At 47.6% G+C, this 54,605-nt stretch overlaps 1 protein-coding gene and 1 long non-coding RNA gene across 2 annotated transcripts; one reads left to right on the top strand and one right to left on the bottom strand.

Moving 5' to 3' along the window:
* Positions 1-11,346: 11,346 nt before the first annotated feature.
* Positions 11,347-29,729, bottom strand: LOC138768026 (uncharacterized). The gene is made up of 3 exons (XR_011358916.1): positions 29,684-29,729; positions 14,397-14,458; positions 11,347-11,926 (listed from the first exon to the last, which is right to left on the bottom strand). It is a non-coding gene; the product is annotated as an uncharacterized lncRNA (long non-coding RNA).
* A 150-nt stretch (positions 29,730-29,879) lies between these two features.
* On the top strand, positions 29,880-51,289 carry NUAK2 (NUAK family kinase 2). The gene is made up of 7 exons (XM_069945710.1): positions 29,880-30,132; positions 40,032-40,152; positions 43,347-43,498; positions 43,581-43,646; positions 46,173-46,292; positions 48,402-48,534; positions 48,704-51,289. The coding sequence occupies exons 1-7, from the start codon at positions 29,983-29,985 to the stop codon at positions 49,660-49,662; spliced, it is 1,701 nt and encodes a 566-aa protein (XP_069801811.1). The 5' UTR covers positions 29,880-29,982; the 3' UTR covers positions 49,663-51,289.
* The last annotated feature ends 3,316 nt before the right edge of the window (positions 51,290-54,605 follow it).

Here is a 54,605-nt window from a genome sequence, read left to right as displayed (position 1 = left end):
ACTCCCTTTGTCAGACAATAGCGCATAACAGAATGTGAATCCCCATGGAGACAGAGCCTGGTACAAAAGAGCCACAAGATCCGGATGGATCACGGAAAATGGACCAACCAGGAAGCAGAACGTGGGGGCTTCGACCAATAGGAAGCAGAGGAGTTCCAGGATGCTCAAGTATGGAGGCCTGATGCTCGGCTGCAGGTTCAAAGCACTATAGAGATACAAATGCTCGGGAATAGACTGGAGCCATGCACGGGAACCAGGCAGCGGTTCAAAAAAAGTATGGCGGCATCGGCATCCCCGTGCATTCACTTTAATTAGGGAGAACAGCTCGACACACCTGTGGAGCTTGCGCTTGTCCCCTCCTACATCGCCAAACCTCAGACTGGTGACATATGATCCACAGTAGGAAGACCAATGCAACTGGCCCCATTCCCAAAGGTGAGTCCCTGACTCCTGACCCACCGGTGAGCTGCTGACTACTCCAACAAGCACGGGGACTGCACTGACTGATCCTCCCCTGAAGCTGTCAATGCCTCTGATCTGTGAGCCTGCGGTTGCTATGCAACAGTGTAGACACTTTCCCACAATCCACCTTACTGTATGTGAAGTGAAAACTAATAGAGATGATGGAACAGGGCCGAGGTTCAGGTTCGTACCAACCCGAACCATCGGCATTTGACTCCTGCTGCCTTCCCTTTCCGTGGAGAAGGTGGAGACAGCCCAAGTACCGCCTGGAAAACAGGGATAACACAGCCTAGGTAATAGCTAGGTAATGGGCTGTATCCCTGGTTTCCAGGCAGGACTCGGGATGTCTCCACCTTCCCCACGGAACAGGAAGGCAAATGTCAAATGTCAATGGTTCGGGTTGGTACGAACCTGAACCTCGGCCCTGTTCCATCATCTCTAAAAGCTAACAGCCAGTACTAATGAGACAGATCATGTGACTGGGATTTAACTAAACATGAGTGACCCAACCTAATGGATGCCTGGCAGGCCGTTACCAAGGGCAACAGGTTATGAAGCAAAGCAGCACATTGGGGATTAGTGAGTCAAAAGTTATACAAATCCCCAATATACACTTATTAAGGGGAATGCACATAAAGCGCTTTTTTCCCTTGCACTTACTACTGCATCAAGGCTTCACTTCCTGGATAACATGGTGATGTCACTTCCTGGATAACATGGTGATGTCACGACCCGACTGCCAGAGCTGTGCGGGCTGTGGCTGCTGGAGAGGATGATGGCAGAGGGATTCTCAGTGTCCCTCCAGTGCCCTGTGTCCCTCTGCCATCATTCTCTTCAGCAGCCACAGCTGCACAGCTCTGGGAGTCGAGTCGTGACATCACCATGTTATCCAGGAAGTGACATCACCATGTTATCCAGGAAGTGAAGCCTTGATGCAGTAGTAAGTGCAGGGAATAAAGCCCTTTATAAGTATTTCCTGTAATAAGTGTATATTGGTGATTTGTATAACTTTTGGGGGGGCAATACAATAATTTAATAAAAATTTTTGCCGGACTTCTCCTTTCATATAATGCATCACTATAGACCTACTTTTCTTTGGGACGCCACCCCTAAATTTTATAGGCTTAGGCCACATTTTCACGATTGTGAACGCATGTGGCTGAAACCATGCCCCCAGTGTTTACTGATGGCCATGCAGCATTTCTGATAACCCTGGTAACACCGCTGCTGCAGAATAAAAGAAAGTTTTTTTTGCCACAAAGACGGCACCAGGAGCATTATGAAAGACACGACTGAAAAAGACTTAGGGGTACTCCGGCGAAAATATTCTTCTTGCAAATCAACTGGTGCCAGAAAGTTCTATAAATTTGTAATTTACTTCTGTTCAAAAATCTTCAGTCTTCCAGTACTTATCAGCTGCTGTATGTCCTGTAGCAAGTGGTGTATTCTTCCTAGTCTGACACAGTGCTCTCTGCTGCCACCTCTGTCCATGTCAGGAACTGTCCAGAACAGTAGAAAATCCCCATAGACAGAGGTGGCAGCATAGAGCACTGTGTCAGACTGGAAAGAATACACCACTTCCTGCAGGACATACAGCAGCTGGTATATACTGAAAGAAAAATGTTAGCAGATGAATGTTACCAGTGGTTTGGGGGGGGAGGAAGATACAGATTGGCTTTAATCCCTGTGTTCCCATCAGCAGCACTCCTCCTATTCCCCCTAATATATTGATGGTAATTCCTTTTTTATTACACAGCTCTGAGGAGGTGAGATGGACACTCGGGATGTGGGTGAGAAGACAGATTCTTACACCTCAGGAAGGAGATTTGCATCCTGCTAATGGATTCCTCTAAATTATAATTAGACCTGACTAGTAACCCTTTCTCTTCCAGGCTTGGTAGGATTCCAGCACTCTTCCCAGGTCAGAGGATTACATGGGATACCTGGAAATTAACCCTCCCTCACAGTCTATTTGCCGAGGTCCACACAGGCAGATGTACAGTATATAGTGACGATGGAAAGGAAGGGCTTGTATAGCTATGTCCATAGGAAAGAATTGCCGTATTATGGAGAGTACAAATAACAATTCCCTAATGTGCCACCTCCTCTGCCCAATGGGAAAGACGGCTCTGCTTCAGCCCTTATCGGGGTTGCTCACATCCTTGCACTTGCCCATTTATTCTGGTTCCATTACTTTTAAGAACCAATTGTTCTTCTGCTTCCACATATATGCCACCATTTAACAGGTACTACTGTACCGAGATATTCCATGTCATTCACTTCACCTGTCAGTGGTTTAAGGGCTCATTCACACTATCCGTACCACGATCCGGATGAAGATTGCGGTGCGGGTTGCGGCACAGATCATGTGAATGGCCATATTCTCTGCAATAGGCCCTAAAATTGTCCGTGGTTGCGGATCTGTGACCACGGACAATTTCACGGGACGTGTGAATAAGTCCTTAGTGCTAAAGTTCATCATTGTTTGTTTTCTTTAAGGATCAATTAACTTTAATTTAGAAGATTACTCTCAGATATTGCTTTTTTAACATGTCCCTGTCCTTTCCTGCTAAGATTCTCCATTTGATCTGATTTCAATGTAGTGGCCAGATCTTCTTACCACGTATATAACATGCCACTACCACATATATAACACTCCTTTCTGCTCACTTGCTATAATGTCTGATGTGCATATTTCTTTCCTTCCACTAGAGGGCGATAAAACACTACACTATAAGCTCTGACCATACTGTACATTCTGTTCTAACATGTTTATGGCCAGAACTATACTGTATGATGTTGTTATTATACAGGGTTTTTTTCCTTTAAAGTGTTCTTCATTCCAGAGCGCTGTACATATGTTAACCCCTTCATTACCAAAGGTCATTGATGCCCGGATGTCCAGGTCACGCTGAAGCAATGTTCCTCTTCACCTCCTAAGAGCCACAACACTTTTATTTATCCACCTATAGGGCTGGCTGGGGGCTTATTATTTGCACAAAGATCAACAGTTTTTATTGGTATCATACTAGTGTAAAAACTGGTCTTGATCTGATCGGTTTTTACACTTTTTAAGACCCCCAAGGAGATTTCCATGTGCAGTTATTAGATTGCATATACTGAGCATATACTGCCATTGCATAAATAGTGACTGTAGTACTGGGAAACAGCACTACACATACATGATACGTGACCACTACACATACAGGAGCACTACACATACATGATACGTGACCACTACACATACATGATACGTGACCACTACACATACATGATACGTGACCACTACACATACATGAGCACTACACATACATGATACGTGACCACTACACATACATGATACATGACCACTAAACATACATGAGCACTACACATACATGATACGTGACCACTAAACATACATGAGCACTACACATACATGATACGTGACCACTACACATACATGATACGTGACCACTACACATACATGATACGTGACCACTACACATACATGATACGTGACCACTACACATACATGATACATGACCACTACACATCCATGAGCACTACACATACCTGATATGTGACCACTACACATACATGAGCACTACACATACATGATACTTGACCACTACACATACAGGAGCACTACACATACATGAGCACTACACATACCTGATATGTGACCACTACACATCCATGAGCACTACACATACCTGATATGTGACCACTACACATACATGAGCACTACACATACATGATATGTGACCACTACACATACAGGAGCACTACACATACATGAGCACTACACATACCTGATATGTGACCACAACACATCCATGAGCACTACACATACCTGATATGTGACCACTACACATACATGAGCACTACACATACATGATATGTGACCACTACACATACAGGAGCACTACACATACATGAGCACTACACATACATGAGCACTACACATACATGATACGTGTGCATTACACATACATGTGGGCATAAATGTATATACACTTATCAATACCCTTGACTGATATATCTAAATGTCATATTTTCTATGTATATGATGCTACACACCACAAAATATATGGAGGGGCACCGCTACTGAACACAGCCAGATCCCTGAACAACACAATGGTGAGAAAATATGTCAATTAATAGAGTGAGCAGACACAGGCCTCCATTACCTATGACGGTGTGGGAAAACCTTATAAATGGGGCAATCATGCGTTACAGCATTCTTCTGCATTCTCCGTACTAACCCTATTATATATCGCAATCTGATCTTTTCCTTACATGATATCCACTTAAAGCATTTAGTATCACTTCCCCATAGCAGCTTTACCAGAAACATTACTCCTGGGGCATTGAACGCACCAGCTCAAACTGTCCAGAGCAGGAGAGGTTTTCTATGGGGATTTGCTGCTGCTCTGGACAGTTCCTGACATGGACAGAGGTGGCAGCAGAGAGCACTGTGTCAGACTGAAAAGAATACACCACTTCCTGCAGGACATACAGCAGCTGATAAGTACTGGAAGACTAGAGAATTTTAAATCAAAGTAATTTAAAAATCTATACAACATTCTGACACAAGTTGACTTGTGTCACGGAGTACCCCTTTAGACTTTATTCTGCCCGCCTTGCTATTCTGTGTGGTTCCTGACCACATGGGCAAAGACATATTTTTGTGCCTGGATTTAGCTCCCATACATCTTCATGCTAGAGAGGAGCGGCGTGCAGTAACAGAGATAGGTAAGTACATTAGGGACCCCCATATATTAGGAGATAGGGGGTCTCTGACTGCTGTTTGTCACACCAGGGTGGAGAGGAGAGGTGGAGAGGTGGATAGGCATGTATCCAACCGTAATATGCTAGGCAGAACAAGGGGGAGGGGACCTCAGTCTTTCAATAATAGAAGTCTAAGGGATACTAGTTCTCCTTTAGGAGAGTCCGTCATGTAGAGACGTATAGCTCCACTTGGAATTCTGGGAAGAAAGGATAAACAAAATAGCTCTCACACCACTTAGACTAAGAGATGTTCCTTCAAGTGTTTCACTCCATCTAGTAGTCTTAGTGACTGGGGATCTAAGTCAGTGCTTCTCAATCCCAGTCCTCAGGCCTCACCTACAGGTCCTGTTTTGAGGATATCCCACACAAAGGACAGCTGTGATAACACCTGATGCATAGTATATGAGTATAGATACATCCCCTGTTAAATACTAAGGAAATATTCAAACCTGACCTGCTGGTGGCCATGAGGACTGGAGCTGAGAAGCCCTAGAAAGACTTTCCATCTGCAGGCAGCTGTTTCGGGGTTGTTGCCCTTCTTCAGCACAGAGTCGGGTGTTGGCTGCTAGTGAGAGGCCTATCAACGTGGGTTAATGGGATACTAGTTACCTTTAAAATAATGTCTGTCACACGGAGAGTGGAGACTTACAGGCCATTCCTTATCCACTGGGAATACTGGGAAGAAGGATACATCCCCAGTCTAAGACTCTGAGATGGAATAAAACACGGACATCCCTTTTCCGAAGTGGTGTGAGAGCGATTTTGCACATTGTTTCTTGCGCATAACAGGAGTCCAAGAAGTGGAAACTGGACCTGTCAGTCATTTTCTGCGTATACTTCTGAAATACTATAGAGGTCTGAAATTATACGGCTGTACAAGTTTCTTCACGGCCCTTTATAACCTGACAATGTGACCAGGAATGGCCGTACACCCCTGTGTAAGATTGTCTCGGTGTTATCACAGGAGCTTATTGATGCCCTTACACCTGGATTTAGGTTTCCCCCCCTTTACTGGATGCACATTTCTCAGCTTTTGCTCCCCGCACCTGCTCAGACCTGCCTTCCATCCCATTTTCTTAAAGGGATTTTATACCCTGCAGTTATGTACTGGCCGTGAATGGAATGTTATCCTTCAGATCAGGTTCACGGTTACAGCAATCCAGATCTGATGCCGCCCTAAGGCTCCATTACACAGGGCCGAAGAGCAGGCCTGTATTTAGGGTTCATGCTGCCCTAGGCACTTTGCATGCTGAGGCACCCCCCCCCGGCACTGGCAGGTTACATGCATGGTATATACCCTGGCACTTGGGTGCCGCCCGCTCTTCTCATCAAACACACGTGATGGAGGTAGGAAGGAGGCTGGAAATGTCTTAGTTCGGGACCACTTCTGTCCAGTGTCGGACTTGGGTACCTAGGGCCCACCAGAGGAAATGATCCTTGGGGCCACCAATATAGAACCAGTGAAACACGACATGCTGACCCGCTCCTCTCCTGGATTCATCTGTATCTGTGACAAATCCCTTGGGAATAACATTTTCAGTCGAACTAAAACTCTCAGGACCCCCTCCATTTATTCAGGGTATGCTGGGAGTTGTAGTCTCTGAGTGGACACTGTAAATCACTGTGTGCAGAGTCTCCTGGTGGCTGCAATCTGTGGGTGACAACCATCAGCCCTGAAGGTCCAGCAACACATCTGTCTACAGCAGCAGTTATCAGAGGATTCTACTATTGTACTACAACTCCCAGCATATGCTGAGGGCTGCAGACTGTAAGTACATGCTGGGAGTTGTAGTGCCTGCAGCTGTTGTAGTTGGGTCCTAGGTGCATTATACACTGGATGCGTTGTGGCATATAAGAATACATAGATCTGTGGGGGCTCAGTGCAGGGAAGTGACCCCGGAACATCACTAAGATATAGGTGGAGATGTTTTTGTTCTATCCCCTATTAGTGCTGTTCTGGGGTCACTTCCCTGCACTGAGCCCCCCCCCCCCCCCCCAGATCTATGTACTCTGATCTCCCACAAATCATCCAGTGTATAGGACCCAACTACAACTCCCAGCATGTACTGACAGTCTGCAGCCCTCAGGATATGCTGGGAGTTGTAGTGCCTGCAGCTGTTGTAGTTGGGTTCCAGTTTAAAAGTTTGCACTAGTGTACTGTAGTGTCCACGGGGCTGTGTCAGTACACTACCGCAAACAATGCACTGACCCATTTAGACCCCAATGGTACACAGGTTCTGCACACTATAGAAGTGATTACAGTGCAGTTACTAATGACTCACCGGTGACGTCTTCTCCGATTGTCGTCGCTCACTTTTTGCTTTCTTCTGCATCTGGTGCAGCATCATGAAGACTTCTCCGACCACAACTAGTCTGCAGGTGGGCAGCTGGGGGTGACTGGGGAAGGGAGGCAGCTGGGGGTGATAGGGGAAACAGCTGCAGTGACAGGGGGAGTGGCAGGGGAGAAGATGGGGGGCAGATGGGGTGGCAGGGTGAGAAGATGGGGGAAGGAGAAGCTGGGTTGACAGGGGAGAAGCTGGGGGCAGGGGGAGCATCTGGGGGGCAGGGGAAAAGCAGGGGGAGAGGCTGGGGGTCAGGGCGAGAACCTGGGGGGTGCAGGGGGAGAGGCTGGTGGGCAGGGGAGAGGCTGGGGTGCAGTAGGGGGGCAGGGGAGCAGCTGGGGATCAGGAGAGAAGCTGGGGGGCAGGAAAGAGACAGAGGCTGGGGGGGGGAAGACAGAGCGGCCGGTGGCAGCCGGAGGGCAGGGGGAGCAGAGGCAGGCTGGGGGGCAGAAGAGAGACACTGGGGGTCAGGGGGAGCAGGGGAGAAGCTGGGGTTCAGGGGGAGAGGCTGGGGGTCAGGAGGAGAGGCTGGGGGGTCAGGGGAAGAGGCTGGGGGGTCAGGCTGGGGGTCAGGAGGAGAGGCTGAGGGTCAGGGGAAGAGGCTGGGGGTCAGGCTGGGGGTCAGGGGAAGAGGCTGGGGGGGTCAGGGAAAGAGGCTGGGGGGTCAGGCGAAGAGGCTGGGGGTCAGGGGGAGAACCTGGGGGGTGCAGGGGGAGAGGCTGGTGGGCAGGGGAGAGGCTGGGGTGCAGTAGGGGGGCAGGGGATCAGGAGAGAAGCTGGGGGGCAGGAAAGAGACAGAGGCTGGGGGGGGGAAGACGGAGCGGCCGGTGGCAGCCGGAGGGCAGGGGGAGCAGAGGCAGGCTGGGGGGCAGAAGAGAGACACTGGGGGTCAGGGGGAGAGGCTGGGGGGAGACGGAGGGCAGGGGAGCAGAGGCAGGCTGGTTCCATAGACAACCATGAAGACGGGGTGGGGGGGGGCTTTAAACTGCTTTTTCATGATAAAAATACATTTTTAGGCTAATAAACCCAATTTACAAAGTTTCTTAAAATTGCCTGTACTATTGATTTCTGCAAAAAACATTTTTTAAACGACAGTGACACTTTAATGTAAAAAAAAGTGCAACAATAATGTACTGATTGTACTGTACATTCACTTTTAAGTGCGCAACAATTTTGTGCCAGAATTCTTCAGCATTTCTGCCACGTAGTGTCACATGTTAAGCCACGCCCCCTTTTTACTGAGGTCACACCCCTTTTCTGACAAGTGTCTAAAACACATACCAAATGTAGTACAAGTAAAGTAAGACAGCTTTTTGCTGAAACTTATGCTGGAATTCTGACAATTGCAATAGTTAAGCTGAGTCAGTGCACACTATGAAGTGCGTGGCTCCGGCCGCTCGCTTCATAGTGTGCTGTGGTGCGCGCTGATGTGCAGGTGCGCGCTGATGCGCCCGCATCAGAACTCTGCGGCCCGAAAGATCATCCGGCCGGTACTGCTGTATAATGGCTGGTCTCTTACGCCATGTGAACATGGCCTAAACTATGATGAGGGATCTAAACAGAAGGTGTTAAGTTCACGACCGTTTGCAAGTTATCTGTCGCCATCAGTTTTTTTTTACTGAGCATGTGCAGAAGAGGTGAGAAACCAGGAAGAAATATAAACGGACATGCAAACAGAAGCCGACTCAAGCAAACGGACGGACAAATGTCAGTTCTTTAAATCCAAAATGCAAACGAACCATAAAAAAAATTTAACTTGTGCCATCAGTTTGTTTATCTGTACATTTAATATGGAGAGATCCGTTCATGAATGAGACAAACATAGGGGTGATCCCGGCCGAAATGATCAGGCAGTAATGATCAGTAAAGAAGAGATGCTGATTGCAATGGAATCTGCGTCCGTTCTTTACTGCAGGGGCGGTATTGCGTTAAAGTCAATGCAATGCCACCCGCTGTGTTCGCATATCTAAAGAACGGGCATTAAAATAATGTACCTGCCTATTATTTCAGGACACTGTCCACCAGAAATAATAGCTGTTCACACAATGTAAAGTTGGCCGGCGGCCACACTTTACATTGGAGTGAATGGCTAATTGATTTGCGGGCACACCCGATGGTGCCCGCACGCCAATTGTAAGAAAAAAGAACAGTCCTGTAGCCGACACAGAGGTATTGGTTGTAAGAACGTGTTGAATGCAGCCCGGCGGCCAGCAGTTTAACAGCGTCAGTTGCTATGCAATGGACCTTGTTAAAGGGATTATCCAGCGCTACAAAAGCATGGCCACTTTCTTTCAGAGACAACACGACTTGTCTCCAGTTCAGGTGCGGTGTGCAATTAAGCTCCATACACTTCAATGGAACTGAGCAACCGCCCAAGCTGGAGACAAGAGTGGGGCTGTCTCTGGAAGAAAGTGGCCATGTTTTTGTAGCGCTGGACATCCCCTTTAACCCTTTGAGGACCAGGCCCAAAATGACCCAGTGGACCGTGCAAATTTTGATCATTGCGCTTTCGTTTTTCCCTCCTCCCCTTCTAAGAGCTCCAGCACTTTCAGTTTTCTATCTACAAGGCCATGTAATGGATTGTTTGTTACAGGAATAGTTGTACTGTGTAATGGCGTCTTAATTTTACCATAACATGTACCATACCATAACCGTAACATGTATGACGGAATCCCAACTATATTATTTATAAAGATATAAATTGGTGAAATTGTAAAAAAGAATGCAATATGGTAACGTTTGGGGGGTTCCTGTGTCTACGTAATGCACTATATGGTAAAAGCCACATTATACTATTATTCTATAGGTCAGTCCGAACACAACCGCATGCAGGTTACACAGATTCTATAATATTATATATATATATTTTTTTATGAAATCCTTTTTTTTTTTTTTGGCAATTAGTTAATAATAAAATGGGCCTATTGTGACGCTTATAACGGTTTTTTTTCCCCTATGGGGCTGTATGGGGCGTCATTTTTTCCACCATGATCTCTAGTTTTTATTAATACCATATTTGTGAAGATCGGACGTTTTGATCACTTTTTATGAATTTTATTATATATATATAATGTAACATAAAATGGGTAATCCGCGCACTTTTTTCCCTCTTTTCGTCTACGCCATTTTACGTTCGCAATGACGCTTGTTATACTTTAATAGATCAGACAATTACGCACGCTACGGTATATTATATGCATATATATTTTTATATGTTTTATTTATATAATGGGAAAGGGGGGTGATTTCAACTTTTATTGGGGGAGGGGTTTTGGGGTAGTGTATTGGTGTTTTTAACTTTTTTTTTTTACACATTTGAAGTCCCTTTGGGGGACTTTTACATACATTACTTTGATTTTTACACTGATCACTGCTATGCCATAGGCATAGCATTGATCAGTGTTATCGGCGATCACTGATAACACTGTGCAGGTTCAGTGTAGCAGATCGCTGATCAGACTGCACGGAGGCAGGTGAGAGACCTCCGGCGGACCGTTTTAACGATCGGGACCTGACAGGGGACTCCCCCTGTCGCTTACACTTAAACGCCGCAGCCCTTAAGGGGTTAATGACACGCGTCAGCGCGATCGCTGCAGCGTGTCATTACCGGTGAGGTCCCGGCTGCTGATTGCAGCCGGCCCCCACCTGCTATGAAGCGCGCTCCGCTCCGGAGCGCGCTTCATAGCCGGAGAAACACCCAGGACGTAGAGTTACGTCCAGGGTCGTCTGGTGACAGACTTCCATGACATAACTCTACGTCCTGGGTCGTCTAGGGGTTAAACACTGTGTGAACTTAGCCCAACATAGGAAACACTGATAATGTCCCAAAAAAATCAAGTTGTGTGCATTTATAGCGGACATGCATGAGGCTCCCTCTCCGCAGTATCACAGCAGGTGCATCAGTAAGGTGCACTATACCCTATAATAGTCCGATTGTTATTCCACCAGTAAGATAAGAACCTGTCACACAGCAGTGCTCAGGACTGGGAATAAAAAGGGGACAAACCAACTAAGGAAGAGGACAGATTCTTCTATTCCAGGAAAATAATCCGGTGCCGCGCCCTCGCACCCTCGGAGTGGCAGGTGGACAGCCGGACCAGCTGCAGCAAGTTTACGGCACTTCATAAAGTTAAACTGTTCCTGTTTCTCCAAACTTCAGATGGACCCAGAGAATTGATCAGCTGGGTACATTCCTACAAGCGGTGATCCGTGACCTCCACGCTGAATTCCTAAGCTGTCCAGGGCCAAAGAGTCCTGACTTCACCCCCAGCAGGGGAGCAACTCCGGATTCTAATCATTCTGTAAGAATCCATGTGAGGAGGATCAGATCCAGGCCAGACGTAAACCTCCTGCTTAGGGATGAAAGGGCAGCTTGATGAACTACCAGAGTGGTTTATAGCACTGAATGAACAATACTGGAACCAGCGGCCCATTCCCTAATCTGGTCTAAGAAATGAGTAAGCGCCATCTGCCGGGACAGCGCATTTCAAGGTTTCCATCTCTCCATGCCATACTTTGGGTATTTTAAAGAAATTCACTAGGACTATGAAAATTATAGCTATAGTATGACCAAAAACCTAAAAAAAAAACCCATCAAGAGCCAACTACTATTAGTAACAAACACCTCGAGAAAGACATGCAAGGGCCCAAAGCCACCACTCCTGAGCTACTGGTTGGGGTACGCCCCTTTTTTATACGTTGCAGACAAGAATGTGCTGGACTTTACTAGGAAGGATGTTTTACTTCCTGGTCTTCCAATTCTAAAAGTAGAATAAAACAAAAAGGCATGGCCGCACATTCACATGCTATACACTGATCCACAGCTTCTCAGCACAATCTAAACTAACATTATGATTCAGGGCTTATTTCCAACCTCCGAAGGGGTATTCAAATGCTCTCCCCACTCCCGGCATCATATTAATACATCATGCCGGGCAGGGATAGAGTCCTAGGGCTTCACCCTGTCACTTCTTTCGGCAGATAGCGGAATACGCCGGCCCATAGAATGGTGTCTATAGAGCCGGCAGAAAGGCACACGGACATACTGCGGAATTCCGCGGACATTATTCGCGAGAATTCCTCAGTATGAACCCACCCTTTTAAAGAACATGGGAATGAGCCCTTGGTATACATTCTGATCCAAGTGTACAAGCCCCCACACCACACCGGTAATACTGCCATGATTCCCCATTTGTGTGGGGAGAACCATCACTGCAACCACCTGTACATAGTGTGGTCTACAGCCCTGTACTATGACCCAGGAAGTCTCCCTCACCTTTCAAATCATAGCTATACACACTGCTGCTATAATGTGTCTGCACGTACACTCAGCTATACACACTGCTGCTATAATGTGCCTGCACTTACACAGCTATACACACTGCTGCTATAATGTGTCTGCACTTACACTCAGCTATACACACTGCTGCTATAATGTGCCTGCACTTACACAGCTATACACACTGCTGCTATAATGTGTCTGCACTTACACTCAGCTATACACACTGCTGCTATAATGTGCCTGCACTTACACAGCTATACACACTGCTGCTATAATGTGTCTGCACTTACACAGCTATACACACTGCTGCTATGATGTGTCTGCACTTACACAGCTATACACACTGCTGCTATAATGTGTCTGCACTTACACAGCTATACACACTGCTGCTATAATGTGTCTGCACTTACACTCAGCTATACACTCTTTTGCATAGAAAAGTTTCTGTTACTGTCCTCCTGCACAGCTCTGTGATTCTCACTTCCTGATTGGTCCATGCTGCACCCCCCCCCCCCCCTTCCCCATTGCTGTCATGTGACAACACAGACGTCTGACAGCAGCCCTGTTTCTCTATTCTAGCCTGTTGTACTACACTACTGCATTATGGGCACCTGCAGCTCCATCCTGTATCTACAAACTGCTGCTGTTCTGTTTTTACGGTTTATGCAGTTACTATACATTATATATATATATATATATATATATATATATATATATATACTATACATTATACTCCAGTTATACATTATATATATACTATACATTATACTCCACATGCTGATTGCTATACTGTACAGTAACTTATAATATCACATATTCAGCTGTTTCTCATTGTTTGATTTATTAGTTTTACATGTAATTCTGAATAAAAAAGTGTGGAACCAATTTAGTGATTTCGTATGGGAAAATTTGCTTTGGGTAAAAGAGTGGATTTGGATTACAAGCGCGGCCCCTGAACGAATTATGCTCCTAATCCAAGGCACCACTGTATATAGCAAAATAACACATACACACATATATATATATAGTAAAATATTATATATATATATATATATATATATATATATATATATATATATATAGTAAAGTCTACTGTCTGAGAACACCTGCTGCAGGACAACTGGCTGTATGAAGCTTCCAGGTAGCCATAAAATGTGTAATTACAGGGTAATAGACGGCACTGTAGGCTCTGTAATTCAGCCATATTCTCCTGCTGTAATCCCATGATGATGGCCCCGGGGTGTATATGACAGCTGTGTAAGGGTCCTCTCCAGTCAGGGTGGTAAGTGCTAGCAAATAACAAGCGTCAGCAGCGAGAGGACTTCTTGGAGCTATAGAAGTGTGCGATGCTTTCACTCTGAATAACAGGAAAGTCATGTAAGTGGGTGTATTGTCTGCCCCGGCCGCCACAACCAGTCTCTTATTTCCTTATAGACAATCTTGGGCTTGACTTTACAATAAAACGCACCTGCCACCCAAAAATACACTTGAAATTTAAAATACAGCACGTCTTTCCCTCTGAAATGACGGCTTCATACCTTTCATATGGCAACAAGACCATCATTCTTCACACTTTTCTTCTCGTATTCTCATAAGATGACTAAAATAGAGAGAAGAAAAACAATGCTGTTAAAGAGGTACACTGGCAAATTTTTTTTTCTTTTAAGTAAGCTGGTGTCAGAAAGTTATATTGATTTGTAATTTACTTATATACAAAAAATCTCCAGTCTTTCAGTACTTATCAGCTGCTGTATGTCCTGCAGGAAGTGGTGTATTCTCTCCACTCTTACACAGTGCTCTCTGCTGCCACCTCTGTCCATGTCAGGAACTGTCCAGAGCAGGAGAGGTTTTCTATGGGGATTTGCTGCTGCTACTGGAGAGAATACACCACTTCCTACAGGACATGCAGCAGTTGATAAGTACTGGAAGACTAGAGATTTATATACAGAAGTAAATTACAAATCTATATAACTTTCTGACAGCAGCTGATATGAAAGAAAAAAAATCACCAGAGTACCCTCTAATACAGTGAATTATGAGCATAATTCGTTCCGGGACCGTGCTTGTAATCCAAATCTCTATTAAAGGAGAAGTCCGGCGAAAATTTTTATTAAAGTATTGTATTGCCCCCCAAAAGTTATACAAATCCCCAATACACACTTATTACGGGAAATGCACATAAAGTGGTTTTTCCATGCACTTACTACTGCACCAAGGCTTCACTTCCTGGATAAACATGGCGATGTCACTTCCTGGATAAACATGGCGATGTCACTTCCTGGATAAACATGGCGATGTCACTTCCTGGATAACGTGGTGATGTCACTTCCTGGATAACATGGTGATGTCACTTCCTGGATAACTAAATCACAGAGGCGTATCACACTTCTAAAACTTCACATTTATTAATTCGGCTAAAATGCTAAAAACGCCACATAAACCACATTTACTTCCAAATTGCACCTATCGGTGACTACTAGATAACAGTCGCCTGGATCATCCGATCCACATATTTCAGGCGACAACCACCCACAAAATAGTTATTATTCACAAACTGATGTAATAAAAGTAACAGTCATATACTAACTGATACTAAATTTCAATATCGTTACACACAAAAAGTATATTAAATACCCATACCCGACGCGTTTCCCCGTGGTGTGTATCCACGGATCATCAGGGGTTAAAGTGCACTGATCCTAAAACCCACGGTCACATAACATAAACAGAGAAAGCATAAATATATGAATACAGTTCTCACTGAAAGCTGTGACGTAGGTGCACTTAATGCTCTGTTTAACCCTATCAGCAAACAGAGACTGAACTAAATCCCACGGTCATGTACCATAAACAAGAAATGCAACGATAAATGCCCTTCTCATTAGAAATTATGACGTAGGTGCACTAAATACTCTATTTTGCCCAATCAGCAAACAGATAATAGCCATTCATGGTTGTAAACTGAGGAGAAAAAATGTAATAATGCAAAAGATGGCTCAGCCGAGCCTCTTACTCCTTCCCCTTAGGACTGGTGTCCGGCCTCCATTGGGGCTGCAGTGGTGTACCGCGGGGTGTTGAGGAAAGGTATCCTCAACACCCCGCGGTACACCACTGCAGCCCCAATGGAGGCCGGACACCAGTCCTAAGGGGAAGGAGTAAGAGGCTCGGCTGAGCCATCTTTTGCATTATTACATTTTTTCCCCTCAGTTTACAACCATGAATGGCTATTATCTGTTTGCTGATTGGGCAAAATAGAGTATTTAGTGCACCTACGTCATAATTTCTAATGAGAAGGGCATTTATCGTTGCATTTCTTGTTTATGGTACATGACCGTGGGATTTAGTTCAGTCTCTGTTTGCTGATAGGGTTAAACAGAGCATTAAGTGCACCTACGTCACAGCTTTCAGTGTCACTTCCTGGATAACCTGGTGATGTCACGACCCGACTGGAGAGGATGATGGCAGAGGGATGCTCAGTGTACCTCCAGTGCCCTGTGTCCCCCTGCCATCATCCTCTCCAGCAACCACAGCCCGCACAGCTCTGGGAGTCGGGTCGTGACATCACCAGGTTATCCAGGAAGTGACATCACCATGTTATCCAGGAAGTGACATCACCATGTTATCCAGGAAGTGACATCACCATTTTATCCAGGAAGTAAAGCCTTGATGCAGTAGTAAGTGCAGGGAAAAAGCACTGTATAAGCATTTCCCGTAATAAGTGTATATTGGTGATTTGTATAACTTTTGGGGGGCAATACAATACTTTAATAACAATTTTCGCCGGACTTCTCCTTTAATAGAGATTTGGATTACAAGCACGGTCCCGGAACAAATTATGCTCATAATTCACTGTATTAGAGGGTAGTAATAAGAAGTCATTGAAATGCAGAAAATCGGCTCCCCACCCCAAAAATAATGATTTGGTATTCTGAATAAAATATAAAACAAATGAAACAAACATTTAAAAACAGCTGATTATGTAATATTATATGTTACCATACAGTATAGCAATCAGCATGTGGAGTATAATGTATAGTAACTGCATAAACCTGAAAATACAGCAGCAGTCTGTAGATACAGGATGGAGCTGCAGATCCCCATAATGCAGTAGTGTAGTACAACAGGCTAGAATAGAGAAGTAGGGCTGCTGTCAGACATCTGTGTGGTCACATGACAGCAATGGGGAAGGGGGGGGGGGGTTCATCCTGGACCAATCAGGAAGTGAGAATCACAGAGCTGTGCAGGAGGACAATGACAGAAACTTTTCTATACAGCAGTGTGAGTGCAGGCACAATATAGCAGCAGTGTGTATAGCTGAGTGTGAGTGCAGGCACAATATAGCAGCAGTGTGTATAGCTGAGTGTGAGTGCAGGCACATTATAGCAGCAGTGTGTATGGCTGAGTGTAAGTGCAGGCACATTATAGCAGCAGTGTATAGCTGAGTGTGAGTGCAGTCACAGTATAGCAGTAAGGATAGGATGGGAAACACAAGGGCTGATAGAGACTGCAGGGAGCATGGAGGAATGAGCAGGACATGTGGGCATATACATGCAGCACTCTCTGTCCGGGGAGAGAGGGGTTACAGCTATGAAGAGATTACCCCCACAGTCCTGTCCCCTGATGTAGGCCCCAGTCTCAAATGGATCTGCTAGGATGTGGAAGGTAAGACTTCCTGGGTCAGAGCACAGGGCTGTAGACTCCGCTATGCAGACCAAGCCCCTCCCCCACTCCCCCTCCCACCCAGTATAGGGAGCTTATAAACCAAAGCAATACTCTTACACCAAGTTACAATTTTGAAAAACTGTGAGCTCTCAATCCAAGTTACTCTTAAACCATGGTAGCACTGTAATTGTATTTCTATAGCGCCAACATATTCCGAAGCACTTTAAAAGAAACTAGACTTTCATATATCTGTTAGAAAAAAGAGAATTTGCTAATCTGCTCTAATGGGAAACTTTAGCATTTTTGGCACAAAGTAATCTGCTGAGACCTGGGCTGGGAGCACACCCTGAGAGCGCTGTGAATAGCTGTAATCTGCAGCGTCTGATCCTCCAGCACACATGGCTTAAAGGGGCTGGTGCTCACATAACATCTGTCACCCCTCCACAAGTGCACACCACCGTCCATTCACACGGGACTCACCACCTATGTTCTCATGACAGGTAGAGGCCCCATGTCCAGTGTCCATTGGATGACCGCGCACTGCAAAGACTACTGCACGCAGGTAGAGGAGCAAGAGGGTAATACGGAGAGAAAGGATGTGCAGCGTCAGCAACATGGGCAAGAACCTGGGGAAGGTTGTAAACTAAGGCTATGCGGAGTTTCCCCTTTAAGGATTCATGTAATCTACAAAGTAGATGGCTGCACTTTACTCTTACTCTATACTTTTTTGTAAAGTACTTTGAAGCACTATAGAAGCACATATACTAACTCACTATGATTATTCCTATAGCGTCATTGTTCTATCCATACAGTCATGTGATCCCTGTCCATACACCAGTCCATAGTCTGCTCTCCTGGATGCTGCTTAAGGGTGGGTTCAGACTGAGGAATTCTCGCGGAAAATGTCAGCGGAATTCCGTCAGCTGTCCGCCCGCACGCACGCACATCTGGGCGCCTTTATACGCCTATACGCTGAAAGAAGTGTCATGTCACTCCTTTCAGCGGATCACGGAATACGCCGGCCCATAGAATGGTGTCTATGGAGCCGGCGAAAAAGCGCGTGCCCGTGCGGGCGGACAGCTGACGGAATTCCGCGGACATTTTCCGCGAGAATTCCTCAGTCTGAACCCACCCTTATTATGAACTACAGGATTACATTGTCCCTATCTGACCCCCAACCACCACCAGGCTTCTCGATACCTCCCCTCCTAACAGGCCTGGCCCTCTTTATCCAGGCACAGATGTGGCTGAAGAGATAAAGTCTATTATAAGAGTCCAGGAGTGCAGTGGTATAGTAGGTGATAGAGATGAGCGCAACTCAAGCATGCTCCATTTGAATACTGGTGGCTGAAGAAGTAGGATGCAGCCCTAGAGAGTTCGGGAAAACATGTATAGGCCATAGGCTATGTTTACACTATGTAAGTTATGCAGAAATCACGGCCTTTGTTACACAATGGAGTGAGCGGCTCCAGCCGCATGCTCCATTGTGTGCTGTGGGGAGTTCTGATGCCGGCGAGCACGGATGCAGTACCTGCAGTACCGGCTGGGATGATCCTTTCTGTTACGGAACGGTCGGTCTCATACTACATGTGACCATAGCCATAAGCTGCATCAAGCTTCAGCTACTGGTATTCATATGCCGAATGCTGGGGCCTCCATCAGCTTGCTGGTTTGAGACGTGATGTTTTAAGCCCCGTCTCAGAGCAGGAAGTGGCCGGAGAACAGGAGACTGAAGCAGCGTGATGCGGGCCCCAGCACAGGAACTAGGGAGGCAAGTGGACATCATTGCTTTTATCCACCCCCTCCCCGGCCATAGTGAAAAAAGCTCTCCCGCCCGGAGTACCCCTTAAGGCATCATTCAGACGTCCGTAGTTCTGTCGGCAATTCCAGAAAGAAAAGCCTGGGTTATACTGGATGATATATATTCTGCTGCATCAAAGATCTAATGACACAGACAAATACAGACTTTCTGCTGGAATAACATGTCGGTCTGTAGGCCCAAACCAGAAGCGGATCCAACAGGAGAGAGAAGTACAAGTTCTCTTGTTATATTTTCCATCCCATATAAATTACACAGACAGGCCATGTTCACACGACGTAAGTTTGGTATTAATCATGGCCGCTGTTACCCATTTGCAGCAATGGCCATGATTAATACTAAACTTACATTACATAAGGAATCCCGGCCGTAGTGTATAGCTATAGGGGGAGATTTATTAAACATGGTGTAAAGTGAAACTGGCTCAGTTGCCCCCGGCAACCAATCAGATTCCACCTTTCATTTTCCAAAGAGTCTGTTAGGAAGGAAGAGTGGAATCTGATTGGTTGCTAGGGGCAACTGAGCCAGTTTCACTTTACATCAGGTTTACTAAATCTCCACCATAGTGTACACTCCGGCCGGGATCGCTAGTGGCCGCACAAGAAAGTGACATTTCAGTTCTGTGCGGTCGGTATTCATTGAATAGCGTCCGCACGTCCCTGACAGGTCACACAATGGAGTGTGCGGCTACGGCCACACTCTCCATTGTGTTCAACGGTGAACTGGGATGCGGGCGCACACAGATGCGCCAGCATCTCAATTGAAACAAAATGAATATCATCCGGCCGGGTCACCGAACGGCCAGTGTCATACAATGTGCATACGATATACAGCGTTCGGTACGGTGAGATTAGCACCCGCTTATTTTTGTGTTTGGTGCTGCTAGGACTTGTTTTGTGTCTATATACGATATACAGCATATACATTGCACAGATATACAGCGTATGCATCACACAGATATACAGCGTATACATCACACAGATATCCAGCGTGTACATTACACAGATTTACTGGGTTCACACACAGTATATTTCAGGCAGTATTTGGTCCTCATGTCAGGTCCTCATAGCAACCAAAACCAGGAGTGGATTGAAAACACAGAAAGGATCTGTTCACACAATGTTGAAATTGAGTGGATGGCCGCCATATAACAGTAAATAACGGCCATTATTTCAATACCACAGCCGTTGTTTTAAAATAACAGCAAATATTTGCCATTAAATGATGGCCATCCACTCAATTACAACATTATGTGAACAGAGCCTTTCTGTGTTTTCAATCCACTCCTGGTTTTGGTTGCTATACAGCCTCACAAATACAGCCTCAAATATACATAGTGTGAACCCAGCCATAGTATGATACAGCGTATACATTACAGATATACAGCGTATACATTACACAGATATACAGCGTGTACATCACACAGATATACAGCGTGTACATTACACAGATATACAGCGTGTACATTACAGATATCCAGCGTGTACATTACACAGATATACAGCATATACATTACAGATATACAGCGTATACATTACACAGATATACAGCATGTACATCACACAGATATACAGCGTGTACATTACACAGATATACAACGTGTACATTACACAGATATACAGCGTGTACATTACACAGATATACAACGTGTACATTACACAATATATACAACGTGTACTATATACAGCATGTACTGTACATTACACAGATATACAGCGTATACATTACACAGATATACAGCATGTACATCACACAGATATACAGCGTGTACATTACACAGATATACAGCATGTACATCACACAGATATACAGCGTGTACATTACACAGATATACAGCATATACTGTATATTACAGATATACAGCGTGTACATTACACAGATATACAGCATGTAAATTACACAGATATACAGCATGTACATTACGCAGATATACAGCATATACATTACACAGATATACAGCATATACTGTACATTACACAGATATACAGCATGTAAATTACACAGATATACAGCATATACTGTATATTACAGATATACAGCGTGTACATTACACAGATATACAGCATGTACTGTACATTACACAGATATACAGCGTATACATTACACAGATATACAGCATGTAAATTACACAGATATACAGCGTATACATTACACAGATATACAGCGTATACTGTACATTACACGAATATACAGCGTATACTGTACATTACACGGATATACAGCGTATACTGTACATTACACGGATATACAACATTCTAAAAATATAGCAGAAAGCAAAATATTTAAAGAATTTTAATAGACACCAAAAACAAGACCCCCGGCCTGAGAGCGTGGGTCAACAAAAGCTTATCTTCCATCAACATAGATAGCCATATGGCTGAGCACCAGCCACTTCTAGGTGATGGATGGAAAATAAAGAGGAGATGAAATGTTTTCCCATCCAGTTAAGAATCTAGTATCCTATCCTGGCTCTATCCTATCCCGGCTCTATCCTATCCTGGCTCTATCCTATCCCGGCTCTATCCTATCCCGGCTCTATCCTATCCTGGCTCTATTCTATACCGGCTCTATCCTATCCTGGCTCTATCCTATCCTGGCTCTATCCTATCCTGGCTCTATTCTATACCGGCTCTATCCTATCCTGGCTCTATCCTATCCTGGCTCTATTCTATACCGGCTCTATCCTATCCTGGCTCTATCCTATCTCTGCTCTATCCTATCCCGGCTCTATCCTATCCCGGCTCTATCCTATCCCGGCTCTATCCTATCCTGGCTCTATTCTATACCGGCTCTATCCTATTCTGGCTCTATTGTATACTGGCTCTATCCTATCCCGGCTCTATCCTATCCCGACTCTATCCTATCCCGGCTCTATCCTATCCTGGCTCTATCCTATCCCGGCTCTATCCTATCCTGGCTCTATCCTATCCCGGCTCTATCCTATCCTGGCTCTATCCTATCCCGGCTCTATCCTATCCTGGCTATACAGACTCACTTTGGCATCTTTCTGGCTATGGGCACATCAGTATATACATCAGATGATTCTCCTATGCGCTAAATCTCCACCACAGTAAGGTTAGCCTTAAAGGGGTTATCCAGCGCTACAAAAACATGCCCACTTTCTCTTGTGTCCAGCTTGGGCGGGGTTTTTCAACTCAGTTCCATTGAAGTGAATGGAGCTTAAAGGGACTGTACCATCAGGCCTGGGCTGAAGCACTGGAGGCGGACTGATCCGCCCTCAGTGGGAGGAAACCTCCGCCCCTCTATGACACTGCTCCATTAGAATCAATGGAGCTGTATCATAGAGGGGCAGGGGTTTCCTCCCATTGGGGGTGGGTCAGCCCGCCTCCAGTGCTTCAGCCCAGGCCTGATGGTACAGTCCCTTTAATTGAAAACTGCACCTGAATTGGAGACAAGAGTTAACACTTCTGAAAGAAAGTGGCCATGTTTTTGTAGCACTGGATAACGCCTTTAAAGGGTACTCCTATCTGTGATAGTTATGTCTTATCCTCAGGATGCATAGGATAGGGAGGTTCTACTGCTGGGGCCCCCACAATCTCAAGAATGGAGCTCCAGAAATCTCAACTGAATACAACTGACACTCTTGGGATGGCATTGTATATGAAGGTACATTCTGGAAGGCAAAGCTTATTGGGGGCAGGCTCTGGATGGCACTGTTGGGGGCAGGCTCTGGATGGCACTGTTGGGGGCAGGCTCTGGATGGCACTGTTGGGGGCAGGCTCTAGATGGCACTGTTGGGGGCAGGCTCTGGATGGAACTGTTGGGGTCAGGCTCTGGATGGCACTGTTGGGGTCAGGTTCTGGATGGCACTGTTGGGGTCAGGCTCTGGATAGCACTGTTGGGGGCAGGCTCTGGATGGCACTGTTGGGGGAAGGCTCTGGATGGCACTGTTGGGGGCAGGCTCTGGATGGCACTGTTGGGGGCAGGCTCTGGATGGCACTGTTGGGGGAAGGCTCTGGATGGCACTGTTGGGGGAAGGCTCTGGATGGCACTGTTGGGGGCAGGCTCTGGATGGCACTGTTGGGGGCAGGCTCTGGATGGCACTGTTGGGGGAAGGCTCTGAATGGCACTGTTGGGGGCAGGTTCTGGATGGCACTGTTGGGGGCAGGCTCTGGATGGCACTGTTGGGGGCAGGCTCTGGATGGCACTGTTGGGGGCAGGCTCTGGATGGCACTGTTGGGGGAAGGCTCTGGATGGCACTGTAGGGGGCAGGTTCTGGATGGCACTGTTGGGGTCAGGCTCTGGATGGCACTGTTGGGGTCAGGCTCTGGATGGCACTGTTGGGGTCAGGCTCTGGATGGCACTGTTGGGGGCAGGCTCTGGATGGCACTGTTGGGGTCAGGCTCTGGATAGCACTGTTGGGGGCAGGCTCTGGATGGCACTGTTGGGGGCAGGCTCTGGATGGCACTGTTGGGGGCAGGCTCTGGATAGCACTGTTGGGGGCAGGTTCTGGATGGCACTGTTGGGGGCAGGCTCTGGATAGCACTGTTGGGGGCAGGCTCTGGATGGCACTGTTGGGGGCAGGCTCTGGATGGCACTGTTGGGGTCAGGCTCTGGATAGCACTGTTGGGGGCAGGTTCTGGATGGCACTGTTGGGGGCAGGCTCTGGATGGCACTGTTGGGGGCAGGCTCTGGATGGCACTGTTGGGGTCAGGCTCTGGATGGCACTGTTGGGGTCAGGCTCTGGATGGCACTGTTGGGGTCAGGCTCTGGATAGCACTGTTGGGGGCAGGTTCTGGATGGCACTGTTGGGGGCAGGTTCTGGTTGGCACTGTTGGGGGCAGGCTCTGGATGGCACTGTTGGGGGCAGTCTCTGGATGGCACTGTTGGGGGCAGTCTCTGGATGGCACTGTTGGGGGCAGTCTCTGGATGGCACTGTTGGGGTCAGGCTCTGGATAGCACTGTTGGGGGCAGGTTCTGGATGGCACTGTTGGGGCTTTCTATAGAACATCATTGGCTGTCTGTCGGAGACATGGTAACTTCTGGTTATTTCTTGAGGGTAAGGCCTCATTCACACGTTCAGTAATTTTTCTGGACCACAAAACCTCCCGCTATTTTTACTCCGTGGTCCCTGTAAATTCATCAATCCGTTTCCGAATCCATTTCCGTAAAGTGTGAATAGTACCAGTTTGCATATATTTGATCCATGTTTTTTACGGACATCAAGAATGTGACATCCATGACGTCCGTAAAAAAAACGGATCCCATAGACTTCTATTGGTAATCCGTACCGCCATCACAATCCGCACTAGAGCATGTCCTTTTTTTTATGGAACGGATTACGGATCAATATGAACACGGACTGTGCGAATAGCCTAATAGAAATCAATGCACTCTAAGCTAAACTGTGATTACGGATCCGGAAAAACGGACAACTTTACTGAAGGTGTGAATAAGGCCTAAAACATTTATGCACAATTTGTCCTGGGAGAAGAATCCTGACACAGTCGCACTCTCTGATCTTGGCCGGGTCTCCATACAGATCCAATATTGTTTGGTTTAGTAGCAGATGCCCAACTACAACCCCCATCATGGCAGGTGTCCCCTTACATCTCTATATCCTCTTACTTTATCTTCTTTCATGCTGCTGCTGTAATGTTACTTGTCTCTACACAACAACATCTTATACATCGGCAGAAAACATTAAAGCCCTCGAAGACTCAGCGACGTGTCCAGACCAAGAGCCTGACTCCCTGGAGACAATGGAGGTGGGAGCCCGGCCATTGTCTGCTGCTTCACAGCTCATCCCTGGCATCTGCTCTCAGCGGCTGAATCACAGATGACATCATGCCAGCGGCGGCATAGAGGAGAATGGCTGCAGGTGGCAGCATAGAGGATAACGGCTGCAGGTGGCAGCATAGAGGAGAACGGCTGCGGGTGGCGGCATAGAGGAGAACGGCTGCAGGTGGCGGCACAGAGGATAACGGCTGCAGGTGGCGGCACAGAGGAGAATGGCTGGAGGTGGCGGCACAGAGGAGAACGGCTGCAGGTGGCGGCATAGAGGAGAACGGCTGCAGGTGGCGGCACAGAGGATAACGGCTGCAGGTGGCGGCACAGAGGATAACGGCTGCAGGTGGCGGCATAGAGGAGAATGGCTGGAGGTGGCGGCACAGAGGAGAATGGCTGCAGGTGGCGGCATAGAGGAGAACGGCTGCAGGTGGCGGCACAGAGGAGAACGGCTGCAGGTGGCGGCACAGAGGATAACGGCTGCAGGTGGCGGCACAGAGGATAACGGCTGCAGGTGGCGGCATAGAGGAGAATGGCTGGAGGTGGCGGCACAGAGGAGAATGGCTGCGGGTGGCGGCATAGAGGAGAATGGCTGCAGGTGGCGGCATAGAGAACGGCTGGGGATGGCGGCATAGAGGAGAATGGATGGAGGTGGCAGCATAGAGGAGAACGGCTGCAGGTGGCAGCATAGAGGAGAACGGCTGCGGGTGGCGGCATAGAGGAGAACGGCTGCAGGTGGCGGCATAGAGGAGAACGGCTGCAGGTGGCGGCATAGAGGAGAACGGCTGCAGGTGGCGGCATAGAGGAGAACGGCTGCAGGTGGCGGCATAGAGAACGGCTGCATGTGGCGGCATAGAGAAGAACGGCTGCAGGTGGCGGCATAGAGAACGGCTGCAGGTGGCGGCATAGAGGAGAACGGCTGCAGGTGGTCGGCATAGAGGAGAACGGCTGCAGGTGGCGGCATAGAGGAGAACGGCTGCAGGTGGCGGCATAGAGAACGGCTGCATGTGGCGGCATAGAGAAGAACGGCTGCAGGTGGCGGCATAGAGAACGGCTGCAGGTGGCGGCATAGAGCAGAACGGCTGCAGGTGGCGGCATAGAGAACGGCTGCAGGTGGCGGCAAAGAGGAGAACGGCTGCAGGTGGCGGCATAGAGCAGAACGGCTGCAGGTGGCGGCAAAGAGGAGAACGGCTGCAGGTGGCGGCATAGAGGAGAACAGCTGCAGGTGGCGCCATAGAGGAGAACGGCTGCAGGTGGCGGCATAGAGAAGAATGGCTGCAGGCGACGGCATAAAGCAGAACGGCTGGAGGTGGCGGCATAGAGGAGAACGGCTGGAGGTGGTGGCATAGAGGAGAACGGCTGCGGGTGGCGGCATAGAGGAGAACGGCTGCGGGTGGCGGCATAGAGGAGAACGGCTGCAGGTGGCGGCATAGAGAACGGCTGCAGGTGGCGGCATAGAGGAGAGCGGCTGCAGGTGGCGGCATAGAGAACGGCTGCAGGTGGCGGCATAGAGGAGAACGGCTGCAGGTGGCGGCATAGAGGAGAATGGCTGGAGGTGGCGCCACAGAGGAGAATGGCTGCGGGTGGCGGCATAGAGGAGAACGGCTGCAGGTGGCGGCATAGAGGAGAACGGCTGTGGGTGGCGGCATAGAGGAGAACGGCTGCAGGTGGCGGCATAGAGAACGCCTGGAGGTGGCGGCATAGAGAACGGCTGGAGGTGGCGGCATAGAGGAGAACGGCTGGGGATGGCGGCATAGAGGAGAACGGCTGCGGGTGGCGGCATAGAGGAGAATGGATGGAGGTGGCGGCATAGAGGAGAACGGCTGCAGGTGGCGGCATAGAGGAGAACGGCTGCAGGTGGCGGCATAGAGAACGGCTGCAGGTGGCGGCATAGAGGAGAACGGCTGGGGATGGCGGCATAGAGGAGAACGGCTGCATGTGGCGGCATAGAGAAGAACGGCTGCAGGTGGCGGCATAGAGAACGGCTGCAGGTGGCAGCATAGAGGAGAACGGCTGCAGGTGGCGGCATAGAGAAGAACGGCTGCAGGTGGCGGCATAGAGAACGGCTGCAGGTGGCGGCATAGAGCAGAACGGCTGCAGGTGGCGGCATAGAGAACGGCTGCAGGTGGCGGCATAGAGAACGGCTGCAGGTGGCGGCATCGAGCAGAACGGCTGCAGGTGGCGGCATATAGAAGAACGGCTGCAGGCGGCGGCATAAAGCAGAACGGCTGGAGGTGGCGGCATAGAGAACGGCTGGAGGTGGCGGCATAGAGGAGAACGGCTGGAGGTGGCGGCATAGAGGAGAACGGCTGCAGGTGGCGGCATAGAGGAGAACGGCTGGAGGTGGCGGCATAGAGGAGAACGGCTGCGGGTGGCGGCATAGAGAACGGCTGCAGGTGGCGGCATAGAGGAGAACGGCTGCAGGTGGCGGCATAGAGAACGGCTGCAGGTGGCGGCATAGAGGAGAACGGCTGCAGGTGGCGGCATAGAGGAGAATGGCTGCAGGTGGCGGCATAGAGGAGAATGGCTGGAGGTGGCGGCACAGAGGAGAATGGCTGCGGGTGGCGGCATAGAGGAGAACGGCTGCAGGTGGCGGCACAGAGGAGAACGGCTGCGGGTGGCGACATAGAGGAGAATGGCTGGAGGTGGCGGCATAGAGAACGGCTGCAGGTGGCGGCATAGAGGAGAACGGCTGAGGGTGGCGGCATAGAGGAGAACGGCTGCAGGTGGCGGCATAGAGAACGGCTGGAGGTGGCGGCATAGAGGAGAACGGCTGCAGGTGGCAGCATAGAGAACGGCTGCAGGTGGTGGCATAGAGGAGAACGGCTGCAGGTGGCGGCATAGAGAACGGCTGCAGGTGGCGGCATAGAGAACGGCTGGAGGTGGCGGCATAGAGGAGAACGGCTGCAGGTGGCAGCATAGAGAACGGCTGCAGGTGGTGGCATAGAGGAGAACGGCTGCAGGTGGCGGCATAGAGAACGGCTGCAGGTGGCGGCATAGAGAACGGCTGGAGGTGGTGGCATAGAGGAGAACGGCTGCAGGTGGCGGCATAGAGAACGGCTGGAGGTGGTGGCATAGAGGAGAACGGCTGCAGGTGGTGGCATAGAGGAGAACGGCTGCAGGTGGCAGCATAGAGGAGAACGGCTGCAGGTGGCGGCATAGAGGAGAACGGCTGCAGGTGGCGGCATAGAGAATGGCTGCAGGTGGCGGCATAGAGGAGAATGGCTGCAGGTGGCGGCACAGAGGAGAATGGCTGCGGGTGGCGGCATAGAGGAGAATGGCTGCAGGTGGCGGCACAGAGGAGAACGGCTGCGGGTGGCGACATAGAGGAGAACGGCTGCGGGTGGCGGCATAGAGAACGGCTGCAGGTGGCGGCATAGAGGAGAACGGCTGCAGGTGGCGGCATAGAGAACGGCTGCAGGTGGCGGCATAGAGGAGAACGGCTGCAGGTGGCGGCATAGAGGAGAACGGCTGCAGGTGGCGGCATAGAGGAGAACGGCTGCAGGTGGCGGCATAGAGGAGAACGGCTGCAGGCGGCGGCATAGAGGAGAACGGCTGCAGGTGGCGGCATAGAGGAGAACGGCTGCAGGCGGCGGCATAGAGGAGAACGGCTGCAGGCGGCGGCATAGAGAACAGCTGCAGGTGGCGGCATAGAGGAGAACGGCTGCAGGTGGCGGTATAGAGAACGGCTACAGGCGGCGGCATAGAGGAGAACGGCTGCAGGTGGCGGCATAGAGAACGGCTGCAGGTGGCGGCATAGAGAACGGCTGCAGGTGGCGGTATAGAGAACGGCTGCAGGTGGCGGCATAGAGAACGGCTGGAGGTGGCGGTATAGAGAACGGCTGCAGGTGGCGGCATAGAGGAGAACAGCTGCAGGTGGCGGCATAGAGGGTTGCTGGGCGATCAGGTGCCAATAGTGAACTAGCCCTTAGGTGGCAAAAATTTTTAAAGGGGTATTCCCAACTCATAAGCAATTTGGTGAGAGCTGCTGTGACCGCTGGGGTCCCACTGATCAGCAGAGCTAAGGAAAACCAATGAGACAAACTGCATATATGTAGCCAGTGCTTTGTAATTTACTTCTATTTAAAAATCTCCAGTCTTCCAGTACGTATCAGCTGCTGTATGTCCAGAGCAGCAGCAGCAAAACCTCTCCTGCTCTGGACAGTTCCTGACATGGACAGAGGTGGCAGCAGAGAGCACTGTGTCAGACTGGAAAGAATACACTACTTCCTGCAGCACATACAGCAACTGATAAGTCCTGGAAGTTTGAAGATTTTTAAATAGAAGTAAATACAAATCTGTATAACTTGAAAGCATAAAGAATGTGTCTGTGATGTCTGTCTGTAGGAGTGTGCACGGAATGTGAGAATAATGCCTGAGGAGGGGTCACATCCGGGATACTGGCCACAGCTGCCGACAACACTGCAGATGTGTGAATGAGGCCCTATGAGCTGAGGCTGCACAACACCCCAGGTCCTGCATACAACAAACCGCAGAAGAACACTGTGCACACATCGGGACAGGCCTTGCAGTGGAATATATTACATGACTGGTCCATCGCGTTACCGCAGTGAAGCCGCCATGCGGCTCCTGTACCTGTACACACACGGCGCCTCCCCGTACACATCACCTGCTGCGCTTCCCGTAAATGTTCCTCTTGTAATTCAGCAGGAAGATCAACCAATCAGGAAATAGAGGAGGAGGGGCGGGAACTAGTAGGTGCTTAGCGCAGCCAATCAGCGATGAGTGGGCGGAGCGGAGGAGTGAGCCGGCAGGACGCTGTGTATCACCTACAGTTAGTAGAAGCGGAGGTGCCCGGTACAGTGACATATAGTCCGGTACAGTGACAGAGTCCGGTACAGTGTCCGGTATACGGTGAGTGCACGGTGGCCGCCATGGAGCTGAGGGAAGCCGGGCTGCGCAGACAGGCAGTGAAGCGGCATCTGCACAAGCACAACCTGAAGCACCGCTACGAGTTCCTGGAGACCCTGGGGAAAGGCACGTACGGCACGGTGAAGAGAGCCCGGGACCGGCAGGGCAAGGAGGTGAGAGACGGCTAATGCAGGGAGAGCGCGGGCAGGTGGCCGATCAGTGCAGGCAGGTGCCCGATCCCATTGGCAGACAGGTGCCCGATCCCATTGGCAGGCAGGTGGCCGATCAGTGCAGGCAGGTGCCCGATCCCATTGGCAGACAGGTGCCCGATCCCATTGGCAGGCAGGTGCCCGATCCCCCTGGCAGACAGGTGCCCGATCCCATTGGCAGGCAGGTGCCCGATCCCCCTGGCAGGCAGGTGCCCGATCCCCCTGGCAGGCAGGTGCCCGATCCCCCTGGCAGGCAGGTGCCCGATCCCCCTGGCAGGCAGGTGCCCGATCCCCCTGGCAGGCAGGTGCCCGATCCCCCTGGCAGGCAGGTGCCCGATCCCCCTGGCAGGCAGGTGCCCGATCCCCCTGGAAGGCAGGTGCCCGATCCCCCTGGCAGGCAGGTGCCCGATCCCCCTGGCAGGCAGGTGCCCGATCCCCCTGGCAGGCAGGTGCCCGATCCCATTGGCAGGCAGGTGCCCGATCCCCCTGGCAGGCAGGTGCCCGATCCCCCTGGCAGACAGGTGCCCGATCCCATTGGCAGGCAGGTGCCCGATCCCCCTGGCAGGCAGGTGCCCGATCCCCCTGGCAGGCAGGTGCCCGATCCCCCTGGCAGGCAGGTGCCCGATCCCCCTGGCAGGCAGGTGCCCGATCCCCCTGGCAGGCAGGTGCCCGATCCCCCTGGCAGGCAGGTGCCCGATCCCCCTGGCAGGCAGGTGCCCGATCCCCCTGGCAGGCAGGTGCCCGATCCCCCTGGCAGGCAGGTGCCCGATCCCCCTGGCAGGCAGGTGCCCGATCCGTGCAGGCAGGTGCCCGATCCCCCTGGCAGGCAGGTGCCCGATCCCCCTGGAAGGCAGGTGCCCGATCCCCCTGGCAGGCAGGTGCCCGATCCCCCTGGCAGGCAGGTGCCCGATCCCCCTGGCAGGCAGGTGCCCGATCCCCCTGGCAGGCAGGTGCCCGATCCCCCTGGCAGGCAGATGCCCGATCCCCCTGGCAGGCAGGTGCCCGATCCCCCTGGCAGGCAGGTGCCCGATCCCCCTGGCAGGCTTCCTGGGCAGCACATGGAGGCCGGATGATCGGGAAACATGAGCGGCCGGTGTCAGGTGCCCCATCAATAATTCCTGAGCCCTGTATACAGATGGATACAGTGTATTACTGGGGTCTGTGGCTCCTCTATACAGCAGGGTCTATGGGGGATCAGATGTATACAGAGTATATAAGGTGGTCAGATTATATGTATGCAGAGTATATACGGTGGTCAGATGATATGTATACAGAGTATATACGGTGGTCAGATGATATGTATGCAGTATACACGGTGGTCAGATGATATGTATACAGTGTATACGGTGGTCAGATGATATGTATACAGTATATACAGTGGTCAGATGATATACAGTATATACAGTGGTCAGATGATATAGATACAGTATATACGGTGGTCAGATGATATGTATGCAGTATATACAGTGGTCAGGTGATATGTATACAGAGTATATACGGTGATCAGGTGATATGTATACAGAGTATATACGGTGATCAGGTGATATGTATACAGAGTATATACGGTGATCAGGTGATATGTATACAGAGTATATACGGTGATCAGGTGATATGTATACAGAGTATATACGGTGATCAGGTGATATGTATACAGTGTATACATATCATCTGACCACCTTATATACTCTGTATACATATCACCTGATCACCGTATATACTCTGTATACATATCACCTGACCACTGTATATACTGCATACATATCATCTGACCACCGTATATACTGTATCTATATCATCTGACCACCGTATATACTGTATACATATCATCTGACCACCGTGTATACTGTATACATATCATCTGACCACCGTATATACCGCATACATATTATTTGACCACCTTATATACTGCATACATATCATCTGACCACTGTATATACTGTATCCATATCATCTGACCACTGTATATACTGCATACATATCATCTGACCACTGTATATACTGCAAACATATCATCTGACCACTGTATATACTGCAAACATATCATCTGACCACTGTATATACTCTGTATACATATCATCTGACCACCTTATATACTCTGTATACATATCATCTGACCACCTTATATACTGAGTATATACGGTGGTCAGATGATATGTATGCAGTATATACAGTGGTCAGATGATATGTATACAGTATATACGGTGGTCAGATGATATGTATGCAGTATATACAGTGGTCAGATGATATGTATACAGTATATAAGGTGGTCAGATGATATGTATACAGTATATAAGGTGGTCAGATGATATGTATACAGTATATACGGTGGTCAGATGATATGTATACAGTATATAAGGTGGTCAGATGATATGTATGCAGTATATACAGTGGTCAGATGATATGGATACAGTATATAAGGTGGTCAGATGATATGTATACAGTATATACAGTGGTCAGATAATATGTATGCAGTATATACGGTGGTCAGATGATATGGATACAGTATATAAGGTGGTCAGATGATATGTATGCAGTATATAAGGTGGTCAGATGATATGTATACTAAGTATATACGGTGGTCAGATGATATGTATGCTGTATATAAGGTGGTCAGATATGTATACAGTATATACAGTGGTCAGATGATATGTATGCAGTATTATACGGTGGTCAGATGATATGTATGCTGTATATAAGGTGGTCAGATATGTATACAGTATATACAGTGGTCAGATGATATGTATGCAGTATTATACGGTGGTCAGATGATATGTATGCAGTATATACAGTGGTCAGATGATATGTATACAGTATATACGGTGGTCTGATGATATGTATACAGTATATAAGGTGGTCAGATGATATGTATGCAGTATATACAGTGGTCAGATGATATGTATACAGTATATACAGTGGTCAGATGATATGTATGCAGTATATACAGTGGTCAGATGATATGGATACAGTATATAAGGTGGTCAGGTGATATAGATACAGTATATACGGTGGTCAGATGATATGTATACAGTAAATACAGTGGTCAGATAATATGTATGCGATATATACGGTGGTCAGATGATATGTATACAGTATATAAGGTGGTCAGAGAGGGTCCGGTGTTATGTATATACAGTATATAAGGTGGTCGGAGAGGCTCCGGTGTTATGTATATACAGTATATAAGGTGGTCGGAGAGGCTCCGGTGTTATGTATACAGTATATAAGGTGGTCGGGGAGGGTCCGGTGTTATGTATACAGTATATAAGGTGGTCGGGGAGGGCCCGGTGTTATGTATACAGTATATAAGGTGGTCGGAGAGGGTCCGATGTTATGTATACAGTATATAAGGTGGTCGGGGAGGGTCCGGTGTTATGTATACAGTATATAAGGTGGTCGGGGAGGGTCCGGTGTTATGGTCTGATTGTGCTTTGTATAAGATGCTGCTACACTAGATATAATGTATCACACAACACTACTTGTGTCTATGGCGGCTGATCATATAGGGGTACACAGGCCTATAGAGCAGGGTCTATGGGAACACATAGTATATACTGGAGATCAGAGACTGCATATAAGGGTAGCTTCACACACACCGTATCCGCAGCAGATTTGATCTAAATAACCGAACACAGCATCAAATCTGCACCAGCAAATCTGCTGTGGATCCTGTATGTGTGAATGCACCCTAATGGGGATTCCACAGCTGACTGCAGCTGGGGGTACATGGGGTAGCGTGCGCAGCTGGGGTACATGGGGTGGCGTCTGCGGCCGGGGTACAGGGGGTCCCAGCTGCTATAATACAGTCAGTGAGCTGCATGCTATGAGGGTGCTGATACATTGAGCAATGGTGGATGCAGTTTTTTCTACTCTTGATATCTCCCTCCTGCAGACCTATAGATGTTCCTGAGATGTTCTATGCCATGCATTGTGCCCCTAGGACTTGTTGGCACTGCCATGCGTCATGCCCCTACGACTTGTTGGCACTGCCATGCATCATGCCCCTACGACTTGTTGGCACTGCCATGCGTCGAGCTCCTAGGACTTGTTGGCACTGCCATGCGTCGAGCTCCTAGGACTTGTTGGCACTGCCATGCGTCGTGCCCCTAGGACTTGTTGGCACTGCCATGCGTCGAGCTCCTAGGACTTGTTGGCACTGCCATGCGTCGAGCTCCTAGGACTTGTTGGCACTGCCATGCGTCGTGCCCCTAGGACTTGTTGGCACTGCCATGCGTCGTGCCCCTAGGACTTGTTGGCACTGCCATGTGTCATGCCCCTAGGACTTTTTGGGCTGGGGTTACAGTACTGTTTGTGCGGCTGGGACACCTCTCATACATTCTCCATATTCCCTGCAGGTTTTATGCTCCATGTTTTCCGCTTCTTTTCTCCTACAATAAACTCGGATCCCAGGAGGCATCTCTCTAGCTCAGGGGGAAGGGAACATTGGCCCTCCAGCTGTTCTAAAACTACAACTCCCATCATGGATGTCCAGTTATGATGGGAGTTGTAGTTTTGCAACATCTGGCGAGCCAAGGTTCTTTCCCCCTGGCTGTTCTCTGCCAGAACATGCTGGGAGTTGTAGTCCTGCAGGTGCGGGGGGGATAAAAGGTGATATAGACTGTGTTAGGCCCAGATGTGGATGGGGTCTGATACCCCCCTGTAATACAGAGATCTAGGGGAGATTTATCAAACATGGTGTAAAGTGAAACTGGCCCAGTTGCCCCTAGCAACCAATCAGATTCCATCTTTCATTCCTCACAGACTCTTTGGAAAATGAAAGGTGGAATCTGATTGGTTGCTAGGGGCGACTGAGCCAGTCTCACTTTACACCATGTCTGATAAATCTCCCCCATAGTGTATATTGCCCACCAGGACCTCCCTAATCCTGTGAGCACAATGCAGCCCTATGGGAGGGGAGATGTGCTGTGTCATGTAGCCTCCCCTCTGCCTGGCAATGGTGGCATTCCTCTTTGCTGTTGCACGGTTACCCACAATAGCCGATAGGGTTGCAAACATTTGTACTAGCCGGTAATCTGCGGATAAAGGGCCAGCCTCCTCTATAGAGCAGATTCCAGGCCTGCGGTCACACGCTCTGCGCTCTTAACCCCTTCTCCATATGTCGGTAGTGCTTATATATACACATAGGGGCCTATATGGCCCGGAGACATCTCCCAGTGTCAGCTACCTGGTAATAAGGCTTCTCCCATATCTGTGCACCATCCTAGTGGAGACCGTATCCACCTGGGGATATCCTCTCTATACACAGCCGCTTTTGTCATTTGCCTCCTATCTGTCTCATGATCGTTCCCTTGAAATTCCCTGGAGCAGTTGTGGCCGTTCTATCATCACAATGACACATTGCACTTCTGGGATATTTATATAGCGCCCCAGAGTTTGGTTAGTCCGTTTTTTCTTTGAGGTTTTTTTTTTACAACTGTTTGCTTTCCAGCAGGGGATGAGCTGAGGGGGTGAGGGCTGTGACAACAGGTGCCGCTCACACGCCCGGACACCTATACATAGGCCGAGACCCCCCCCCATAAAACACCACACACAGGTTGAAGGGTATTTTTGTTCCTTAGTTGGTTGTTAGTTCACAAAGTCACTGGTGCTTTCCTAACATTTGTTCCATGTACATGGTTATTGGGAATGTGGCCGTATTTAGCAGTAACAGCAACAGAGAGCCAGTGTTTGTGTAGTGCTCCACTCCTCCGCATCATTCTCTCTACAGGCTATGCTCAGGGAAATATATTATCATACATTATACTATTTTTTTTATATATTATTATAAATATAAAGTATATTAACTATTATTATGTATACATATATATATATATATATATATATATATATATTAGACTATTTATTTTATACTATTATACTACTTTATTAGAGATGGGAAACACATCTCTAGGGGTCTAGGGTTACTGATCGTGTCCTCACAAACATCCATGAAAAACAAACCATTAGGTCCCAGGAGGATAGGCTTTACACCATATGAGTATAATAACATAAACTGCCTTCTACTATGGCTTTATTTACTACTATGGCTTTGTACCTGCATTTTCTGTTTTAGTTGGTAAATGAATTCACCAATCAAAAAAAAAAATAAAAATCATGATAAAAACACCCAGTGTGAACACAGCCAGCTGCTTAGCTCTAATCAATAAGGTGTCATCAGTGTATACAGAACTTTCTGTTTTAGTGAGTGTATATTGTAATATAATCCCGGGGGTGATAAAGGCCGGAAACCAGGAAGCCAACTCATGGTAATACCTAAAGAGTGATCAGTACCGTCTACAGAAAGAATAATAACCGTCCACCCATTCCCCTGCTCACTTACCTGACTTGTCACACTTACATTACCTGTTTTCCTGTTTATTATTTTTATTACGAGGGCTGTCTACTCTACACTGCATAAAGGTCATGTAACAGAGTTCTGCTTGTCTATATGTACCTTATACTAACACCGAGTCCTCGGACAGCTGCTCTATGTATGCCCATCAGTGTAGGTACAGTACTTGCAGTACTTATCAGTTGCTGTATGTGCTGCAGGAAGTGGTTATTCTTTTTCCAGTCTGACACAGTGCTCTCTGCTGCCACCTCTGTCCATGTCGGAGAGGTTTTCTGTGGGGATTTGCTACTGCTCTGGACAGTTCCTGACCTGGGCAGAGGTGGTAGCAAAGAGTGCTGTGTCAGACTGGAAAGATTACACCACTTCCTGCAGGACATACAGCAGCTGATAAGTACTGGAAGACTGGAGATTTTTAAATAGAAGTAAATTACAAATCTGTGTTACAGGAATAGGGAACCTTGGTTTTCCAGCTGTTGCAAAACTGCAACTCCCATCATGCTTGGACAGCCAAAGCTTTAGCTTTGCCTGTCCAGGCATGATGGGAGTTGTTGTTTTGCAACAGCTGGAGGAGCCGAGGTTCCCTACCCCTGCTATATAACTTTCTGTACCCCTTTACCTGTATTTGTTATATGTGGATGTATAACCATCTATATCCTTTATACATTATCTGTGTTGCCCATGCTGAACATACCCTATCAGATGGGTGCCCTAGTCATAGTGGCATGTGCCTATGTGTGGGTAGTGTCAGGTCATCACCGCACCATGGAAAGCCGATATCCTTGTTTATCTAACCCAGAGCCAGCACAATGCCCAATGCTCAGCCATCAGAATAAGTATAAACCCTCAACATGACCTAAACAAAGGCGGTAATACAATCCCAGGGGTGATGCAATGCATTTTCCACTGCCGCACACCCACCTGAAACAACAGAAGCAGCAGCTCCTCACCAAATGTCACCCCCCCCCCCCCATCTCCCAGGTCCCTGTGATAAGTTATCCTGCCCATAGGGACATTCGGGGTCAGAATGCCCCCCAGTCGTGACACACATCCTCTGTCTGCCGCGCTTACTTCCGCATTCCTGCTTCTACCATTGAGTTAAAGTTTCTTTTGTTTTTCCTTTGTCTTGTTTTTCTTTATACACTAAGCTATACCCCCCCCCCCCCCCTCCCGCCTGGAAATTCCAGGAACAGAAGAAGGAGTAGAGCCTATAAGGTTCTTCCTGCAGAGCATCTCACCCAAAGTGAATGTGATTTACCGTAAGCCGACGTCTTGTGTGAGATCTGAGAAATGCTGCTTGTTGTGCTTACTGCAAGGTGTAACTCTCCAGCCATACCCGAATGAGCCGCTCTCTGGGTGTACGGAGTGTCTCTCTGGGTGTACGGAGTGTCTCTCTGGGTGTACGGAGTGTCTCTCTGGGTGTACGGAGTGTCTCTCTGGGTGTACGGGCGTCTCTCTGGGTGTACGGGCGTCTCTCTGGGTGTACGGGCGTCTCTCTGGGTGTACGGGCGTCTCTCTGGGTGTACGGGCGTCTCTCTGGGTGTACGGGCGTCTCTCTGGGTATATAGGGGCGTCTCTGGGTGTACGGGCGTCTCTCTGGGTGTACGGGCGTCTCTCTGGGTGTACGGGCGTCTCTCTGGGTGTACGGGCGTCTCTCTGGGTATATAGGGGCGTCTCTCTGGGTATATAGGGGCGTCTCTCTGGGTATATAGGGGCGTCTCTCTGGGTATATAGGGGCGTCTCTCTGGGTATATAGGGGCGTCTCTCTGGGTATATAGGGGCGTCTCTCTGGGTATATAGGGGCGTCTCTCTGGGTATATAGGGGCGTCTCTCTGGGTATATAGGGGCGTCTCTCTGGGTATATAGGGTGTCTCTCTGGGTATATAGGGGCTGCTCTCTGGGTATATAGGGGCTGCTCTCTGGGTATATAGGGTGTCTCTCTGGGTATATAGGGTGTCTCTCTGGGTGTGCGGGCGTCTCTCTGGGTGTACGGGCTGCTCTCTGGGTATATAGGGGCGTCTCTCTGGGTGTACGGGCGTCTCTCTGGGTGTACGGGCGTCTCTCTGGGTATATAGGGGTGTCTCTCTGGGTATATAGGGGCGTCTCTCTGGGTATATAGGGGCGTTTCTCTGGGTATATAGGGGCGTCTCTCTGGGTGTACGAGCTGCTCTCTGGGTATATGAGCTGAGGAGGATAAAGCTCTCTGCTTGGCAGCCTGCCGCCGTCTCGTCTTCTAGCTGCATGACCCTTAATATGGAGAGCTGTAAAGATCAGTTTCTGGCCGACCTGCCTGATAATAGATAATAGTTAGTCTAAAGAAACGCTGAACTTAAAGGGGTACTCCAGTGAAAATATATAGAAAAAATATACAGGTGTACCCATCTGATGGCAGATTCAGCATCAATGACCGGTATGTTCAGCATAGGCAACACAGATAATGTATAAAAGATATTGATGTTATACATTCATAGATAACAAATATACTTAAAGGGTTACCCCAGGATTTTTTTCTTCAAATCAACTGGTGTCAGAAAGTTATATAGAGTTGTAATTTACTTCTTTTTAAAAAAAAAAAATCCAAATCTATATAACTTTCTGACACCAGTTGATTTGGAAAAAAAAAACAAAAAACAGGGTTCCCCTTTTAAAGTGAATCTGCCATCTGCAGCTTAATCTGACACTATGTAATAGCTTTTAGGTCAAGGAGACACATGGTGACCTATCTGTACTGATAGCCGGAGAATCACTTGTAAATGGGCTCCATGTCATGTGAAATGTGTAGAGCCGGCAGCGTCCCATCTTCTAGGAGAGGACGTCTGCGTCGCTCTTCATGCAGGGTTATATCTCCCATAAAAATTACAGACACCTCAACGGAACAGGACAGCCCCTATTGTTTGTCTTCACAGTCTACGAGGTGTCAGTGGTGTCCGTCATTCAGCAGATCCGCCATTGTGTTGTGGTTTCTGTTTATACTGTAACCACCATGCTGGTCTAACAAGGACCTGAGGCCTTTTCACACTTTGTTGTACTGGAGGTGTCAGGAGACTTTCCCTTATACATCCAGTATATATTATATTATACATGGGTACTGGATGTCCCTGTTTGGAATAATAAACTGCAAAAAATAAACATTATATATTCTCCATGGCTATGATGACCCCGACCGGCAGCTGTCAGAGGACTTATGCCAGTAATACAGACACAGAATGGACAGGTGTGTGTCATATAGATATATACTAACCAGACATAGGCCAAAAGCAGAGTCTGTAAGGCGGGTTTTACACTCGCATGTTACATACCTGACCACAGCTCAGATGACCCTGACCAGCAGCTGTCAGCTCAGGTCATTGGAAATGTATTCAGGGGGCTTGCACCAGTAGTACGGACACAGGACGGACAGGTGTGTGTGATATAGATATAGGTGTGTGTATGTATATATATATGTGTGTGTATATATATATATATATATATCTATCTGCTACTTTATCTTAAATCTCTCTTTTTGCGTTGTTCGCAGGTGGCTATTAAGTCAATCCGCAAAGACCGTATAAAAGACGAGCAGGATATGCTGCACATCCGAAGGGAGACGGAGATCATGAGTTCCCTGTGTCATCCTCATATCATCTCTATTTATGAAGGTAAGAGGAGTACCCCCCATAGCGTTGGATTGTTGGCCCTGTGACCGCTCTGGGGTAATATAAACACTGTGTATAATCACTGCTAATAACCCCATAAATAACACAATGACTCAGTAAGGAGCTCATATGTCTCGTATTTATAAAACTTCACTGGTAACAGTCTTCCCCACCCACCCACACAGGTTGCAGCCTGGAGGGCGGCATGCTGGCACAGGCAGACTAGCTGCGGGGTAGCCGGCAGGCCTGTGCAGGTGCAGCATCCTCTCCGCCCAGCGCTGTTTGACTCTACGAGACACCATTACTCATAGGGGCTGATGACTAGCCTAGTAAATGGGACTTTTCTGTATTGCTTCACTGCTGGGTACTGTTCACGAAAGTGATAATAACTTGTTATACTGTAAGTGGCATTACCACCATAACACTGGGTTAACCCTCTGAGGCCTGTGATAATTGTGGTGGTCTTCTGAATTATATATAGCGCTTCACAGTCATGTGACTTCGATGAACTTGAGCACAGTGAAACCAATCCAGAGCGAAAGTTCAGAGCGCAGACAGCAGAGAGGACAGCTGCTTATCACCCCGGGAAGATAGCAGGGCTGTAAAGATAAGAAGCAGGCCAGCCACCTGGAGGAGTACACAGGAGGCTGCTGCTTCACTCTACAGGGTCCTGGGTCATTGTCAGACACCTTTCTCTGAAGGATATGTTCGCACCTAGCTAATCGGATGCGGATTTCAGCATTGTTAAAAAAAATAAAAAATCACAGAAATCTGCAGCAGGTTAAGTATGTGTGAACGTGCCCTGAGGGCTCCGACAGGTGACTCTGTTTGTAAGGAGCCTATAGATGCTGGCACCGGCCTCTGTATGTATGTATGTGTGTGTAGGGGGGGTGGTAGTGCACATGTGCATCAGACAAACCTTTATATCAGGGGTAGGGAACCTTCGGCCCTCTAGCTGTTGCAAAACTACAACTCCCATTGTGTCTGGACAGCCAAAGCTAAAGCTTTATACCAGGCATGATGGGAGTTGTAGTTTTGCAACAGCTGGAGAGCCAAGGTTTCCTACCCCTGATCTATATATTTCTTACTTTTTTTTTTTTACATTTATACCTTATTTTACTGTCCCACCTTGGGGACTTCACTATCTGAGTGGCTGATGACAGGCATAATACATTGTACATCTGTATTGTTTCCTGTCATAAGCCTAGCCGATCAGACTGCCTCTGCTTTTGTAGCTATGATACTGGAGGCCTCCAGTTGTCATAGTTACCATCAGGACTCTGCAATCGCTTAGCACAGCCCCGATGGTAAACAGAGGGAGAATTCTCCCTCTGTTCTTCCCTGTAGATGCTGCGATCGCACTGAACTCTGCATCTATAGGGTTAACTGCCAGGATACGAGCAGCGCTCGGATCCCGGCAGTTGCACGCCTTCTGTACCCGTGACATCCATGGATGTTGTTGTACATCCGTTTGCGTGAACTCACTGCAAAAGTGGAAGTAAAGTGACGTCCAAATGCGGGAACAGGTTAAATAAAGCACACATTTTTTTGTTCTAGCCACAATGGAACATGTATTCGGGCACTGCATGTATAACCTTTCCTTATGTACTTTTATCATGGTTGCTCTCCTAAGCAGTTGGTTAGAGTTGGATTCCTTGTGAGCAGTCTGTCTTATACTCAATGGAGCCCATCATCGTTTCTGGGTTCTGTAAGGACCTATTGATGTCATATATTTGGGCCTATGTAGGTAAATGGAACTTAGCTGCGCAGGTGTGAACAGAGCCTTAGATTTGCAGAGTAAAATCTATTCCATTTAGTTTTTTGCCATCTTCTATGTTGGCAGCCGTCACACATGTCACACGATGCAGCAGATAGACAGCTGGTTTGCTTTCCGGTTATAGTGTAAGTGTCGCCCTTTGCTGTGTGTCTAGGTGTCTGTAATGACGACGTTATGTCGCATTATAAATAAATCCATGTGACCGCACACCCATGGCCGCCAGCAGATCCTCTGTTCACTCAGCGCTCACCCCTAACGTGTTATTGGGAAATCTGGAGATCTCACACCCTGAAATTTAGGTTCTTTATGGCGGCAGAAGCAGCAGCAGCAGCAGCACACGTGTATCTGCTCCACCCTGCTGCATTGTTTGTAATCCGGCCTCATCCGGTGCGGCCTATGTGCTACTGTATGCAGTGTCCTGGCCTCACAGCTAATCCTAAAACACCACAAGAGTCAGAGAGATCATAACAGCTATTGGTGGAGATCTATAGTATAAACCCGATTACAGGTGACCATAGATGTAATACCAGTAAGAAAAGAGACTTAAAGGGGTATTCCAGAATGGCACATTTATCAGTCAAATGGACTGAATGCCCATTAAAGATCTGTCTCATCTATGGTACCAGATATGGAGCTGAATTGCACTACCACACACAACCTGAGAACAGGGGGGACGCTGTTTCTGCAAGAAAGTTGCTGTGTTTTGTTTTTTGTTTGTTTTTTAAAACTCTTTATTTAGAGAAAAAGGGAAAAACAACAACACTCTGGTGCGCACAAACCGCAGAAAGGAAGCGAAACTGTAGCTTTTATGTGTCGTTTTTTTTTTTTTTCTAATTCTGGACAACTCCTTTTAATATTGCAGTACTGCATGTAAAGAATTTGTGGCACTCACCAACTCAGCATAATGTAAAAAACTTTATTTAATATTGTTTCCAGCTGGTCTTAGATTAAATTTTGCACTGAGACTTATGAGACACATGAGGCAATGATCCTCAGCATGAAGCATTATATAGGTTATAAACTGTTATTTCCAATATGGAACCGGTTGCCGCTGCTGCTGTTGTTACTAATAATAATAAACAAAAATATTAATACTAAAATATTATATATATATATGTGTGTGTTTGTGTGTGTATATATATATATATATATATATATATATATATATATATATATATATATAATAAAATAAAATAAGTAGTATATATAAATAAATAATACGCATACACACACATATATATATATATATATATATATATACGCATACACACACATATATACGCATACATACATAGCATGTGTCAGGTTGCTGGGCTGATACCTTGCAGTTGTTTTCAGGCTGTATAGGACAGTACTGTATTGGGGCCTCTCGTTTTTCCCGTTCTTTCTTCTGAATACATCTTTACCTCCTCTGTTTCAGTGTTTGAGAACAGCAGCAAGATAGTGATTGTGATGGAATACGCCAGCCACGGCGACCTGTACGATTACATCAGCGAGCGGCAGCGGCTCAGTGAACCTGAGGCCAGGCGCTTCTTCCGGCAGATAGTATCGGCGGTTCAGTACTGTCATGCGGTAGGTTGGGTCAGACATGAACGCGCTGTGTTCCTTCCTTCTTCCTCCATCACAGATTTGCTAATCTCCAGGTCTCTTTCAGAATGGGGTTGTACATCGCGATCTCAAGCTAGAAAACATTCTCTTGGATGAAAACAGAAACGTGAAGGTAAGTAATGGCCGAAGCTTCTCTGTAACCGACCGCAGCACTGTCACCTTAGGTAGAAAACTTTAGGGATCCAATTGCTGGGACCCTGCAATGTATAGAATGAGGGGCTGCAGAAACTGTGCACTGGTACTGACTGCCACATGTCCTCACTGAAGATAAGTACCGGATACGCAGTGGATTTCGCTGCAAACTTGCAGCGAGAAATCCGTTGTGGATCCGATACATGTGAAGCTACCCTAAAGGGGAGTCCCTGCAAGAAATGTCATTCAAATCAACTGGTGTCAGAAAGCTATTGTAGTAATAATAATAATAATAGTAATAGTAATAATGGGTGCCATAGCTCAGCGCAACGACTAGACTGTCAAAGCAAGAGCAGTATGACAGGCGCTCTCAATGTGCGAGTGCTAGACACCTCTGTGAGTGATGGTAGATGGTGTTTTAATACGCTGTATAGCAAAAAACTGTGCTGTCTCACTTAGTACTGAACAGACTATATACACAGCGCTTTGTTTTTAGTCTTTTTCCCCCCAGCTTTTTCTCGTTTCCCAGCTGTCAATCAAATCTGACTCTTTTACTTTAATATAGTTTATAAAGCGAAAAAGTGCTGAACTCCAGCAAAAAAAAACAAAACAAAAAAAAAAACACTCTCAAATCAACTGGTGTCAGAAAGTTATATAAATTTGTAATTTATTTCTCTTTAAAAAATCTCCAGTCTTCCAGTATTATCAGCTGCTGTATGTCCTGCAGGAAGTGGTGTATTCTTTCCAGTCTGACACAGCGCTCTCTGCTGCCACCTCTGTCTATGTCAGGAACTGTCCAGAGCAGTAGCCAATCCCCATAGAAAACCTCTCCTGCATTTATTATATGAAAAATTGAATTAAAAAAATTGAAACAGAAAAGCTCTCCTGCTCTGGGCAGTTCCTGACATGGACAGAGGTGGCAGCAGAGAGCACTGTGTAAGAGTGGAAAGAATACACCACTTCCTGCAGGACATACAGCAGCTGATAAGTACTGGAAGACTGGAGATTTTTAAATAGAAGTAAATTACAAATCTATATAACCTTCTAACACCAGTTGATTTGAGAGTGTTTTTGGGGGTTTTTTGCCGGAGTTCAGCACTTTTTCGCTTTATAAACTATATTAAAGTAAAAGAGTCAGATTTGATTGACAGCTGGGCGGAAAAAAGACTAAAAACAAAGCGCTGTTTATATAGTCTGTTCAATACTAAGTGAGACAGCACAGTTTTTTGCTATACAGCGTATTAAAACACCATCTACCATCACTCACGGAGGTGTCTAGCACTCGCACATTGAGAGCGCCTGTCATACTGCTCTTGCTTTGACAGTCTAGTCGTTGCGCTGAGCTATGGCACCCATTATGTTGTTGGAGTAATAACTACTCCCATAAGGAATAATCAGGGAGGAAGCATTGCTGGCTGTTAGCTGTGCTGGAGGGGAATTCCCAGCTTGAAGCTAAGTCTTTATCTCTCCAACCCAGTGAAACTATGATAACGCTCCAAGGTCATTGGCTGTAGCCTGAAGTCTGACCGTGCATATAATCTATCACACTTCTGGGGATTTGTGGCTACAGCTGTAAAGCTTTCAGACACTTTTATATAGGAGTGAGTATAGTTGTGTTTGTGCAGGAACGAGGATCAGACTAGTTTGTTATATTTAAAGGGGTAATCCGGTTATAATTTGTTTCTTTCAGATCAACTGGTGTCAGAAAGTTACATAGATTTGTAATTTACTTCTGTTTAAAAATCTCCAGTCTTCCAGTACTTACCAACTGCTGCATGACCTGCAGGAAGTGGTGTATTCTTTCCAGTCTGACACAGTGCTCTCTGCTTCCACCTCTGTCCATGTCAGGAACTGTTCAAAGCAGGAGAGGTTTTCTATGGGCATTTGCCTGTTCTGGACAGTTCCTGACATGGACAGAGGTGGCAACAAAGAGCACACTGCAAAGAATACACCACTTCCTGCAGGACATACAGCAGCTGCTAAATACTGGAAGACTGGAGATTTTTTAATATTTCCAATTTTCTTTCTGCCCCCAGTTAATTTGCCGGAGTAACCCTTTAAGTGGGGACTAGAGAAGCAATGCTGACCTGCTGGATATAGATACCTGTAGTTTCTTTGCATTAGATTAATAAGTAAGCGTCTACTTCTCAGCACCTGTTTTCCCTCTGAATTGTGCACATGGTGTGAGAAATGGCCTTGTCCTTTAACCAGATTTCAGCATCTTTTAAATGAAGTTGTTTTTGTGCCGTTTGTGGACTTTATCCTCTAGACCTGGCTGAATGTTCCATGTTGGCGGCAGTCCAGGATATCTATGCAAACATGGGAGGGAGGGGAAGCAGAAAGAATGTTCCTCATTGATTTACATACAGGATCCTGCACGGTGTGGCTGATCACCTCTTCCTTGTTCTTCCTGCCCAGCACTGTTCTTTAACCTCTTCGCTCTCATTTATTATTACTTTGCCTCGGCTGATTAGATGAGGATAATAAAAATTTGTTTCTCTTTTAGATTGCAGATTTTGGCCTGTCCAACATTTACCACTCGGATAGTTATCTCCAGACCTACTGCGGGAGTCCGCTGTACGCCTCTCCGGAGATAGTCAATGGCAGACCGTATAAAGGACCTGAGGTGAGGATATATATGTGTCCATGATATGCAGAATACACTATTATCACTTCCAAGCTGTTTGGGTTCTGCACCGTTCTCCGAACCAGACACTCGCCATTTGATTCCCGGCGGCTGCAGAAGTTAGAAGCCGCTCTAGGGAGTCCTGGTAAACATGGATACAGCCTATAGCCTATGGCTCCCTGGAAAACATGGATACAGCCAGGGGCGAATTAACTTTACCATAGGCCCTGGGCCCCCCCACCCCACTGTAACTATGGCAGCACTAGCCTGGCGTTCATAGTACAGGGCAGATAATGTCATGATGTCCTGATTTGTGCAAAATTGCCATAAAAAACTGTGATTTTTGCAAATCATGGCGGAAGTATAGCCAGGAGACAGTACACCGCTGAAAGTATAAGTCTTTTTTGGTGGTCATGGGCCCCCCAGGAGCTCAGGGCCCCAGGCTCCCTGGAAAACATGGATGCAGCCTATGGCTCCCTGGAAAACATGGATACAGCCTATAGCCTATGGCTCCCTGGAAAACATGGATACAGCCTATGGCTTCCTGGAAAACATGGATACAGCCTATGGCTCGATGGAAAACATGGATACAGCCTATAGCCTATGGCTCCCTGGGACAGAATCCTACTTCTGTAGCCTCATGGGAATCAAATGCAGAGTGATCGGGTTCGGAGAAGGTTGCCGAACCCGAACAGCTTGAGAGATCCGCTCAACACTAATAGTTTGGTTTTATAAACCCCATTGTATAGCAGGTCTTGCGTAAACATTGTGGGCAGCAAAAATAAGTATAATGTAAGTAGGCTTGGCCCCCACCACATCACACATACGTCTGTACCTGCCAGATTACATTTAGGGTACAAACCCACTTGCCGGATCTGCAGCGAGTCTCCTTGCTGCGTTTTTGCAGGGAGACTCGCTGCAGATCCCAGCCCTATACTTTCATTAGCAGAGAAACTCGATTTTGTCTGCAGCCCTCCCCATCAACCCCCTAGCCGCCGGACATTATACATTACCGGGTCCCCGTTCCTGCTTGCTTCGGGGCTCCCGGTGTCTTCACGGCCCGCCCGGCCAATCAGTGCGCTGCGGCGGGGCAGCGCACTGATTGGCCGGGCAGAACGTGCTGGGAGCCGCCGAAGCAAGCAGGAGCGGGGACCTGGTAATGTATATCCTGCCCGCCCCCCCTGCAGCCCCGATCGCCCCCGGCCGCATGATCGCCCCCGGCCGCATGATCGCCCCCTGCACCCCCCGGCCGCATGATCGCCCCCCGCAACCCCCGGCCGTACGATCGCCCCCCGCAGCCCCGATCGTGGGGGGTGATCGTGCGGTTGGGGGGTGCTGGGGGGCGATCGTGCGGCCAGGGGCTGGGGGTAATCGGGGCTGCGGGGGGTGATCGGGGCTGCGAGGGGCTATCGTACGGCCGGGGGGTGCGGGGGGCGATCATGCGGCCGGGGGCGATCGGGGCTGCAGGGGGGGCGGGCAGGATATACATTACCAGGTCCCCGCTCCTGCTTGCTTCGGCGGCTCCCGGCACGTTCCGCCCGGCCAATCAGTTCGCTGCCCCGCCGCAGCGCACTGATTGGTCGGGCGGGCCGTGAAGACACCGGGAGCCCCGAAGCAAGCAGGAACGGGGACCCGGTAATGTATAATGTCCGGCGGCTAGGGGGTTAATGGGAAGGGCTGCAGACAAAATCGTTTCTCTGCTAATGAAAGTATAGGGCTGGGATCTGCAGCGAGTCTCGCTGCAAAAACGCAGCAAGGAGACTCGCTGCAGATCCGGCAAGTGGGTTTGTACCCTTAGAGAGAGACATATGCTATAACACTGGAGGCCTCCGGTTGTCATGGCTACCATCGGGGCTGTGTGATCTCTTCCCGATGGTAAACAGAGGGAGAATTCTCCCTCTGTTCTTCCCTATAGATGCTGCAATCGCACTGACCACAGCATCTATAAGGTTAACTGCGGGGATCCGAGCGCAGCTTCTGCACCCGTAGCTGTACGAGTGGGAACGCACCACAAAAATTGACGTAGAGTTACATCCCTGGTCTTTAATGTTCACATCAGTTTTTATTTGCATGTAAATCCATAACATGTCATCTTTTTTTTTTCTCCAGGTTGACAGCTGGTCCCTAGGAGTTCTGCTCTACATTTTGGTCCATGGTTGCATGCCCTTTGATGGACAGGACTACAAGAAGCTAGTGACTCAGATCAGCTGTGGTGCCTATAAGGAGCCCAGCCACCCCTCCGGTAAGTAACCACTCTTTTTGTTGCTTGGAGTTCCGTCTTCCAGACATCAGCTTGTTTGTTCTCAGGCAATGAGCTTGTAAGCAGTTGGTGTGATCTACAAATACTGTTGTGTTTGCCTTCCAGGTGTTCCTCTTCAGGTATTTATAACAACCTGTCTTTCTGTTTGTAGACGCTTGTGGACTTATTCGATGGCTTCTAATGGTGAACCCTGAGAGGAGAGCCACCCTGGCTGATGTGGCCTCTCATTGGTGGGTGAACTGGGGATACCAACAACCGCTCAGTGAGCCAGAATCAACCAAAGACTCCCCGTTCTCAATCGTTGGGGGATGGCTTCGCAAATCCTCCCGTCCCTTGTGGGATAATGGCTCCAAGATGCGTACGTTTTTACGCCAACATCTCCCCGGAGCCACGGTCACCCGCCAACGGTCGCTGAAACGGTCCAAGAGGGAAAATATGAGTCAGGTCATCACACCTCAGGATGACAAGCCACCTACTGTTCCCCCTACTCCGAAAAAAGGTATCCTGAAGAAGCCGCAGCAACGAGAGTCTGGCTACTACTCTTCTCCTGAGCACAACGAAGGCAACACGGTGGGAGAGAATGATGCACCCCCATCTCCTGTGTTTACTGTGCCAACAAGTATGGAAACCTTGAGTACTGGAACCAATGGACAGCCAGAGTCCACTACCAGTGTGGTTAGGAAAGGGATCCTCAAACGCAATGGAAAGTTCTCTTCTGCCGGGGCAGCACCCGAATTGTCTTTTGACGCCGTAGACTGTTCTTTAAGGAATGAAAAATTACCGGTGGGCACGCTCGCTTGTGACAAAGTACCATCTACCGTGAGCCAAGAGAGCATTCTGTCTACAGAGTCTTTTGAGTTACTGGACTTTACCACTCGATACAGAGAGCGTCCGAGAGGCAAGAATAGATCGATGAGGGCAAGCGTCTCTGCTGAAGATCTTCTGAAATTAGAGACACACAAGGACAATGGAAAGGATGGTCCCAGACTTTGGGATATGGGGGTCTATCGGACACGGGTAGCGGAAAGCTGTCTATCTTTAGGGGTGGCAGAGGAAGAAGCAATGCAGGTTTACAGGACTGCCGTGCTCATTGGCCGAGAGCTGAGCTAAGCTACCTACTGGGTATACTGGTAGTCTACTGGAAACTAAAGAGAGGTCACAGAGGCCTTACACCAGACTCTCAATGTTGCCTAACACATGATTGAAGAATGTCTTTATGTGATGAGAGTCAAGAGTTGCAGGAAGGAGTAGGTAGAATTCTATGCGGAAACAATGGTGACTTCCTCCAACGTTCTGAGGCAGAGTCCCTCTCCAAGCTGCTGCCTTATTGTGAGCTTACAATACAAGAAACATGCTGTATTTGCTAGGATATTTAATTGTGCAGGCACACACCTTGTATATACTCTATAGTCTGCTGTAGGCTACATAGCGGAGATGTATCCACGGTGGATGATAGTGACTTGAATTTACTTCCATTTGCTCTAGTTGAAATTTCCTTTTCTACTTGAAAATACTGCAGTTGCTATGTACTATCCCAGTCTAAGATTTTTTTTTTTTTTTTTTTTACACACGGGTAAAAATAAACTTGATAGCACTAAAAACCTGAAAGGTTGGAGACTATAACCGGTCCATGAATTTCTGCTGGAGGTGTTCTGTAGAAAGTGACTTAATTTGCACAGTCTTTAGTCAGGCTCAAACATTTTTGTACGTGTAAACATGAGTGTGCGTGTGTTTATAGGTGTGGCCGTACACGCCCACATCACCTCGCCACTTGATGTGGATTTTTTAAGGGATAGAAAAAAGAAATATAATAAACCGAAACAAATTACTGCTGAAACTGTAAACACGCCAGGAGCAAAAAAACTCAACCCGACGTGTTTCACTGTTGTTGTTTTTTTTTCTTTTGTAACTTAACATTATTATATTTATAATTTTTTTTTTTTGTATTGCTTGCGATTTGATGAGTTTTGTTTGTTTTTTTTTCCTGCCAAATTTTAACTTTTTTTTTTTTAATCTAAGTCTTACAACAAAACCAAGAAATATGTTTCGAGTTGGGTTCCTCGAGGGCATCCATTAACCTTCACCCGGCAATAAATGCCCCTGCAGCAGTGTGGAATCGGAGGAACAGCGTTCTCGTATATTTAGAAGAGTGGATTGCTGAGCGATCTCTCTTTTTGTTAGTGGAGATGAATAATGGGTCCACATCACATGTACAGGAGATAGCATTTTCCTTTGCATCTTTTTAGACAAAAAGGGGATGGGAGCACAGCGGAGTTGAGCACGTTTGGGTTTATCCGCACTTGATCATGTGGCATTTGATTATTGGTGTCGGCTGAAGTTGAATGCATCCCCAGGGAGTCGGGTAAAACATGGATTGGGCCTATCCTTGTATCCATGTTTTCCCGGACTCCCTAGGACGGCATCCAACTTCAGCCGCCACCAATAACCAAATGCCGCACAATCAAGTTCAGATAAACCTGAGCGTGCTCGAAGTTTGCTCAATTTTAGAGCTTCCCCTTTTTGGGTCATTTTAGTCTGTCGTCCTATGTAAAAAGGTATGGAGGAAAGGATCTCTCCTATGTAATATTAAAGGGGCCCTACACGGAAAAGATGCTGTGAACAGGTGCATGATAAGGGGGGGGGAGGCTGTCGGAGACGCCATTTATTCTGTTTTCTTTATTTTGGTCCGGATATTTTCAGCAAATTAAACCAAAATTAAAAGAAACTTTAAAACCTATTACTTGTGTGCTGTGAATCGCTTGTGTGTTGTGTTTATTTGGAAGCAGCAAGTCTAAAACAAAAATGAATTCTGAGGTGTGTGTATTGATGTGTCCCCACCCGTCACCCTGGAGCTGCGATGGTTGGTTTACACCGACAAAGTGGATGCAGATGTTTTACACACAAACATACATAGAGATGAATTAGGGCCCACTTCAGCAGATCATCGCTCTGTGTAATAGAGAGAGCGATCAGATGATGATGATAGCGTCAAATAGGTCTGACACCAAAATCATTAACCGCCAACCGCGCATCACTACGTGTAATGGCGATGATGAGTGGGTGATGTACACTAAGTGTAGTGGCCGACAGCTTATAATGGAATAAACTGTCCATACATCACCTGTCCATGCTCCCGGTCTTCTCCTGCCCTCTGCTTACTTCCCGCAGTCTCTAAGCTGACATGGACGCTCAGCCAATCACTGGACACGGCAGACCCAGCCAGCAATTGGCTGAGCGGCCTGGCAGCTCAGAGACAACTCTGCAGCTGCGGGAAGTAAGCAGAGGGCAGGAGAAGACCGGGAGCGTGGACAGGTGATGTATGCAGAGTTTAGGGGAAGGGCTGCATGGACATTGCTAACGATGTCCGTGCAGCCCTTGCTAAACAATCATTGAGTTGTGTAATAGGCTTGGTGCTGGTTTACATTATTGATCAGCCCGTCTAGTAGGACCCTTAGTCCTAGTGTAGTAAAATATGAGCAAGTCTCTGAAGTGCCCCCAACAGGTGGTCATGTTTAAAGGATTTCCTTAGTATTTCTCAGATAATATCCTAAGTCAGTGCATCTGGTAGACCCCGAATCATGGCCTGTTGGGGGTACTGCTGCTCTGCCGTCTGTTCCAGTCTCTACACTGACAGGCCGCGGCTCAGCCAGTCACTGGCAGAGACAGGAACAGAAAGCAGAGCAGCAGAGAGCGGGGAAGGCCCGAGGACACCGGGGAACGTGGTAAAGTGAGTAAATACTTTGATATTTTATGTAGCAATGCGCGCCCGATGGTTTAATGTCTGGATCATTTCATCAGCTGATCCTTCTCTCTATTATGCTGCGTTTATACGGAACGATTATCGTGCGAATTTGCGCGATAACGTTTGAATTCGAGCGATAATCGTATGTGTAAACGAACGATCAAACGACGAACGAGAAATCATTCATTTTGATCTTACAACATGTTCTCAAATCGTCGTTCACCGTTCGCAAAAAATTTGCAGATCGTTCCGTGTGAACAGTCGTTCGCCGATTTTAACCAATGTGTGAGATAGGCTTAAGCGAGCAAAAACCAAATTTTTCGTACGATATATCATACCGTCTAAACGCTGATCGTTATGAAAAAAAATCGTTACTCTGACATCGTTAATTGTACGATCGGGCCGATTATCGTTTCGTGTAAACGCAGCATTAGGGTGAGGTATGAGTCTGCACACTTCAGAAGGTGCACATCACCGAGGGGCGGAGACATGGGTGCGCTGGGCCCGCCTCCCATGCCCCTAAAGACTTCATTTGCGCACACACACAAAGCGAAGGAGATCTTCGAAACAAGGTGGCGGGTCAAAAAGTGGAGGGCACCATTACAATCTGCGCAGCAGAACGGATCAGGTCATATGAAACCTTTGTATGTTGGTTGAAGTGGTACATTCCCTTTAAGATAAGGCGCTATGGAGTTTGACCCAAAGAACCTATGGAAATGTTTTGTGTCTCCAGGAAAACAGTTTCTTGTTGTGTTTGAGCTTGCTGAATGGTTGCCATCCACTTATTTAGCAGTTTTCTATTTGTTCCAGTATGTTCCCCTTAGAAAGAATTGTCCTGTATCTAACAACTATAATAGAATCAATAAACAAGCGTGGTTGTCGTCTAGACAAGCCCCAACCAGAGATCCTGCCCTGTAATGGTACATGTATTACCCTGGCCCTGTGGCCGCATGCAGCGCCTATACACCTGTCTACAATATATTTATAGCCCAATCAGAAGGTGGCATTATATTCAGCACCAAAGTCAATTGAGTCTGGCACAATATAAGGAACACTCTGATATCCTCCCCGCAGCGTTGCCGCATATTAACCCTCTGTGCTCACATTCTATGGGCCGCATCATTGGTAATGTAACTAGCAGGCAAATGTACATGTTTGGGATCCCCGGCCGAACTCCATGAATTTGTTAGCAGTTTCTTTGCCCTCTATAATTTATACCTTTTAAATGTGCCTAATATACTAAGTAAGTTCTTAGATAACAAAGTACAATTATTAGGCCAACTATAGAGAGCTTTACTGGTGAATATGTATTTTTTTTCTTTCAAATCAACTGGTTTCAGAAATGCATATAGATTTGTAATTTTTTTCTATTTAAAAACCTCTATTCTTCCAGTACTTATCAGCTGCTGTATGTCCTGCAGGAAGTGGTGTATTATTTCCACACAGTGCTCTCTGCTGTCACCTCTGTGCATGTCATAGAAAACCTCTCCTGCTCTGGACAGTTCCTGACATGGACAGAGGTGGCAGCAGAGAGCACTATGTTAGACTGGAAATAATACACCACTTCCTGCAGGACATACAGCAGCTGATATGTAGGGGAAGAGATTTTTAAATAGAAGTTAATTACAAATCTATGTAACTCTCTGCCGGATTGACCTTTTAAATACAACTTGCAGAGCATAAATCTACTGAACAATGCAATGTTGTATACAGCATAAATAATGGCCAGATATAGTGCCGCTCCGCATGTACACACACAGCCCTGCTTATAGTAAAGCAAGGACGGTCAGGGAGGCTGGATCAGTACATAGCGGGTCCAGAGCCAAATGCAGGCCGAAGGCGTCTAACACATTGGTGTCATAGTGCACATAGACTAATGCTATATGTTTTATGGGACACCCTGCACCCCTTCCCTCACGTGCACTTCCACCCTACAGTACAGCTCCGTTTAGCAGTGCCATGTTTCTCTTAGCGACCTCTTCTTAGACAGCAGGTTTAGCAAATATTAGGCGGAGATGTTGACTGTGTTATTTTTACCCTCCTGATCACTGTCCTGAGTCACCGCATGTCTGATGTCACTATAGCGAGTGATAACAAAAAGAAAGAAATGAGAGGTGGACTGAGTTTGTACGCAAAGGGGTTTGAAAGATGAAAGATTTAGGGAGTGTAAGATTTAGTATTTCTGGTGTAATTATATTAATTAAAGGGGAAGTCTGTGATTTTTTTTCTTTCAAATCAACTTTTCAACATTTCAGAAAGTTATACAGATTTGTAAGTTACTTCTATTTAAAAATTTCCAGTCTTCCAGTAC

Source organism: Dendropsophus ebraccatus, chromosome 11 (genome assembly GCF_027789765.1).
Source record: "Dendropsophus ebraccatus isolate aDenEbr1 chromosome 11, aDenEbr1.pat, whole genome shotgun sequence".
In the NCBI taxonomy this organism is placed as follows: domain Eukaryota; kingdom Metazoa; phylum Chordata; class Amphibia; order Anura; family Hylidae; genus Dendropsophus; species Dendropsophus ebraccatus.
The sequence above is the reverse complement of the archived record's forward strand: the minus strand, read 5'-3'. Positions and strand labels throughout refer to the sequence as shown.

Coding starts and splice junctions, on each gene's coding strand:
- NUAK2 (XM_069945710.1), top strand. CDS start 29,983: ATGGAGCTGAGGGAAGCCGGGCTGCGCAGACAGGCAGTGAAGCGGCAT. Junction 43,499..43,580: donor CGGTTCAGTACTGTCATGCG/GTAGGTTGGGTC, acceptor GGTCTCTTTCAG/AATGGGGTTGTACATCGCGA. Junction 43,647..46,172: donor ATGAAAACAGAAACGTGAAG/GTAAGTAATGGC, acceptor TTTCTCTTTTAG/ATTGCAGATTTTGGCCTGTC.